The sequence below is a fragment of the Oryx dammah genome, unplaced genomic scaffold, assembly GCF_014754425.2.
Source record: "Oryx dammah isolate SB20612 unplaced genomic scaffold, SCBI_Odam_1.1 HiC_scaffold_14, whole genome shotgun sequence".
NCBI classification, from domain to species: domain Eukaryota; kingdom Metazoa; phylum Chordata; class Mammalia; order Artiodactyla; family Bovidae; genus Oryx; species Oryx dammah.
Genome location: NW_024070198.1, coordinates 38,797,498 through 38,869,586, shown reverse-complemented (window position 1 = coordinate 38,869,586; position 72,089 = coordinate 38,797,498). Strand labels below are relative to the sequence as shown.

Below are 72,089 nucleotides of genomic sequence, written 5' to 3'. Positions count from 1 at the left end.
CAATATCAGTCTGAATTTGGCAATAAGGAGTTCATGATCTGAGCCACAGTCAGTTCCCAGTCTTGTTTTTGCTGACTGTATAGAGCTTCTCCATCTTTGGCTGCAAAGAATATAATTAATCTGATTTCAGTGTTGGGACCATCTGGTTATGTCCACATGTAGAGTCTTCTCTTGTGTTGTTGGAAGAGGATGTTTACTATGACCAGTGCATTCTCTTGGCAGAACTCTATTAGTCTTCGCCCTGCTTCATTCTGTACTCCGAGGCCAAATTTGCCTGTTACTCCAGGTGTTTCGTGACTCATATGCATATATTAAAATGCATCAGTCAAGGAGTTAACAGCAGTCAGAAGGCAACTGAATCAGGGTACAGGATCCAAATTAATGGAATTGTTATTAAAGAATTTTATGATAGAGAAAATGGTATATTTTATGCATCTTTTTTTTTTTTAAGGCAGAAACAGGAACCAAATTTAAATTGGGTCAGGGTAGTAAGAGTGGCAATGTTTAACAATCTAGGTGGTTTATTTGATCTTATCAGGATCTGATTTCTCTGGTTCTTCAGAAACTTTTCTAACTTCTTTTGAATGTTCACTTCTTTTGAAAGGTGAAGTTCACCAACTCTTGTACATACTTAAGGAGATTAATTTTTAAGCTCTCTCCTCTGATATAAAATGTACACCACCTCCTCTCCTTTCATGTTAGTTCCCACTGGGATGAGCCAGGCACAAAAATCTGAAGAAGCCTCAGCTATTATTAAGGAAGGAATATGTGGCTGCCAATCAGACTGAAGGCATGGGTTGAGGAGATTTAAAAATAAACTCATTCACTAATTCCATTAATTTCTGGATGTCAAAAATTTTACATCCATGAACTCATCTAATTCTCATAATGCCCCTAAAAAGTGTAAATAACCATTATCATCTTTATTGTACATTTTAGGACTGAAAAGCTTCAAGAAGTGAGATCACATGAGGAGTAAGTGGTGGAACAAAGATAGGAAGCCTGGGAATTCCCTGGTGGTCCAGGGGTTAGGACTCCACGCTTTCACTGCTGACCAGTTTCAATCCCTAGTCAGGGAACTAAGATCCCACAAGCTGAGAGGCACAGCCAAAGAAAAAAAAAAAATTGGCAATATGTTTCCAACCCCTCAGCGGGAGACCAGCCAGCGCACACCAGGGACTGAGCATGCTCCCCGGGGGCCACAGAAAAAAGCACAGCGAGAGGGAACTCCACCGCTGGGTGCACAGAGCTCGTGCGAAGACCAAAAGCTGGTCCTTAGGAACTGTACCCCCAGAGAGAGACGTGTCTGGTAAGAATTTAAAGGCAAAGCTCTGGAAGCAGTTGTGGAAATTCATAGCCACGGTCCTTCCCACTAAGGTGAAGACATCTTGCCAAATAGCGACTGAAGGAGTGATTGTAAGCCACCTAGCATTTACCGGACTTCCCTGGTGGCTCAAACGGTAAAGCGTTGGACTACAATGTGGGAGACCCAGGTTCAATCCCTGAGTTGGGAAGATCTCCTGGAGAAGGAAATGGTAACCCACTCCAGTATTCTTGCCTGGAGAATCCCATGGATGGAAGAGCCTGGTAGGCTGCAGTTCATGGGGTCGCAAAGAGTCCAACACGACTGAGCAACTTCACTTTCACTTTTCAGCATTTTACCACCGTGTGCCTTAGTGTGTGGTTTTCTTTGTGTCCAGACAAGGGTTTACAGTGTTTCTTGAAACCATTCACCAGTTTTGGAAAATCCTCATTACCTCTTCGAATAATGCTCTCTCTGTGTCCTCCTTGCTTTGTGGCCCCCAATTACACATATCTAGATTTTCCATCATATGCCATATATCTCTTACACTCTTTCCTGTGCTTTCTATCTTTTTCCTCTGTGAGTTTCAGTCTATTTCTTTCTGACCTTCTTACCAATCCACCATTCGTCTCTTCAGTTATGTCCTGCTGTTGCTGCTAAGTCGCTTCAGTCGTATCCGACTCTGTGTGACCCCCTAGACGGCAGCCCACCAGGCTCCCCTGTCCCTGGGATTCTCCAGGCAAGAACACTGGAGTGGATTGCCATTTCCTTCTCCAATGTGTGCAAGTGAAAAGTGAAAGGGAAGTCGCTCAGTTGTGTCTGACTCTGTGCGACCCCATAGACAGAAGCCTACCAGGTTTTTCCATCCATGGGAGTTTCCAGGCGAGAGTACTAGAGTGGGTGAGTTATGTCCTACATGGTATGAAATTCACTACTGAATTCTTATCTTCCATTATTATAGTGTTCAGTTCTAGAATTTCCATTCAGTTATATGTGTGTGTGTGTGTGTGTGTGTGTATGTCTTCAGAGAACTATATATATATATAGTTTATATATATATTTAAAAGTATATACATATATAGTTCTCTAAAACTGTTAGTCATTCAGTCATGTCCAACTCTTTGCGACCCCATGGACTGTAGTCCACCAGGCTCCTCTGTCAATGGAATTCTCCAGGCAAGAATACTGGAGTGGGTAGCCATTCCCTTCTCCAGGGAATCTGCCCAACCCTGGGATTGAACCTGAATCCCAGATTCTTTACTGTCTGAGCCACCAGGGAAGCCCAGTTCTCTGAAAGAAGTCTCCAAATTGTCATCCTATTTCTTGACAATATTAATCGCTGTTATTTTAAATCTGTGTCTAAGAAACTCCAGTGTCTGGATGTACTATAGGTTTTTTTTTTTTTTTTGGCTTTTAGTCATATAGATTAGTTATCATGTATGAAAAACTATACAGTAAATTTGAAGCTCTGCTGCTGCTGCTGCCAAGTTGTGTCAGTCGTGTCCGACTCTGTGAGACCCCATAGATGGCAGTCCACCAGGCTCCCCCATCCCTGGCATTCTCCAGGCAAGAACACTGGAGTGGGTTGTCATTTCCTTCTCCAATGCATGAAAGTGACAAGTGAAAGTGAACTCGCTCAGTCATGTCCGACTCTTAGCGACCCCATGGACTGGAGCCTACCAGACTCCTCCATCCATGGGATTCTCCAGGCTAGAGTACTGGAGTGGGTGCCATTGCCTATTTGAAGCGCTAGATGATGTTATCTTCCTTCCCCAAAAAATGTGTTTGCCTCTTGCAGGCAGTTTGGAGAGGGGTAGATCACTTTACAATCAAGGATTAAGCCAATGTAAATCTGGGCCATAGTCCTTGTGAGGGCTGCTCTATTTCATCCTTGTCTGAAGGAATAGATTGTTAGAAGTCCCAGTTGAAATGGTGGGGGTATTTTTCAGAATCCCTTGTACCTCACTTCTTTGGTAGGTCTGTGCTACCTTCAAACACTTTTTCCGCATATTTTCTAGTTGTTTTTAGTGGGAGGGTTGGTGTACAATCAGCTAGTCTACCATCACTGAAAGCGGAAGTCTCCCTCATGGCATCACAACTGAAAAACGTTATGAGTTGGATGATAAAAACTGGGTGGGGAAAAAGGCTAAAAAGGAACAAGAATATTCTGGAAGTTACTATTGCTTGGTGAGAGACAACATTAGGTGGGTTACTCTGCTCTCCTTCTCCCCTTCTCATATACATAATTTGGATTTAAGGCTTTTAGAATGTAAATAGAGAGTCTGAACAGATTTGTGAGGAAACAATACACTAAAGCCAACAATTACATGTTCTGAAATTAAAGTTTCATGTTCAAAGGCAAATTTCATTTTTTAACTTTTTATTTTATATTGGAGTATAGTTGATTAGGGTCTTCCCTGGTAGCTCAGCTGGTAAAGAATCCGCCTGCAATGCAGGAGACCCCGGTTCGATTCCTGGGTCAGGAAGATCCCCTGGAGAAGGGATGGGCTACCCACTGCAGTATTCTGGGGCTTCCTTGGTGGCTCAGATGGTAAAGAATTCACCTGCCACTTGGGAGACCTGGGTTAGGAGGAGGGCATGGCAACCCACTCCAGTATTCTTATCTGGAGAATCCCATGGACAAAGAAGCCAGTCTATGGATGGGGTTGCAAAGAGCTGGACTAGACTAACTGACTAAGCACAGCACAGCACATAGTTGGTTAACCATGTTGTGGGTTTCAGGTGTACACCAGAGTGATTCAGTTATCCACATACATTTATCTATTTTTCAAATTCAACAACTACAAAAAACCTCAAATAGCCAAATTTCATTTTAAAATGAGTAAATAAGTGAAATGAACAAATACTACGAAAGAGATTTAAAAGACTGCTAACATTAGCTACATAAGTCAGATCAAGTTCTAAAGTAAGATGTATGTCCCAAAAGAAAACAAATGACTGCAATACAAATCATACACACAGCATAAACAAGACAACTCAAAACTTCCTGAACTAGGAAGCCTTTCCAGAAGATTCTGAAGGGTCAGAAACTGGATCATTAGGCTTACAAGATCATATATGCAAGCCATACTTAAGTGGCATCCACTGGTGAAACCAGTTTGCAGTTTAGAAACAATTTACCCCCTTTTGCTTAAATTAAAAAAAAAGGTCAGTGTGTTCTAACAGAGGAATTAGAATTCATATTTCCCATCACTGTTTCTTTTTTTTTTTTTTAATTTACTTTTTAGCAGAATTATTTTTGGCCTGAAAAAAATAGAACCACCACTTTACTAGGTAGCTAAGTGACTGAGTTAAATCTACTTGAAACATACAGGTTGGGAGATACCAAAACTACCATTCAAGGAAACATAATCTTGAAGGTGATTTTAAGGTTGAAAAGAGGCTGTACAAAGACTCAAATAAAATCAAGGGAACAAAGTCTTATTTCCTTAGCAACTTCCTATATCATTTGACCGCTGAGAAATCTTACACCTGTTCAGTGATTGAATTTAAAATCTAATTCACATGTTCACGAAGCTTTCTCTGAAAGGAGGTCCATCAAAAGGTTCATCACTAGGGGCTTCCCTAGTGGCTCAGTGCTACAAGAATCCGCCTGCCATTGCGGGAGACACAGTGTTCGATCCCTGATCCAGAAAGATCCCACATGCCTTGGGGCAACTAAGCCCGCGAGCCACGACTACTGAGTCTGTGCTCCAGAGCTGGGAGCCACGACTACTGAAGCTCACGAGCCCTTGAGTCTGTGCTCTGCCACGAGAGAAGCCACGGCAATAAGCAGCTCAAGCACCACAGCTAGACAAAAGCCCTCGCAGTAACAAAGACCCAGCATAGCCAAAAATAAATGATTCATTTTTTTAAAACAGTAAAAAAAAAAAAAGTTGATCTATCTGATCAATCTCTATGATGTATGTATGATGTATCTATCTATACACACACACAAATATGCATATGTATATGGAAAACTGAAAACAACAAAAAATAAGTGAAAATACAAATCAATTTGACTTTATAGAAGATTATTCCCATAACAGAAAAAATTCAAGAAGCAGTAAATGAAAAAGGGAAGTTTCAAATATTATAATGTGACCCCATTTTACTCAGGAAAAATGCAAAATGAGAATAGAATATGTGTGATTGTTATTTTCTCATTTATGCTTCTCTGCATTTTCCAAATTTTCAGTCCAACACAATGCCAAGAGCTATTTCATGTTTATCAATTTCAAGGCCCGTGAGAATTGCCTGTACTGATAAATAATGTATTTCCATAGAGAAACAAAATGATGCCACAGACAGAGGACTGGACTTTGAAGGAGAAGACTTGCGTTCAAGTCCCAGCTTCACCGCTCACTCCTCCGAGTCACTTCAGACAAGTCACAGCACCTCTGGGAATCTCGGTTCTCTCATCTAGTTAAAGATGGAGATGCTCATCCCCAGCTTGTCTCCCTCCCTTAATTAGTGCAAATATCAAATGCAAAAAGTTCACGAAAGTCTTCTGCCTAGAGGAAAGTGAGGTTCAGCAAAAGGAGTAACGGTAACTATTAAAGCTGCTTGTAAAGTTTTTTTAATGGATCTGACTCAAGTTTATAAAGTTTTAAGACTGTATTTTGCATCAGGAAAAAAAAAAAATCCATCATCACCACCACACATGTTCCCTCAGGTGGGACAAATGTGGGATCCTGACAAAACACAGAAGCAGGAGTGTTGGACAGGTAGGTAGTATCCACTCATACGGAGAAAAAAACAAAATGTTTTCACAAGTCACTAGAGTGAAGAAACAGCTGTCCCAGGTCCCCAGTGGTACATTATCAACAGTTACATGAAGCAGGAAAAGATAAGGGAAGGATACTGTGGGAGATACAGCCACATGTGAAGAATAGAATTTTTTTTTCAGATGATAACACACTCCTCTCCCAAATCCACTAAAGAAAGAATATTGGTCGGCAACCTCTAAGACTTTGTCCAAACATTGGAGGAAAACTAAAAGCTTGAATTTTCATCTCATTTTTTAAAAAATTTTCTTTTCTCTACTCTGACCACAGTGCCACCAGTTACTTATAATGTGATCGTGGCGGTCACTCCATATTGCTGATCTGTTTCCTTATCTATAAAATGGGCTGGTGCCATTCTGAGGCCACAAATGCCAGAGTTACATAAAAAGGACACAAATGAACTTGGGCTCAGGAGATTGCAACGCTGGTCTTGTCACTATCTGTGACCCTGACCAGGCCCCCTCCCCTTTCTGATCCTCAGATTGCCAAGGACTTGTTAGGAGGAGTCCTGTGCCCCCCAGCTCCAGCCACAGTTCAAGCTCTGCACATCCACTGATCTCCCAGACTGGGCTATTTCTACCTAGCACCATCTGTGCTAGGATAGCGACCCTGTCTGACAAGCTGACCTTGTACAGATAGTACTGCCAGCCTTCCTGGCAGAGATACAACTGGGCTGTTCTTGTAGTTACAAAAATACAGACTTATGTCGAACTGTCCATGGGCTCTTATTCTCCAATAAGACTCTTCGTAGCCAAAACTAGAAATCTGTGAATTCCAAGTCTTCTTCCCACTTCTCCTCCAACTTCTTCCCAAACTGACCATGTAATTTTGTTTAAACTACCCTGAACATTTGTTTCCAGACTTTCACTCTGTAACTCTCCCAGGATGAACAATCCAAGATATATAAATCTTTGTCCATTTTTTTAAAGACTCTGTTTCTCAGAGTGAAATTACTGGGTTAAAAGGTACAGACCATTTTAAGGCTCTTGATACATATACCAAATTGTCTTCTGGAAAAGAAGTATCAGTTGATATTTCTGCCAGCAATGGATGAGCTTTCACGACAATCTTTTTTTAAAATTTGGCATTATGAGCAGTTAAAAAAACAAGTCCCTTCTTTTACATTTTAATTTGTATTTTTAAGGTAAGTAATGAGGATGAACATTTTATTTCAAGTGTATGAGTCTGTTTTAGTGACTTATCTGTTCATGACCTTTTCAGATATTTTAACTTGCTAAAAATTCATCAAAGAAAAATCTGTAATTTCTTCCACAGCTAAAAAGGATGGGACAGTTAATTCCAGACAAAAGTTAAAACTGTGAAATTGATTAATGTGAAATGAACATTTTAGCCAAATATTGTTAACAAACACATTGTTTATAGAAATTAAAGCATATATACTCTTATTTTTGTGAAATGTTTTCTTGACTTAAAACAGTTTTTTAAAAAACTGATCTTCTCTACTTCGCCATACTAAATATGTCTGATGAAAAAAACGGTATCTTTTCTTTAGATGTGACACTCTTTAAATGAAATAAAATTCAAAAGCAAAAAAATAAAACTGAACACTTCAAAGTTGGTTGGGATCTGCACTTTGCAAAGCTAAACAACAGCTATAAAATAAAAACTTCTTTAAATATTCATTTCCCTTTGGGGCCTGGCAAATAGGAATTTAGTTCCAGCTAACTGCACACATTCACTCTTGCAATTCAAGAAAGTTCTTTCCAGAACTTTAAGATATGCCAAGAGGAGACTTCATGCTCCTCTTTCAGCTCCAAAGAAAGTGATGACAGACGTGACTCTACAATCCAGCCAGCAGACTGGATTTAATTCTCTGCCGATAAGCAGCACATGTTCAACTATCGATGCCCAAGGATTCAGAAACCTTCATCTTACAGATTTCATCTGGAGGGGACTGAGACTCAAATTCACTCATTCAAAACTCATCGTGTACAGTCGAGGTAAACTCTAATTTTCAGTTGGCAAAATATTGTCATTTTCTAGAGAATAAAACTCCACAGGCCTCAGGCAATAAGAAGTAATGATAGAGGGAGATAATCACACACAGTCATCCAAAGACCACAGCCTGAGTAGACTCAGGTGTTGACAAAACTGACTAGGAAAAGAGGAAAAAAACTGGAGGCATTGAGGGTTTGATTCTGAAATTAGTTGAAAAATGAAAAGTGGCATCAGAAAATGAATTTTAATGGAAGTTCAGTGAAAGGTACTTGAGCTAAAAGAAATGAAACACAGCCTCAAAAAACAAACAACTTTCTATTACAAGTGTATGTTTTTGAATTGTAAGACTGAAGAAGTTGGCCTATCGAATGCTGAATAAAATAAACTCCCTCCCTCTCACACCAATGACCTACCTAAAGAATTTCTAATGAAAAGGACAGAAACCTTCAAAACAGACAAGTTAAGAATTTCTGGATGGTATCCAGAAGTCTATCTAATAAAAGGTATCACAGATATTATTTAAAGAAACTAAGCATTTTGACCTGAGATGATACTTTGGGGAATACTTTGGGAAAAATCACAGTTTAAAGAGATGGGAATACCAGACCACCTGACCTGCCTCTTGAGAGATCTGTATGCAGGTCAAGAAGCAACAGTTAGAACTGGACATGGAACAACAGACTGGTTCCAAATTGGGAAAGGAGTACATCAAGGCTGTATATTTTCACCCAGCTTATTTAACTTCTACGCAGAGGACAGCATGTGAAATGCCAGGCTGGATGAAGCACAAGCTAGAATCAAGATTGCTGGAGAAATATCAATAAACTCAGATATGCAGATGACACCACCCTTACGGCAGGAAGTGAAGAAGAACTAAAAAGCCTCTTGATGAAAGTGAAAGAGGAGAGTGAAAAAGTTGGCTTAAAACTCAACATTCAGAAAACGAAGATCATGGCATCTGGTCCCATCACTTCATGGCAAATAGATGAGGAAACAATGGAAACAGAGACAGACTTTATTTCGGGGGGGGGGCTCCAAAATCACTTCAGATGGTGATTGCAGCCATGAAATTAAAAGACGCTTGCTCCTTGGAAGAAAAGTTATGACCAACCTAGACAGCATATTAAAAAGCAGAGACATTACTTTGCCAACAAAGGTCCATCTAATCAAAGCTATGGTTTTTCCAGTAATCATGTATGGATGTGAGAGCTGGACTATAAAGAAAGCTAAGCACTGAAGAATTGATGCTTTTGAACTGTGGTATTGGAGAAGACTCTTGAGAGTCCCTTGGACTGCAAGGAGATCCAACCAGTCCATCCTAAAGGAAATCAGTCCTGAATATTCATTGGAAGGACTGATGCTGAAGCTGAAACTCCAATACTTTGGCCACCTGATGCAAAGAACTGACTCATTGGAAAAGATTGATGCTGGGAGAGATTGAAGGCGGGAGGAGAAGGGGACGACAGAGGATGAGACAGTTGGATGGCATCACTGACTCAATGGACATAAGTTTGGGTAAATTTCAGGAGCTGGTGATGGACAGGGAAGCCTGGCGTGCTGCAGTTCACGGGCACAACTCGCAGAGTCGGACACAACTGTGCGACTGGACTGGACTGAACTGATACATTGAGTGGGGAGGGGATTTTATAATGTACCTTTTCACAGGAAAAGTTTTGTAATGCTTTTTATTTTTATTAAATAGGGGGTACTGCTGCTGCTAAGTCACTTCAGTCGTGTCCAACTGTGTGTGACCCCAGAGATGGCAGTCCACCAGGCTCCCCCATCCCTGGCATTCTCCAGGCAAGAACACTGGAGCGGGTTGCCATTTCCTTCTCCAATGCATCAAAGTGAAAAGTGAAAGTGAAGTCGCTCAGTCGTGTCCGACTCTTCACGACCCCATGGACTGCAGCCTACCAGGCTCCTCCATCCATGGGATTTTCCAGGCAAGAGTACTGGAGTGGGGTGCCATCACCTTCTCCAAAATAGGGGGAACAGAAAACATTAAATCCAGATCCTTAATATGAACTTCCAGCCTATAAAGGACATCTCACCAGATAACTATGTTTAGAACCATGCACCTCCTTCCCTCGCCAGCCACTTGCTGAAATCTACACATGAAGCCTTCCTCTTACCTGATGGATGCCCATGAGGGTCAAGATGTAACTGTGAGATGAAAAACTCACGTTCCCACTGTGTTTGGGGAGGGGTGCAGGTGGAAGACAACGAGGCGGAGGCCGCCGGCCTCAGGGAAGAGGAAAAGAAAGGCGCTCTAACGGCCTCTCTGCCCTCGGGCTTTGCCTCCCTGATGTGGAGGCTGGAATCCCGTGCTAGTCATCCTCCCCTGTTGAACGATGCTCTTTGAGTTAAGACACCTGCGACCAAACCAGGGTAAAATGTCGATTCAACATCACCAAGCAGCACTGGGGAAGCAGCCCTATTTAGGATTTCTGGAGGGCAGAGGCTTTGTGGAGAACGTGGGAGCCCGAGGCTCCGGTCTCCTGCAGAGGCCGGGAGGGGATGATAAAGGAAGAGCAAACTGGGAGAATGAATAGCCAGCTTGGTTCATACTGCGGGAGCAGCAGGAAAGGCGGCAGAGAGGCTAGGGCAGCAGAGCGGCTAGGGCAGCAGAGCGAGGAGGACAGGAAATTCTAAACCAGAGAAAGCCCCCAACAGGGAGAGGGGAGGGCAGAGGATGCTGGAGGTTTGCACAGTGTCTCAGTGGCCTGGCCTAAAGGAAAGCCAGGGTGATGGCAGTGAGAATGGAGAACCAACCCCAAGGGAACATCTAAAACCTGGAACCAATTACTGAGACATTCAGGTGGGCACACAAGCTAGGACACCTCTACACTCTTTTTTAAGGACAAAAGACCATCTTTTTGTTTATTTCTCTTTTCAGTTCAAAAGGTAAACAAACATTTAGGTCCGGTTCAGACCAATATTTGGGAATCTCCACTAACAAGAGGCTTTTACCCCCTACGTTAAAAAGAAAAAGCACTCCAGGTGCAAACAACAAAGCAAATTATAATCCACAGCTCCTAAAACTTTCCCTTTCCTTTCAAAGGACCCTTTGAAAATGCTCTTGCTTGTGGGAGGAAAAAAACAAGCAGACGGAGGTAGTGTTGTGACTGTCTAGGTGTTTCAAAGAGAGGCAATCTTCAAGTATCTTCCTATAGCAGGGATCTCCTATTTTTGAGTCTTAAGTACACTTTATTCTTCCCTACCATTAACTGTGTGGCCCTGGTAAGATGGCTAGCTTCTGTGAGCCTCGGTTCTCTCATCTGTAAAATGGAAGAATAAACCTACTCCCATGGGGTTTCTGTAAAAACATGAGAGTTTGCACAGCGTCTGAAACACAGTCCACAACCCAAAACACAAATTCCTCTCCCCAGTTCTATTCTAAGGAGTAACATTCAGAACTATTACAGCCTCCTTCACGTGAAGCTTCTCCAAGAGTGAGAAGTGCTCTCCAAAACAGTTTTTTACCTACTGACTAATAAACATTCCTTGGAAAGAGAAGCAGGCAGGTCTTGGAGATACAGCTGGGCACAGGCTCTGAGAGGCACAGGAAAAAGGAATGCCTCGATTGGTAGTGAGCACTTTCCAATATTCCAAACCATGTTCCTTGCAGCAAGAGGGAATGCCAGCAAGTGGCTTACAAAAAGAAAAAGCACCACTAGAAATGTTGTCTTTAAAACAATTTTAATGAAAACCATACTCAACACATTCAAACAGCTCTTACTGTGTTTCATGCACAACTTACTCTCTTCCAGTCGCCCCGTTGTGTGATGCCGTTTCCCCGCTCAGGTCTTTCCACATCTTGAATGCACTTTCTTTCCCTGCTTGCCCCTGGCTGCCACTGCTCACCTGTCTTTTAGGTTACAGAGAGGCAGACCCTGGCACCACCAGAGGCGAGGGCAGGGGTCCATCCATGGCAGTTCATTACACCATTCTCCACACTTTGGAGTATATGAAAATCTCTACGATAAAACTTTTCAAAAGTCGCTCTTTAATAGGATGAGTGAAAGAAAAACACAGAGGGTCACCCCAGGTTCACCAGTTCCACCTGTCCGTGAACCTGAACTGCAGCTCAGCCCCTAGCAAATATGCAGCACTGGCCGCTGTCTCCAGGATGCGTCCTCGCTAATCCCTGGCCTGTTCTACAGGTCACTCTGAGGTTTCCTATATTAAACATATACCGTGACTGCTTACTGTCACCAAGTGTGAATACTGTCTAAACGCGTTTCACTTGCTTTGATACTTGCAAGGAAGTATTAAATGAAGAGGCTGCACTGTCTCACGAGCGCCCACTAGTGTTAACAACATGAAGTCACTCTCAGAGCTCTGTGGGGTCAATGCTGCATGCATGCCAAGTCACTTGGCGCGTCTGACTCTTTGCGACCCCATGGGATGTAGCCCGTCAGGCTCCTGTGTCCATGGGGCCAATAGGTTTGAGAAAATCTACAGCAGAGTTGGTGTTTTAAAGCAGGAAAATAAAATATCAGGGAGAAAAGAAGGCAGAATTTAGGAAGGAAAACGTGTTTTTTCAATCCTTATACCAAAAGGAGCTTAGAGAATCAGGGCACATAGAAGTTATTCAAAGGTGCTTTCCAAGAGACCCACTGACCTGCCTGCAGACAGACTCGTGAGCATTACCACCCCTGCCCCTAGCCCCACCCCAACTGGCTCCACATCTCCTGTGTCCCCCCCAGTCACCTGCACCTCTAGGCCTGCACACCTGCAGACACCTGCCATCTGTGGAGGCCGCTCAGCCCTCCCGGCATTGCTCAGACAGGAAACCTGGCCAAGCATAGCCCAGGGAGGACTGCAAGTGGCACAAAGACGTGAGTCTTCCATGAATCTGAGTGCTCATGATAAAAAGAGCAATAGTAGTGATAATTAGCTAATCTTCTGAGTGCTTACTAAAGCCCAGAACCGCGATACTCTCTTTACTCATATTTCCGTTTAAGCTTAACAACTGTGAGGTTGAGGAATTTCATGAAAGAGGAAACTGACCAGAAACACTTTGCCAAGAGCTTAGGAGAAAACAATCTTGCGTGGGTCCCCCAGCTAAGAGGTAGAGAGCTTGGACTCAATGGCAGGTAGGCACCTGCACTCTTTAACATACTGTGAAGATTCTGGTAAGCTCACTTTAGAGAGGTGAAATACCAGAAAAGACTGATAACCTGTTGGAAGTCTTGTAGAAATAGCAAGGAGACAAGTCAACTGACAGTCCATCTGGTGCTCTGCAGGGAGATGGACAAGAGCAGAAATGCCATGTCAGCACCTCAGCTTGTTGTTCAGTCGCTCAGCCATGTGACTCTTTGTGACCCCTACAGACTGCAGCACGCCAGGCTTCCTGTCCTTCACCATCTCCCAGAGCTTGCTCAAACTCATGTTCATGGAGTCAGTGATGTCTTCCAACCATCTTATCCTCTGTCGTCCCCTTTTCCTCCCGCCTTCAGTCCTTTCCAGCATCAGAGTCTTTTCTAATGAATTGGCTCTTCGCATCAAGTGGCCAAAGTACTGAAGCCTCAGCTTCAGCATCAGTCCTTCCAATGAACATTCAGGACTGATTTCCTTTAGGATTGACTGGTTTGGTCTCCTTGCAGTCCAAGGGACTCTCAAGCGTCTTCTTCAACACCACAGCTCAAAAGCATCAATTCTTTGGCATTCACCCTTCTTTATGGTCCAACTCTCACATTCATACATGACTACTGGAAAAACCACAGCTTTGACTAGACAGACACTTTGTCAGCAATGTCTCTTATTTATAATATGCTGCCTAGGTTTGTCATAACTCATAATGGAACTAAATTCTATCAACTTGCCTTAGAGGACCTGCCCTGGGGAACTATTCATAACTCATAACCAGTGCCAAATTATTGTCACAATGAGAACCATTAACTTGGAGTAAAATCAGAGCATTCAGTGTCTGCAGCTCAAAGCACCCTCTTCCCAGACGGGAAGATCTACATGGAAAACAAGTCACCACGAGAATGCTGTTCAGTGAAATGAGGCTCAACACTAAGGAAGTTAGATGCCTCAAGTCAAAAACCTGAAACAACAGGAAAATAAATACAAAATCAACGACTCTGGAATTTCCAGGACAGTCCTCATCTCCTGCACTCTATTTACAGTGCTGGGAGTTGCCATGCTGCACAGAGGATCACCCTTGCCAGGACAGCAATGTCTACACTTTATGTCCTCATTTTCAAGGGTCTACGTAAAGCACACCTTTCCAGTAACATATTCAAGACTAACCTCAAAAATCAATATAATCTGTCAAGTTTTCTTTTATCAATACTATAGCCACACTCTGGTTTTGAGAAACATCCTTATCTGGTGAAATCACAAAACACACAGGCCCATCAGACTTGGAAGATGACTTTCCTTTCACTATGGCCACATTAACAAACCAGACCTAGGTTGTCCTTATCAGTTTTACAACTCTTTGACCTTCAATTTCAGACACTGACGCTTTTTAACTTGAGTCCCAAACTCTGGATATGAAACAACTTCAGAATGACTAGAGACTTGACATCCCTCATTGGAAGAAAATGAGAGCATCAACCCAGAAATGGCAACCCACTCCAGTGTTCTTGCCTGGAGAATCCCAGGGACAGCAGAGCTTGGTGGGCTGCTGTCTATGAGGTCGCACAGAGTCGGACACGACTGAAGCGGCTTAGCAGTAGCAGGAGGGTCCTAGGAGAGGATGAGCTGTTGGGGAAAAGGAGGTCAAGTTTTACTCAACAGCTATACTCTTATCTAAAATGTTTAAATGGGGAGCTTTCCTGGTGGTCTGGGACTTAAAAATTCACCTTTGCGGTGCAGGAACACAGGTTCATTCCCTGGCCTGGGAAGATTGCACGAGCATCAGGGCAACTAAGCCCATGGGCCTCAACTACTGAAGCCTGAGCACCTAGAGCCCACGCTCTGCAACAAGAGAAGTCACAACAATGAGATGCCCTTGCACCGTAACCAGACAAAGCCCAAGAGTGGCAACAAACGCCCGTGCAGACAAAAATAATAAATAAACAGAAAGCAAAGGGTTTGGTCTGAACAATCATTCTAAGGTCTCTTATTTAATTCTACTTCTGATTTTTTTAATTGTTTTATTCAACAAATATTTGGGACATGCCTCACTTTGTGACAAGACTGTGCTAGGCAGGGTGGTTATAACTGTCAACAATACGCTAATAAAGAGCCTCTGCCCTCAGACCTACTTACTGTTTTGACTTTAGGTTTGTTTTTTTAAGAAACTGAAGAGGGATATAAATACATGCCCCCCAAATTCTACTTTATACCTTCTGAAGTGTTAAAATCACAAGATTCCTAAAACTGCTCTGGTGTATGTTTCTACTATGGACACTAGTTCAAGCGTTTCTCCTCTGCTCAATGTTCAGAAAACATAGGTTGAATAATACAGACAAAACCAGCTTAAGTTGAAAAATCAAACTGGATTTTATTAAAATATACATAAATAACTCTTATTTTTCTTCATCAGTTGGGGAAGTTAGGAGGAAATTAAGTGAAAAGTAATAGCACTGGTGTCGAGAAATGAAGGCCAAGAGGGAGTGGGTGGGACCACACCCCAGCCCACATCTGCCACCAGCAGCCTGAGAAAGGCATTTAGTGTCATGTCCTTGGATGCAGAATAAGGTGGTTGGAACATATGCTGTCTGGGGTCAGCTGCAGTTCAAAAACTCTACTGTCCTAATTCTATTATTAGGAGCAAACGCTACAGTTAGACATTAACCATAGAGCAGATGCTCACAATGAAAAGTAAATGAACACTGAACTCAAAGGAATACTTTTAAGGAAGACAAGAAAATTACAGAAGTTTTCTGCTTTAGAAAAGTGTACTGATGTTACTGTTTTATTCACACTAATATATATACACAAAAAATGTGTATCATATGTGGCCTTCAAAAAATTCTATGTTCCATGAGAACTATGTAAACAGTGTCAAACGTTCCTACTGCCTAACAAAAGCAGATCAGCATTCCCATGGAGTATTAGGAAAATTTCAGATAATCTGAAGTTACAGTAAAACAAAGTAAAATATCACAGAACAGTCTTTTCATGAAGTAGAGCTACAGTCTAGAAGTTCATACTTTCCAATACTTTGGTATAAGTGAAATTAATACAAGGCAAAAAAACCCAAAACCCAAAAAAATTCTACTGTGGTTCTCATATTAACTGCAACTTCAGCTATAAGGCGATTGCACAGCTACCATGGGTGACAAAATGAAGAAACTTCTTGCTTGCTCCCCGCTACCAGCGGAAGCGGCACTGGGAGAGCATTCACAGGACTTCCGTGAAGTGAAGAGCATCTCACTTCCTCTCCCCACTCTCCTCCCAGCAACAGCCTGGAAGGCTCCAAGACCACAGAGGAGCTTGGAACAGAAGTGATTTTGGTTACTTCCGCTTAACAAATACAAATAACCCTGCATTAAAGCAGCCCAAACTATAATTCACATTTAAAAAGTTGAACATAAATTTTTAAAAAACTGTATTATTATAGTTTCTTGAGAACTCTGTAGAACATACTACATTAATTTTAAAATGCAAGTTTAATAGACCACTGACAACAGTTTTTTAGGAAAAAGAAACAACCGTTTGCATGCAACAAATATTCTTCACTGATATCACATACTACTTTGACAACTGTACAACTAAATTGATCTGAGGAGTTTTAAACTGCATCATTTTAAACATTTCTTTTTCTCATCTACACAGTCCAAATGTGGTACTGATTTTTTTCATTGTCTTTTTGTTCTGCATGTTTTCTTTAAAATGAACCCCTACATCTGAGAATGACAGCACAGGAACTGTCGATGAATCACTTTTCTGTCAGCCATCCCAGGAGTGGACTGGGAATGTCCTCCGAGGATTTTCTCGGCACTGTAATTTAGACTGCAAGCTTCTGTAAAGACAAGAGTCTTGAAAAGAAAAAGAGTCCTCGGTCAACTTTACAAACTTATAGACATAACACAAAAACTCACTGTCATTCCTTTCTAAAATAAAATAACACACTGTCAAGTGATAAGCAAACAGTGCAGACTGCCTGGAAGAACGTGGACTGGGAACACAAAGTCCTCAGACAGGCCTTCTGGAGGGACAGGAGGGCATCAGGGAGTGCTCAGTGAGGTCAACCACCGTCATGATCTTCGTAACAAAATGAGTACAAAAAATAAAAGACAAAACATAAAGTGAGTTATCTGTCAGATTAATCTGAGGCTTTTTAAAGAGCGATTCTAAAGTTAAAGGACAGAAAAAAAATTCAGCAAAACTGTCAATGCTTGAATGCACCACATACAGAAGGACTGTTAAGATTTTAAATTATTTTATACTGTCAGTATACTGTTAGGAACTAAGCTCTTGCCTAAGTTTTACAATCATGTATAAGAAGAAATAAAACAATTACAGTGAACAAATCATGTGTAAGATGAAAGGGTCTTAATATTTCATAGCAGGTGATGCTGTCACAGTCCTAGAACTGTGTTTGGATTTTGTTTGTTCTGCTTTGTTTTGTGCAGAAACAATGTCAGGGGAATTTAAATAATTTCAAAATTCATCTGGAATAATAGCCAAGACTATGGTATCCTAAGAAACTAGACTACCAGATATTAAAAACTTTCACTGAATCTAAGACAGCATCAATTGTAAGATGCAACATTGTTTTATGCATCATGCAAAGAAAATATGCCAGGAGTGGGGAGTCTAAGAGGCATAGAGACCCTCACAGAAAGTGGGGATATCAAATCCCAAACAGCCTCAATGAAGGGTAAAAATATAATAATAAAAATAATAATGCTTCCTCCAGAAAGAAAGCAAAGACGCTGCAGACCACTTCTCTGACAACAGGAAGGAGGGGAAATTCCTTGATATTGACCTGGTGCCTCCACCCCCACCAGCCTGCAGATTTTATGACCTGAGTGCACACTATTAGCACAGGCCAAGAAAATCTCAAGCAGAGTAGTTTCATAATACTCAGACTAACAGTGCCCCCCAGTGACTGGTAGAAGAAAGCTCAAACCCTCTCAGGGAGAACTCAACTTTCATTAAGGCAACAGCTGCTTTTTAAGATGCATTCCAAATGTAAAGATGCTGAAATGCAAAAAAAATATGTAACTTGCAATCAGTAAAATATGGTAGACAGATAAATAAGTCAATAGAAAAGATGTCAGAAAACCTGGAAAACAAATATTGGGTGTATGAATTTAAAAAAAGTCAATAGCACATGATAAAATCATCAAACCAACAACAAAAAAAAGGTACATTATTCAATATATGGCACAGGAAAAAAGATTAAATATTTAAGAAAAAAGTTAAATTCCTCTCTATATCATATCTTTCAAAACTATAAACTCAGGTGAGAAAACAAAACCATATAAAAACTAAAAGAAAATAAATGTAATTATCTAAATAATATTAAAAGACTGGCCTGCACATTTTTAAAACATGCTCCCTGATCCTACCCCCCCAAAAATAAAAGGGTGTATTTATTTACTAGAAAGCAAATGCCAAACTCAAAAAAAAAAAAACTGTAATGATAAAATGTTAATTTAACTATTAAAATGATAAATCAATAAGAAGCAAAACTATCATACCTCCCACCTCCAGAAAAAAGCATAAAGGTCAAAAACAGGCAATTGACAAGAGAAGAAATGGCCAGTAAAAACACTAAACAGGATGCAGAAGGAAACACTGATGTAACCACCTCTGGCTTCCCAGGTGGCACCAGCAGTAAAGAGCCTGCCTGCCAATGAAGGAGACAGAGACCCAGCTTTGATCCATGGGCGGGGAAGGTCTCCTGGAGGAGGGCATGGCACCCTACGCCAGTATTTCTGCCTGGAGAGTACCATGAGCAGAGGAGACTGGAGGGCTACAGTCCATAGGACTGCAAAGAGTAGCACATGAATGAAGTGACTTAGCATGTATACATAACAATTTCTAGCTATCAAATTAGTAAAACTTTAAAAAACAGTAATAACCAATATGGACAAGGGTAGGGAAAAACTAGCACTTATATTGACAGTAGCTATGAAACTTCTGCAACCCTTCTGAAATATAACTTCCCAATAAATACAGATCAAAAATCTTTTTAAAATGTGACAACTCTTAGATTTAACAATGCTTCTTCTGGGAATTTAGGCCAAGCAAACAGTCAGAGATGCACAAAAAGTATGTACAACTACATGTTAAGAATTATTTATAATAAAAATTGGAAAATCATCTAAACATGCAACAATGGTAGATAAATTAAGGATTTTAATAAAAAGAACTATGAATGAAATACAACTATTAAATATAATGTATCTCTGAAGCACTGTTCATACTAGTAAACCTATAAGGAACAGTAAGGAATGGTTAAAACAAATTGTGGTGTAACAATCAATGAAATACGACACAATCACTAAAAAGAATGAGGCAGCTCTTTTGTTCTGATATATATTCTGTTTGTCTGATATGATCTTTCCCCAGATATCCACCTGGCTCAGTTGCTCCAATGACATTCTATCATTTAGGATGTCCCCTGCCATTTTATATACAACAGCAACTTGTTCCCATCTCAAAGGTATTCCCTCTCCCGCTTATCCTGCTGCTCTATTTTTAACCATATGACTCACTTCCATTGTTTATTTACTGTCTGTCCTCCCCTCGAGGAAGGAAGATCCTTGAGGGCAGAGACTGTGTAGTCCAATGCTGTGACCCTCAGGGCCTAGGCACTTAGCAGGTAAGTAAGGTGCTCAGCAAATGATGGATAGATGCTGGGCGTGCGGGTGGGTGGGTGGATGAATGGATAGGTGGGTGGATGCGGGAAAATCACAAAGATACAAAGGTGAGAAGAGTGGGTAAAGTTGGCGGTGGTCAGAGCGGGGTTCTCTGGTTTCCCTTCGAAGTGTGTGAGAGTAGGGTCACGGTCAAGGGCTGTGGGAAACGTGAGGAGAGAGAGGAGCAAAGTAACAGTCACCTCAGGGTGTGGGGAAGGGGACTGACCAGCACAAGTGTGGCAGAGCTATACTGCAGGCTTGACTGCCCGCTGGGTGTTTGGTCATAGATTTGAAGCACGTACGGTTAACACAACTGCCTGACCTTTCTCTGGCCATGTGCTGCTACTCGGGTGAGGTTCAGAGTAAGAGACAACTGGGCTTCCTAGGATTAAAGTTTTGCCAGGTGACTAAGAGAGGAAGAGAAAGACAAAGGACTCCCCCGGTGGTCCAGGAGTTAAGACTCTGCTCCCAACAAAGGGGGCCCAGGTTTGATCCCTGGTCGAGAACTAAGAACCTACACGCTGCAGGGTGCAGCCAAAAAAAGCCTCAGAATGAAGCCTTCAGAATTTATACATAAAATAAAGATAAACTCACACAGTGAAGCTGAAGTCCAATCAATGCTGGGGCTGTTCTGGACTAATGTTCATTGTTCGATATATTTCTTTAAGTAATAACAAAGCAGTATCTTCTGACTCCCTATTAAAAAGAAAAGCACATTTACTTAAGAGATAATGAGAAATTAACCTCTATGCATAACGGTGGAAAGGCAGCTTTGGTTCTATTCAACTCTACCTAAGGAGGGCAAATGAAAACAAAGTTGTGTAATCTCAGGGCTATCCTTAAAAAATGGATAAAGACTGATCAGCAACAAAACAGCTGTGCTGCCGTTCTCCTTGGTGACACAGGATATATAAAAGGATGGCATTCAAAGTCCCTACCATTCCCATTCTGAAAGGCATCCCAACAATATGTGGAAGTACCAAAGGCCTTTGGTCAAACGCAGGTGACACGCTGCCATCTTGTGGATAACTAAGCTAATGGGGGAAAATACTGATTTTGAATATAAGGGCGTTCAAATTACTATTCCATAACAAATGCTAATCAGCAAGAATCTCACGGAACTGCAGTATGTGCTGGCACCTAAAGGCCACATGAACACTATCAAAGGTGAAAATACTTACCAATAGCATAAGTGACTCTGAAGAGCGAAAAGATATTCATTAAAACTCTCTATTGGCTTTTCTTGAAGAACGTAGTCAATTCGACGGCCTCCGTTCAACATTCCAACCTTTCCTAAGTAGTCCTCATCCTTTGAAAAATCTGGACTTTCAACAATCTTTTCTGCTAGAATTCAAACCATTTCAATATCAAAGTCAATCACTTAATCATTATCCTTTGACTTTAGCTGACTTTCTGGGCTCAAGAGAAAATTGCTTGACACACGCAGCAGCCTGGGGAGCTACCAGGCTCACTTCCCATTCCTTCAAAGAGCCAGGGGGAGAGGGGCTGGCTGCCCGGGAGAGAGGAGAGAGAGCCAACCAGCTGACAGGAGTTTTGAAGAAAAGGGGTGAGAGAGCATTGTAGAGAGAAAGGAAATAGAATTAGAACCTGAAAGAATCAAAAACATCACGGCACAACGACTCGACATTGCACGTATAGTCTACAGTGACATAGTCAGACACAGAACCAGAAGAGCTTTGCTCACAAGGGTCATTCAGATGCCTGAATACCAACTTAGTTCTCAACTCCGACATTCCATTCTGGCCTTATGAATCTCAACAAAATTTAAAGCCTGTACAGTAAAGCCTGGGCTTCCCAGGTGGCTCAGTGGTAAACAATCTTCATGCCAGTGTGGGAGATGCAGGAGGAGCAGGCTCAACCCCTGGATCAGGAAGATCCCCTGGAGGAGGAAATGGCAACCCATCCTAGTCTTCTTGCCTGGAGAATCTCATGGACAGGAGCCTGATGGGCTACAGTCCATGGGGTTGCAAAGAGTCAGACATGACTTAGCAACTAAACAGCAGCAGAGTAAAAGCTGCAACTATCAGCCCAAAACCTAGTTTAAAAAGAAAGGATGACATGGGTTTTGAAGTACAGTTTGTACGAACAGATTTTCCTTTATAGGAAGAGCCTCTACATTTCAACAAAAAGGACTATAATGGAAAAGCATCATCAAATAATTCATGCGTGCTTTGTTCACAAATAATTTTTGCACTGGAAAATGCCTTAAATGTCAAATTTACCTTCAACTACTTGCTTTTCTTCTTCTTCTTTGATCTGATTGGCTACCTTCTCCAATTCTTCTTGCAACTGAGTTGAAGAGGTATGAGCACGGGCAAACTCGTTTAATGTCTGCCAAGCACTTTTCAGAGAGCTAATGAAACCCTGCTTCAAATCAGATCCCATACGAGAGAGACTTTCTTTCAACTCTAAAGAGATTAAGACGACATAACAAGGTATTAGTTACTGGGTAAAATTCTGCACCACAAAAATTAAAACACAAGTTACACTATTCTCAGACTGGATAAGACCTCTTACTCTTCTCTTAAATGTCAAGTACATGGGAGTTTCTCAGCCAAGAACACTCAACATGTTAAAATGTTCTGTGAAAAAAATAAATAAATAAAATAAAATAAAATGTTCTGTGAAAAAAATAAATAAATAAAATAAAATAAAATGTTCTGTGGAGTCTTACTTATCATTTTTTTAATGACTAAACTTGATCCAGCCTAAACCTATATATTTCCTCTCTTCCGCCCCCCCACCAAAAAAAAAGACAGAATGCAAATACCATAAAAAGGTATAAGCACATTTATGGGCCTTTTTTTATAAGTCAAAAAATGGGCCCACAAGACTAAAAAGATGACTGTTCTTCTAATATGTATCGGCGAATGGTTTTGAGAATTTGACATTCTGATATAATCACCATTTAAACTCCTAACTTAAAAATGAAGAAACTACTGCCCCTTTACTTTTTCTACTTGTGTCTAATAAATCATATTTTAATTCAAAATCTTAAGAATATCAAAGTAACAAATTTCTCATTTTAACTTCAAAAGTTAATTATGTTTGAAAAGCACGATGCAAGCTTAAAGAAAAAAAAAAAGAACAAAAATTTTAAGAGGGCATGATCACTTTTCCTTCTTTTAAACCTATGAATAAGAATAATACACCATTAATAGGCATAAAAGAAACCTAAACCCTACTTGGAATTATTATCAATCCATTTTGTTCAATAAAACTTATTTAAAAGAAAAAGTTTATTTATAGTTACCAAGGAAAAAACAGCTCACTTGACTGAGCGTCAAATTTATTTCTTGATGGTTTGGTCTTTAGTTCAAAAACAACTATGCTTCCCAATTCCAAAAACTTTTACCAAATTTCATCAAAATATATGCATCTCACTTTATCACCAACTTCCCCCATTCCTCATTATATCAACAATTTTATCAATTATATCAACAAATATCAAATATTATCAAGAAGAAATCATCAAGAAGAAACTCTTTTATAACTTTACAGCTCCTCCAAATATTTAGTAAACAGGTTCTGAACATAGTAGGCACTTAAATAAGACCTAAGAGTTAAAATGCTCATAACTTATTACAAATGACAGGAAGAACCCAAATCATTACATGACAGGTCACAAAATGACAGGAAGGAAATTAGTTTTATTAGCATTTTCTCTTTACCTAAATGAAGTCTTTTTCTGCCTTTGTGATGTGGAATGAGAACTGCCTTCAGGTCCAAATCTGGTACAATCATAGGTTCTAATCGATATGCCACTGGATCGAGCTATAAACAGAAGAATTAGAAATTTATGAAAAGCTGTTTTGAGTTATGTATCTTAGTTAAGTGAGAAAACAGATAACTAGCAAACCAGAGATTTTTATTTTTTTTCACACCTTATTCAAATACTGGTAATTATAAGACGACTTTTCAGTTTGTGGAGAAAATTACTTTGCAAACAAAACAAAAGAATCATTTCCTTGAACAAAGGCTTTCTGGTAGAAAAGTTTATTGCAAAGTATCAGACTGTATTTTTTAGGTCAGAGGGCTGAGTTGTACAAAATCAAAATCAGTTTTAATTCCCAAGAAATATGAATCTGAGACTCTATCAGGATAAAGAGGACTAGTGCTTTGTCTTCTTCAAAGCAGAAGTAAATGCAAGTCACTCACTGGGTGATAAATATTGAAGAATCCTTTGCAGGTAGGAAGCCTGTAGTTTTCATCTATCCTATCCACTCCTCGAATAGTGAGAAACATACCAATTGGAGATCCCAAGGCAAAGAAAATCTCTGGTTCAAAGTCTAAGGAGCTGTAAACAACAGAAACCTAGGAAGAATCAGAAAACAATGAAAGACAGTCATTTCAATGTCATGAGACACAGATATCAAAGGTTCAACTAAAACGTCACTTAATCAAAAGCACCCCAATACAGACGATGCTCTGTAACGTGTGGCTTACGATGCTAATGATCACTGTAGCGGACAGCTGCTGCTAGCACAGAAGAACCAAAGACTTTCCCTCTGAAACCTTTACCCACAGTTATATCCTCTAACTGGACTTTCACTTATTGTATAAAGCATAAAATACACAGTGTACAGAAGTATCATCTCTATGTTAGTTATAAATGTGGTCAAAACTGCAGACTCTAGAATCAAACTGCCTGGGTTTGAGCCCTGACTCCACTCCTTACTGTGTGTCTTCAGGCAAGTTTCTCAATCTCTCTTGCCTCCACTTTAGTTTCCTCATCTATAAAATGGGAATCATAACAATGCCAAACTCATAATGTGGTTGAAAAACCACACTTAATAATCAAATCCACATAAGATGCTTAGCATATTTTAAGCATCCAATGACTGTGACTTCTATTATAACTACCATCCTCATTCATTAGGCACGTTTCTCTCCATTAGAATATCCCCAAAGAGCTCCTGTGTGGGGGAAGCTCACATGTAGCCTTTCAGCTCACAGAGAACTGTTAGCATAAGAGAAAGCACCCACATTCGGACAGCTCTCTGTAGTTTACAAAGCTCTTTTGTTTGCTGCTCAGTGACAGAACTTCTGCCTCCATCATTTCAGTACCCTGAGAATGAAGAACAAGGAATGGCATAATCAAGGGCATGACAGAGGTCCACTGAGAGCAGAGGGCATGGCAGGAACCCTCATGCCCACGTATCAGACAAATACAGTGAAGCCCAAGTAGGTGACGGCAGTTACCCAGGAGCACATGGTGAGGGGCAGAATGACGTCTAATCCCAAATTCAAAGCTCTTTCTACTAATTAGGCTGCCCTTCTAACAAAGTCTAGACTTCACATCCCCTGGTTTGCCCCTAAATTTGCAAATTCAATAGTTTCTGCTACTGATGGGGACCACAAAGGAGGTGCTTTCAAGATTATGCATCTTCCCTCAGTTTCAGAAAAAAAATAAGGTTAAAAAAATTATAAACTGGAAAAAATATTCACATGAAGGGGCCAACATCCCTAATATATAAAGAATTCTTTAGTACCAGTAAAGAGAAAAGCAACCCAACAGAAAAATAGGTACACTAGTACATCATTGAAAAAAAGCATAAAAAACATGACAAAACATCTAACTTCTCTAGTGCTCAAAGAAATACAGTGAGATACAGTTAGCACAGAAATGGCATGGACCTAACAGAAGCAGAAGATATTAAGAAGAGGTGGCAAGAATACACGGAAGAAGTGTACAAGAAAGAGCTTCACGACCCAGATAATCATGATGATGTGATCACTAATCTAGAGCCAGACATCTTGAAAGTGAAGTCAAGTGGGCCTTAGAAAGCATCACTACAAACAAAGCTTGTGGAGGTTGTGGAATTCCAGTTGAGCTCTTTCAAATCCTGAAAGATGATGCTGTGAAAGTGCTGCACTCAATATGCCAGCAAATTTGGAAAACTCAGCAGTGGCCACGGGACTGGAAAAGGTCAGTTTGCATTCCAATCCAAAGAAAGGCAATGCCAAAGAATGCTCAAACTACCACACAATTGCACTCGTCTCACACGCTAGTAAAGTAATGCTCAAAATTCTCCAAGCCAGGCTTCAGCAATACGTGAACTGTGAACTTCCTGATGTTCAAGCTGGTTTTAGAAAAGGCAGAGGAACCAGAGATCAAATTGCCAACATCTGCTAGATCATCGAAAAAGCAAGAAAGTTCCAGAAAAACATCTATTTCTGTGTGGATCACAAGAAACTGTGGAAAATTCTGAGAGAGATGGGAATACCAGACCACCTAACCGGCCTCTTGAGAAATCTGTATGCAGGTCAGGAAGCAACAGTTAGAACTGGACATGGAACAACAGACTGGTTCCAAATAGGAAAAGGAGTACAGCAAGGCTGTATATTGTCACCCTGCTTATTTAACTTCTATGCAGAGTACATCATGAGAAACGCTGGACTGGAAGAAACACAAGCTGGAATCAAGATTGCCGGGAGAAATATCAATAACCTCAGATATGCAGATGACACCACCCTTATGGCAGAAAGTGAAGAGGAGCTAAAAAGCCTCTTGATGAAAGTGAAAGAGGAGAGCGAAAAAGTTGGCTTAAAGCTCAACATTCAGAAAACTGGTCCCATCACTTCATGGCAAATAGATGGGGAAACAGTGGAAACAATGTCAGACTTTAATTTTTTGGGCTCCAAAATCACTGCAGATGGTAATTGCAGCCATGAAATTAAAAGACACTTACTCCTTGGAAGGAAAGTTATGACCAACCTAGATAGCATATTAAAAAGCAGAGACATTACTTTGCCGACTAAGGTCCGTCTAGTCAAGGCTGTGGTTTTTCCTGTGGTCATGTATGGATGTGAGAGTTGGACTGTGAAGAAGGCTGAGGGCCAAAGAATTGATGCTTTTGAACTGTGGTGTTGGAGAAGACTCTTGAGGGTCCCTTGGACTGCAAGGAGATCCAACCAGTCCATTCTGAAGGAGATTAACCCTGGGATTTCTTTGGAAGGAATGATGCTAAAGCTGAAACTCCAGTACTTTGGCCACCTCACGCGAAGAGTTGACTCATTGGAAAAGACTCTGATGCTGGGAGGGATTGGGGACAGGAGGAGAAGGGGACGACCGAGGATGAGATGGCTGGATGGCATCACGGACTCAACGGATGTGAGCCTGAGTGAACTCAGGGAGATGGTGATGAACAGGGAGGCCTGGCGTGCTGCAATTCGTGGGGTCGCAAAGAGTCAGACATGACTGAGCAACTGAACTGAACAGCTAGCACAGATATAAATAAAATACTAAAAAAAAAATTAAAAACTCCTATTTGCATGTGAAACAATTATTTCTTTAGAAGAAGTTATAAAAGTAAGAATATGACATTTTTAAACAAGAATGATTGATAGTACTAGTAAGGGAGAGGAGAGAGAGGCAATCTTATAAGCTGCCAGTGGGAGTACAAACTTTCCAGGGGCAAGTAGCAATAACTATTAACATTCTTGTGTTCACGGCTTTTGGCCCAGCTATAAATACTTCCAGTTATATAACTGCAAGAAAGAATAAAAAATGTTCACAGAAAATTGGTTTAAAACTGTTTATCACTGGATTGCTTAATAGAGTGAAAAACTGCCTACAGGTCCAATATTATGGATTGAATGTGTTCCCCCCAAAGAGAACTGTACCAGTACCTCAGGCTTTCTTTGGAAACAGAATCATTACAGCATTAAGGTGGGCCCTAAATCCAGTGACTGATGTCATTATGAAAAGGAGAAACCTGGACACAGAGACAGGAAAGTGACATGAACACAAAGGGAGGTGGCCACGTGGAAGTGGAAGAATGGGGAGGGGGGCTGAGGCACGCTTAAACCAAAGGATGCTAACCAGTGCTGGCAAACCATCAGAAGGGCAAGAGGCAGGGAAGGGCAGCCCTACGGGGCTTCAGAGCGGAGCAAGGCCCTGCTGACACCTGAGTCATGGGCTTCCAGCCTCCAGAACTGTGCGACAGTAAGTTTATGGTGATTAAGACCACCCAGCTTGTGATAGTTTGTTATGGCCGCCTATTTAAAAAATGGTCTTTGTGTTGGATAATTCTCGCCAACTGTAGGCTAATGTTTAAGTGTTCTGAGCATATTTAATGTTTAATGTTCTGATGCTGGGCAGGTTAAGTTAAGTGAAGTCGCTCAGTCGTGTCTAACTCTTTGCGACCCCATGGACTGTAGCCTATCAGGCTCCTCTGTCCTTTGGATTTTCCAGGCAATAGTACTGGAGTGGATTGCCATTTCCTTCTCCAGCAGATCTTCCCAACCCAGGGATCGAACCCGGGTCTCCCACATTGTAGACAGACGCTTTACCGTCTGAGCCACCCAGGAAATAGGTTAGGCGTATTAAATGCATTTTTGACTTTGGGTATTTTCAGGTTATAATGGGTTAATCAGGACGTAACCCCATCATAAGTCAAGGGAGACCTGTATAATGTTCTAACATTTTCCATTTTTATTAAAACAGATATGTAAATATATGCTCAAGAGTCCAGAAGGCCTTGTTCAAACTGCTTATGGTAATTAGTCATGGTTAAGGAGATTATGAGATTTTTTTTTCCCCTCAACTTCTCCTTAATCAGTGCTTTCTGGCTTTCTGGCATGAATGAAGCACACTGTGGATTACCACAACAACCCTCTGGGTAACAAAGGAGATGGCATGTGACGTGGACTGGGCCAATCAAACCATGCCCCACTCCCCAGGCAATAAGAATTGGTCCAGAATGGACTTGAGACTCAAGTCAGGTCAAATAAAATCCTTCCTTGAAAGTTTCTTAACTGGACCTATTAGGTAGATTCCTTTACCTCTATGGTGATGAAGCTATGAAGAGGGGAGTCCAGACCACCAACACCCACAATTCCACGTTCACAGATGCCAACACTTCCAAGGAGAAGCAAGCAGTGAAAGTGTCCTGGTGATGGGGAGGCCCTGTTTCCACAAACCTACACTTCAGCCTTCATATGCAGCTAAGAAAGTATCTGTCCTTTCTTATTTCCTAGAGTCTATTGAAGTTTGCTCATGTTTTAAGAAGACATTTTTGGGGACCTTCCTGGTGGCTTAGATGGTAAAGAACCCGCCTGCAATGTGGGAGACGTGGGTTGGGAAGATCCCCTGGAGAAGGGAACAGCTACTTACTCCAGGACTCTGGCCTGGAGAATTCCATGGACAGAGGAGCCTGGCAGGCAACAGTCCATGGGGCCGAGAGAGGTCAGACACAACTGAGCAACTTTCACTTCACTGGTGGTCCAGTGGTTAAGGATCCACTTTGCAAGCCTTGCAATGTGGGGAACGCAGGTTTGATCCCTGATCAGGGAACTAAGATCCCACATGCCGTGGGGCAACTGAGCCTGCCAGCTGTTAACTACTAAGCTCGTTTGCTCTGGAGTAGGCAAGCCAATAAGTAAGTTAAAGAAATAAATAAAAATCCTTTTAAATGCAAATTTTATGCATGAATTAGGCTTAAAAGCTTGAATAGGCAGTATCAAACATCCAGCAATATTTTCTGCCTTCTTTAAATCAGTCATGAACTCACTTAAGAGATTAGAACCATACAACTATAAATAAATTGAAAGTAACCTTCTTTAAAAAGATTTTAATACTTTTAAGCCACTGTGAAACAAGTTTATCATCAAATGCAGCATTATCAACTACTTGGTAGGTTTTTACAGAAACTATTTCCCTCGGGGAAGAACTATGAGTAATTAAAAAGTTTAAGCATACTCTGAAAATAATTTTCTATCACCACTTCTATTTCTAGTGGCTGAGACACTGGACGCTATAAAACCAAGGGGTGAAAAGATTTAAACAGAGACAATTTCAAAGGCGAGGTGATATGTTCAGTACACATTCAATCCTGTATTTCTAACATTATGAAAGCATACTGTTTTTATTAAGAGAAAATCAGTTTTCTCCATCCTCCCCCCAAAAAATTGTTGAATAAATATTTAAAGAATTTAAAGTCGCCCAAATAACCCAGGTAAGGGATTCCAACATAAACCACACAGCCTGAGTCACTGTGTTGACTTGCCTGTCCGGTGCCAACTTCAAAGGCCTCATAGCCAACACGCACAGAAGAGACGGACGCTCCAAGCGGGAGTCTCCTCTTGGACTCGTTCGAGTCTGAGGGAGGAGAAGCCACGTCTTTAGCTTTCTGAGCACCTTCCTCCTGTCCTTTTGCTGAAGTGGCCACCACTGCCTTCTTTTCCGATGCTGCTTTTTTCTCTTCCTATGAAATACCAAAATTTCATAACATAACTAAGGGGGAAAGTTATCAGCTATCACTATGAAATATCCATATCAATATTAAGGAATGATTAGTAATTTCTTAGGCCTAAGAATGAAAGCATTGTGGTCAATTACAGAAATGTCCTTTTAGAGACACATACTAAATATTCAAGGAAAAATATGCCATGATGCCTATAAGCTACTTTAAAATTCTTAAGAAAAAGAAAATTAAGAACAAACAAAAATGTGGTGAAACAGCTACAATTAAATCTAAATATTATCTATTATTATACTCTGTGCCCTACACTTTTTATGTAATTTAAAATTTTAATAGAAGTTTTTTTTAAAAATACCAACTTCTTCCTTTATGATCTCAACTTTAGCCAGATAATTTTAGAAGTACTTACGTAACTGTAAAATATATACTTCCTATAAAGAGGTGTAAACTTAAGAAATTTATTTCTCCAACATGTTTATATTCTTACGTCTATATGAAGCCATTGACAAGTTTTCCTCAAAAACATTCTGTAAAGAACACATTGTGGTACATTCATACAGTGGAATAACTACTCAGAAATAAAAAGAAGTAAACTGCAAATAAAACTACAACTGCATGGATCTTAAAAACACTATTTTGAGTAAAAGAAGAAAGATACAAAAGAATTTTCAGTGTTGGTTCCATTCATATAAACTTCTAGAACAGGCAAAACTATTCGATAGTGATCAGATTCAGAAGAGGAGCTGTATGGCAGGAGAAGCTGATTAGAAAGAAGCATGAGAGAACTGAGTGACAAAAATGTTCAATTTCTGGTTTTGGCTGGTGATTACACAGGTGCAAAAATTGTCAAAGCTTATTGAACAGAACACTCAAGATCTATGCGTTTCATAAATAAGTCAGTAAAGAAAATCTTTGGGAGCATCAACAGAACAGGTGTATCGCTATAGTAATGAGACAAAATCCGCCCATGTTGGTTTGTGATCGCACCCCAGGACAGCGGCAACAATGTCAGGGGAATGTGAATGACCGTCACGGTGGATGTGCTGACTTCCCATGGACATAGGTCTCAGTGGTCCTCACTCCCCAAGCTGTGAATGCCTGGGTAAGTCTCTGTTTGAACATCACTGACAGTGCCTAAACCCAACAGCTGGTCTAACTGCTCTTGTCCATCAGTGAATTCCAAATACTAGGAAACCTGGAAACAAGTCCAACTGGTTAATTCAAAAGATGATATACAAAGGAAAGCTCTCCACCAGCCATCTGGGAACTGATCCCACCATGAAGGTCCGGGTTGGCCTTGTTATCTCTGCCCTTTGGAGACACCACAGGATTAAGCCTAAAACACAAACTGAAGAATGTGACCAATGTTCTTCAGTTTAAATTTGCTTTCTTGCTTCAAAGTACCTCCCATTATAGTCATACAACTTAACAATCTAAATTGCTAAGAAAACGGTCTAAATAGATCCTAAACTGTCCTACGCAAATTGTTGTTTTGTTTCCCTCTTAGACAGAGGCAGTAACTTGAAAACAAAGTGAGCCAACATACACATACTTGACAGTCAATATTCCCAGCACTAAGAATTATTTCTTTTCAAAGGAAAATTATTAAGATGGTTTACAAAGGAGAAGGAAAATTTCAGGTCACAAATACCTCATCTCCTTATTAAAAATAACAGGCAACTTTTCAGTTACAGAAAATCGACAGGAGGAACCATTTTATCTCATTATTGACCCAGCATAACCTTGTTAATCATGAAAACCAGAGCGGTCAATGGTAACACATCTGAGAAAGCATCACGGTTCATTCAGAGGCAATTGTTTTTGAATTTAAAAAATAGGATGACTTGATAGGTTTTTACCCCTTTCAAAACATTCTTATAAGTGCCATAAGTGATACAGCCAAGCTACTACAGGAGCCAAACCAAACTCCTTCTAGAGACTTTTCAAGAACTATAGACAGAACACTTTTCTTTTCTTCCTTTTACTGAAATATAAAATCAAGGGCAGATGCAGGGCCTGGAAATCTAGCTTATCATTTTGTTTCTCTGTTTCTATAGGCCTGTGCTTCACTGACGTGCATATGCAGACACACGTGCTTACATGTGGAGAACACAGGCTGGTGTCCACTGTGGACACACCTGTGGTGTCCTGGCTTTGGTGTGACCACTGTGCTCACCAGAGATGCTGCCCCTCTACTCAGTCTTCATCATCACCTTCAGTCAACCATCACAAGCGCTATCCTGTGTCTAACATGTGTTTTCAGTCGCACCTTTCTTTTCCATTTTCTATTACACCCCAACCATTTCCGAGTCGCTGCATAATTACAGTGACTATGCTGAGATTCCCAACAGCCTCTAGCTTCACCCCCTTCCAACTCCACGCCCACACTGTAACCAAGTGAACTCTAAAACACCAGCCCACTCATGGAAGTTCCCTAACTGCTCCACTGACCCACAGCGGTGGCTCTCACACCGTGTCCCTTAGAACTGACCCAGTGGCTTTACACTGCTGCTAAAATGTGGCCCAGTTCTCTCTCCCTCTCACGCTCTCTCACATACACACATATTAACGTAAAATTCAGGTTGATAATGATGTGCTCCATTAAGATTTGCTCCAACTTTTTCTTCCTTTAGTACTGCGTATCAGCCAGTAGGCCCTAACCAATAGCAAAAGACAGAAAATATTAATGGAAAAACCAGGAAGGAATCAATGTCTAAAAACTCATTTATTATTTATTATAAGCACATTCGCTCATGGTTGAAATTTTATAGGGACTTCCGTTATAGCTCAGTTGGTAAAGAATCCGCCTGCAATGCAGAAGACCCTGGTGATGTGGCTAATAGCACACAGCTTTAAATTTTAACATTTCTGAAGTAAAAAATTTAAAATTTAGACTAAATAAATGATTTGGTGCTAAATCATAATTTATGACAAGAATTAATAAGCAAGTCAGCATTTTATGGTGTTAGCTTAAAAAGCACCATTCCTTTCACGGCCATGAGAATACATTTGAGGACCAGCTGCCACTTCTGCCGTTTGGGCCTTTGGGACCCTCTTTCCTACCCTATTCTCAGTCCCCTTGCTGTTTCCACTGCAGAAAAATACTTGCCCCCTCCTGGAAAGCCATTTCCCCCGACCCCACCCCTCCTTCAGGTTCATTCACCAACACTTGGGGGAAGTGTTCCCTCACCAGCCTGTCCCTTCTCCCACGGCCAGGCCTTACCTGGCTCTGACAGAGCTGTCAGGGGACCAATACTTTCTCTGTGGTCAGATCTCCCGCTCTAGCTAGACCACAGACCTCACAGTTCATCTCGAGGTCCCAAGGATCCAGCACGTGCCTGATCCAAAAGACACACTCAGAAAATGCCAAACAACTCAACTACTTAGCTAATCACAACAGCTCTGTCCTATGACTTTATAACCGTATTACACATAAACGGGCATGTTAAGTTCTTTCCAAAGTAAAGAACCACAAAAGTTTAAATGATGGAAGGGTCAATGAAGACCATGTTAATTAATGTACAATAAAAACAAAATACCTACTCTAAATGCTACCAACTTTTCTAAGTTTACAGAAAATCTCTGTATAGTTAACTCAATGAAAATTAAACAAGTGAGTTATTCCCAATTGTTTTACTTCTTCTTAAATGCTTTTTAGTTGTTGCTGTTACTGCTGTGTTTTGGATTGCTGACAATTTTTGCTTTTTGGTTATTATTTAATGAGATGTATGTGTATGTTCTTTTTATCTCTTTAGATGGTGAGAAGGATTAGAAAGACAGAAAATGGGCTAATATTTATTGGCTGATTAGCTATATATGCATGGCTTCATCCACTCTGCAATCCTGTAAGGAAGGCATTATCACTCCCAATGTAGAAATGAAGGAAACCAAGGACCAGAAAAGTTAAGCAAATTGCTCATGAATATATAGTTAATGAGTAGTTGAACTGGAAATTAGGGTCACCAGCTCATCTATTTATCTAGCACTTATTCAATGTTGCACTGGGAAATACGCAAATACCAATTTAAAAACTGAAAGTCCTTTAACCTGAACCTTGATAATCCCCAGGAAAACCAGGAATTGGAATTTAATTAGAATTTAAACCCTGTTCTGGCTGACTCCCACGTCTGGGCTTCCATCAACTCGATTACTGTTCCCTTGGGCAGGGAGCACAGTAACTGGCCTAACCATAATGGTATGAACAAAAATTTCCAAAATATAAACAAGCTAGTCAGAGTTAAGTTGTGTTTTCTTTTAGGAGCAGAAATGAACCTTACCAGTTTGACAGCTTTATGTTTTACAAAGTTAGCTATCTTCTTTCTGGGTCCAAGCGGTATCCCCATTTCCTTCAGATCATCCACTGTACACATAAGCTTTAAAAGAAAACAGACAAGCACATTAGTCAATCTAATGATACATGAACTGAAACTGAAAAAAGGAAATTATGAAAAGAAACTGTATCATCTAAGGTAATTAAATATCCTAGTCAACTTAATTTTTTTACCCCCACCCTCAGTAATTTTTAATTATGAACTAATTTAGGTGGTAAAATCTTCAGCCTCCACATCTAAATCATTCTCTTAATTTTTAACATGCACGGCTGTTCAGTATCAGAAGTTATGTTAAGTATAAAATAAAGTCTCCTCCCTCCACCCGCCCCAACCACCCAGTCCTCTGAGCAGACACTGCAGGCACTTGCTCTCCATCCAGAGATATCTTATGCGTACACGGCATCCCGTGTTTTTCCATGTGTGTGATTTATACGCATCACCAACTCAATGGACATGAATTTGAGCAACTCTGGAAGACAGTGTAGGACAGGGAAGCCTGGGGCGCTACAGTCCAAGGAATCACAAAAAGTAGGACATGACTTAGTGACTGAACAACAAACCTATACACAAACAGGTCTGAATTTTGGTCTTTTCATGTAACAAACCTTAGAGATTGTTCCACACCACTCCCTCTGGCACTGCCCCGTTCATTCAACAGCTGGGTTCGCCACTGTGTGCATGCACCATAAACGATTTCACTGGCACTCTACTAGTGGACACAGGTGTTCCTAAGGAGCTGCTATCACAAACAGTGCTACAGTGAGTATCCTTGGAAATGCTCCTATGTGAGAATTTTTTCATAGGAAATACCCTTGGCAGTGAAATTGCTGGGCTAAGTGTATGCATTCTTTGTATTTTAAAAGATAGGACTTCCCTGGTAGCCCAGTGGCTGAGACTCCACGCTCTCAATGCAGGGTGCCCAAGTTTGATCCCTGGTCAGGGAACAAGATCCCACATACTGCAACTAAACCTGGTGCAGCCAAATAAATAAATATTTGAAAAATAATAAAAGATATTGTTGGACTGCCCTCTACAGAGGTTGTACCAATTTATGCTCTTACTCCAGTATGTATCAGTACCTATTTCCTGTTATCCCAGCCACACAGTGTATGAACATCAAACTCTTAATATTCTTGCCAAACTGACAGGTTTAAAAAAATCTCACTGCACTTTTAATTCATATTTTTCTTGAGTTTCCTGATAAGAAGTTGCTTATTTTATTTTCCATATACATCTGTTCACATCCTTTGCCTATTTTCCTACTGTGTTGGTGGTTTTTATGTAGTTAATTTGTAGCAATTTTGAATAATAAGGAAATAAGTGCTCTGTCTACAAGTGTGCTCCAAACTGTCTTCTTAACCTATCACTGGCCTTTAGATATTGCTTACGGCACCCCCTACTACACAATTTCTTTTTCCTTATGGCTTGTGGGTTTTGTTTTACTTAGAAAAGTCTTCCCAGATTATTTTTTAAGTTCTCCTGATCTTTTTCAATTTTTTAAACATTTAAGTCTCTGCTTTCATTGTGATATAAAAGGGTTTAAATCTTAATAATTTTCCATCTCATACACAGGAAAAACAGTTTCAGACAAAAATGAATCAAACTATCATCAGTACCAGAGATTCCATATCAATCTTTTCCTTTTCAAAAGTGCTAACATATTCAGAGAGACTAAGTGCTTCCAGAGTTTCTTGCAAAGTCAGGACTTCTTCATTTTCAACATCAAGGTCACAAGACTCATCCAACGTCAGCTTTGGCTCTTCGGGTATCTTTTTAAAAAAAAGTTGGGAGAACATTACAAAATTCAGAAAAACTCCCATAAAACATCTTCCGATCTATGGAAAAATCTTAATTCTGCTCCATACATAAATCCTAATTTTTAGTAGTTTGTTATTCCAAATTTGAATATTCAGAAAATTACTGAAATTACTAAATTTGTATGCTCTCATTTCCTTATAATAATTTAATTAACATTTTTTAAACAAACCATAAACATTCTATCACATTTAAATGTATAATCCATAAGGAAGACAAGTGAGAAACTCAAACGAGCTCTGTGGTTCCATCATACTTGTAAACCTCAAGGAGTTTTGTTACATAAAATCAGTTCAGATTTTGAAAAGCTCTTTGGCTCAAACTCTAAATCTAGATGTTAGTGGGCCATACCTGCTTTTCCTGAAAATGTGGTTGCTTCACAACTCCATTAGCAACAGCAAAAGGCACAGGAGACTTTGATAAGTTCAAATCTTTTTGATTAGACAGGATGTCAAACAATATTAAAGAGCCTTAAAAAAAAAAAAAAAAGGCATTTTGCTTTGTTGTTTTATAATGTATTAGGTGCTTCTATAACATTAATTAAATTCTCCTACTCTTACTGTTCAAAGTCCCAAGTGGAAGTCACATAAAGTTAGATGTTCATCAAGATCTGATAATCAATATTCTTGAATAGCAGAATAAATTAAAATATAAAGCAGTCCTGCTGCTGCTAGGTCGCTTCAGTCGTGTCCGACTCTGTGCGATCTTATAGACGGCAGCCCACCAGGCTCCCCGTCCCTGGGATTCTCCAGGCAAGAACACTGGAGTGGGTTGCCATTTCCTTCTCCAGTGCATGAAAGTGAAAAGAGAAAGGGAAGTCACTCAGTCATTCGACTCTTAGCGACCCCATGGTTATTCCTAGGCAACAGGAAAGGTGAATAGCAAAAGGCAGAATGTAAACTCAAAGCATTCACTTCTACCCTTTATAAAACTGAAAATCTATAATTCTAGATCTCTAATGAACCATGTCACCCACACTGAAAACAGTGATGACTCAACAAAAACTGTACTTTAAATGTGGAAATTTAAAAGTTTCACCTAAACTATGGCCAGCAACGGAGACCCCGCCTTTGAAGTCCGGGTTCCGACTCATGAAGAGTGCATACAGACGGTTTATCTCCAATCCCACTTTCTCCACAATCCTCTGACAGTAGGTGGGGCTGTTGTAAAATAAAATGTCTAGCAAGGTCTCATTGGTAAAGTGACGAAATCGACCAATACTTGGTAAAGTGATTTTCTTAATATTCCTGTTTAGAAAGAAAAAAGTATACTTAGTAACTACCTTAAATATGAGTTTATGAATCCTGAAAATACACTGAGAAAAAAAAACTCACAGACTAATTATGAGTTGATTTCAGTCAGAGGTATTGTAAATAAATCAAGATAAACCAAAAACATTATCAACTTGTGTCTATAACTATCCTGTGAATTTGTGGATTCTCTAAAGTCATCATATAAAATAAGGCCAAAACAAAGATCTTTATTTCATTTTTAAAGAGGAAAGCCTACCTTTTTCTTCCAATTTACTGGAAATCAGGATACTTGACAACAATTGTAGGTGGCAAAGGACAACAGAGAATGTGGCAAGAAACTAAGAAAGGAGTTTAAAAGAATGAAAATCTTTCCTGATTTGAGTTGGTCATATTTCAGGACACAGCACAGCACACTTTAGGAACACCCAGAGAGAAAGAAAACAGCCCCGTAACAGGGCCTCAGTTCAGTTCAATCGCTCAGTTGTGTCCGACTCTTTGAGACCCCATGGACTACCGCATGCCAGGCCTCCCTGTCCATCACAAACTCCCAGAGTTTATTCAAACTCATGTCCACGGAGTCAGTGATGCCATCCAACCAGCTCATCCTCTGTACAGGGCCTCACATGATAAAATATTCGTAGGTTAGTTTTATTAAAACATGTGCCCTGAAACATCATGACATTCACTAAAATCCAAGTATATTATCAGCTCTGTGTCCCTAGAAGAAATACTTCCTAAATCTGTGGTTCCCAACTGGAAGCAATCAAAAATGAGTGGAGGCCTTTTTAGTTGTCACAGTGCCTGGTAAGTGCTGCTGGCAGTTAGTGGCATTTAGACTAAGGATATTAAATGGCCTACAATACACACAACAGTCTTTCATGACAACTGTCCTGCCAGAAGAGTCTCCACTGAGAAACAATCATCTAAACCAGTGATTCTCAACTAGGGGCAACTCTGCCACCAGGGCACCTCTGGCAGTCACTAGAGACATTTTTGGTTGTTAAATCAGAGGTTAGGTTGTATTACTCTTATCTGGAGGGTAGAAGCCAAGGGTACTGTTCAACATGCTAAAATGTACAGGACAGCCCCAGGTCTGAAACACTATAGGAAAAAAAAAATGCTATAGGTAAGTATTTTAAAACCAGTTTAACTTTCTTAGATTCTTTTAAATATTTACAACAGAAATATACACACCACATACATACATACATACATAATTAGGCATGCACACATACAAAGTAGCATATAAGCTTAACAGTGCAAATACATAATCAAAGCTTTTTAGTGTACTTGTTGAAGTCATAATAAACTACTTTATATGATAGTTTAAAATTTGAATCTAAGCTTAACTAACCTGAAAACCAAGTTATCAAAACTCACAAACCTGTCAACACCTGTGGCATCTCCACCCAAGGAACTGTGCCAGTGAACTGGAAGGAACTCCACTCTGCTTACTTTCCGATCATCTAAAGATTTCTTGAAATGTGTCTGCAGCAATTTTAGAGAAACCACCCTAAAATCATCCACTTAAAGAAAAAAAAAATCAGGGAAGACAAATGTACTTGATTAAATTTTGCTACTTTGGTAAGCAATCAGCCATCACCTCAATTATATCAGTATTTTTTGTAACACTAACTTTTCAAAGGAAAAAAAATGACAAAATTTAGTTCAGAAAAGAAAAAAAAACCAATCTTTAAGAAGTTCTTCCATTATTTTACAGAAATAGATAAATGACTGAAAAATATTAGCTCAACTACCACTACTGGCAGGCAGAAATGCACTGTGGGTAGACTCAGGAATCAAATTAACCTGTTCCAGAACCTGCCAGACTGAGACACAGGAGAGGTTAACTCATACTCTGGGCCTCAGTTCCTTACCTAACAGTAAAGATGACAGTAACAGCACCTATACCTCAAGAGATTATTATGAGGGTTAAATGATACAAAACATGCAAGATACTTAGCACATTCCAAATATTCAATAAATATGAACTATTACTACAAATAAAAAAATAAAATTCATAGCTTTTTATTTATGTAAAACAGGCAAATTCATAGTTCCTTTAAACAACTTCTCACAACTAATTCACCAAAAATCAGTTCAACGTGTAGGTGTTCCTAGTAGCTGAAAGTGTTCAGGTAGAGGGTGTCAGAAGGGCTAAATTATTTCCAAGATCCCTGCTCATTCTTCACAGTCTAGGACTTTACGAGTGACAAATGTCATAAGATTAAAACAAGTACAAATTAGTATTGCCCAGTGATCAGTTCAATCTCTTCTGACAGTACATCAGCCAACAGTATACAGGTGGAAACACTTTAAAATAAAGGCTTAACGTTCTTCTAATAGTTTTCAAATCATTTCATGAAATAAAGTGACTAACACTTACCACATTCAATAATGCTTCTGAAGCGCAAGTCACACACAGGTCCAATGCCATGGACCATGAACACCAAATGGTCAACCTGAGGCATTTCTCCTGCAAAAGACAGACAGACATGTACACATCCATACATACAAACATACACAAGCTAGAGACTGGTTTGGGTTTTATTAAACAAGTAGCAATATTCAATAACCCTTTTGTCATCACAAACTTGCCAAAATTAGATGAATAAAGCTCAAAGTCCATCTTGGCATAAATCAGTGAACTAGACCAAGGAGTGGAGAAAGCAGCTCACTGGAGAAGCTATGAGCCAATGACAACCATCAGTTTTGTACCTCTAGAGGCTCCATAACCTTGTCATTTCTCCAGAACTGCCCAGGGCACTAAGCCCCATGTGGAGAAGCAATCTGCCAATATAAAACTTACAATCTTTTTCAAAAATCCTTCTCTTTGTTAGATTTATACACACTATAACGAACATTTTCAAGCTAAATCCACTATTTTACTCTGATTATTTCATTTAGATTGTAGATTGATTCAATTATTTAACCTGAATAATCATTCAGATTGTTTCATTTCATTCAAATATGGCAGGTAATCCTAATAACTGTTTGCTTTTCTCATCATTTTAAAGTAGAAAAGTTTAAAAATGATCTTGATCCTTAACAAATTATACACACCATCAGGAATTTCATCAAGGTTATCATCAATTCCACGCTTTACAACCCTAGGCCTTGTCTGTCCATCTTGTGTGGTCCCCCATTCATCAGGCACTGAGGAAGGCTGGAACTGAACAATAACCTTCAAGATACAGAAAAGGATTATGACAGAGCTCACTACTAAATCCATTTCCACTATAAATTAATTTATTTCAATACACAATAAACTACTTTATAGTATAGCTTATAAATCAAGTACTTACACTGCTCCTCCAAAATCAGTTTTCTAGCAGTCTTGCTGGTGTTCAGTAACCATTAAGATTAAGCAAGTCAATACCATTATTTCCAATGCTTGTTTTGAAAAATAGTACAACTAAATGAGAAGTAGTTTGTCTTGATTTAAAAATATAACAAACTTTCAGGTTTACATGTAAGAAATTAAAGAAAAGTTACCTGCAGTAGAGGAAATCTGTTTTATAAACACAAAATCCTCTAAATAACAAAGTGCAAATTCAATTTCAATGTCAAAAACGGACTTACCTATCACTTTTCAGGAAGACATACACTATTCTGTTAAATCAACTGTATTAAATTTAGTCCAGTGTCATATGGAAAAATCTCAAACAACCTAATCTACCATCTAAAGGAATCAGAAAAAGAAGAAAAAATGAAGTCCAAAGTCAGCCGAAGGAAAGAACTAATTAAGATGAGAGAGGAAATAAATAAAACAGAGACCAAAATAAATAAGAAAGAGCAATGAAACCAAGAGCTGGTTTTTTGGAAAAAAAAAAAAAAAAACAAGATTGATGAACCATTAAGCAGGTTTACCAAGAAGAGGACACAACTAAACAAAATAAGAAATGAAAAAGGAGAAATAACAACCAAAATTCAACCCATTCCTGACAAAGCTCTCATCAAAGTTGGTACAGAGAGAACATATCTCAACATAACAAAGGCCATTTATGAAAAAACCTACCACTATATCATACTCAGTGGTGAAAAGCTGATAGTATTTCCTCCAAACTGGAAACAAGACAAAGATGCCCACTCCTGCCACCTCTATTTAACATAGTATTGGAAGTCTGGCCACAGCAATCAGATTAGAAAAAGAAACAAAAGGCATCCAAACTGGAAGGGAAGAAGTAAAACTATCACTATTGGCACATGACATGACACTGTATACAGAAAATCCTAAAGTCTCCACCAAAAAACTATTAGAACTGATAAATGAATTCAGTAAAGTGGCAGAACACAAGAATTAATATACAGAACCCTGCTGCTTTTCTATACACTAATAATGAACAAAAGAGGAAGAAAAAGAAAAATTTCTGCTTAAAATCTCTTCAAAAATAAAATACCTAGTAATAAACTTAAACCAAAAAACTTAAAAGGTCACAACAGTTCTAATTACACCAGCCAAGATATGAAAGCAATCCAAGTGTCCATCAACAGACAAGTGGATAAAGAAGATGTTGGACAGACACACAGATACAGAGAAATATACAGACACAATGGAATATTAGTCATAAAAAAGAATGGAATTCTTCCATCTCCAGCAACATGGATGGACCTAAAAAACGTGTAGTGAAATTAAGTCAGAAAAGACAAATACTGTGTCACTTACCTGTGGACTCTAAAAAAGAAAACAAACTAATGTATATAGGAAAACAGAAAGACTCTTAGATTTAAAAAAACAAAAAAAGAAAAGCGGTTTAACAACTAGGGAGAGGGAAAGGAGTAACGCAAGATAGAGGTAGGGGATCAAGCGACACAATCTGCTATATATAAAATAGATACGCTATAAGGATATATCGCACAGCACAAGGAATTACAGACACTGTCTTGTAATAACTTCCAATGGAGTATAATAATCTATAAAATTACCGAGTCACAATGCCGTACACCTGAAACTAATATATTGTATAAAGCAACTATACTTCAATTAAAAAAGTAAAATGATACTTTAACATCAACCTCTCCCTCCCCCCAATAAAAGAGAAAGAATGTATTTTTACTGTAAAGGTTGAAACAAACCACTCTCAAGGGCAAGGTAGGCAAACTATTGCCACAGGTCAAACCTGGCCTACCACTCATTTTTATAAGCAAATGAAAATACTGAAATATTGTTTTAATTGAAATATTGTTTGTTTTATTGAAAATAGCCATGCCCGTTGGTTTACATACTGCCTAAATACCAATACACTTTCAGAGACTACATGGCCTACAAAGCCTTAAATATTTACTCTCGGACCCTTCACAGAAAATTCTGCAGACCTTGGGTCAAATACAAAAACATTTAGCTAATGTGCTACCACAAACAGAAACTTAGAGAAATTTAAATTTCATTTATTTTTCTATCATCCATGCAATGCATTTGTTATAAATATATCCCTACTATAGAATAAAAATGAACACTTATCAAACACATTCAGCAAAATAATAATTTTTTAAAACCTAAGCATTTTAATATCTTAATATCACTACCTTTGGATTGTGCATAACAATTGTCTCTCCACTTGGAAACTCTAATCTTCGGTGCCACTGATTTGTGGTTACAGCTTTCTTATATTCAGCCTACAATGGAAACAATATACAATCCAGTAAGACAAATCTGTGTCACATTAAGAGAAAGTGTGGAAGAAAATTATTAACAATGATAGTAATAAAAATAACAATAATGGCAGATCTCATATACTAAGTGATTATCAAACTTAACATTTTACATACGGTACCTCATTTGATCAACTGCTTTTAATCAGCCCTAAATAACATTATCCCCATTACACAGAGGTGAAAACTAAAGTTTAGAGTTGTCTATTAATTTCTTTGTTATTGTTGTTCAGTTGCTAATCTGACTCTTCGCAACCCTACAGACTGCAGCACACCAGGATGCCCTGTCCTTCACCATCTCCTAGATTTGCTCATATTCATATCAGCTGAGTCAGTGATGCTATCGAACCATCCCATCCTCTGCCTCCCCTTCTCCTTCTGCCTTCAATCTTTCCCAGCATCAGGATCTTTTCCAATGTGTCAGCACTTCACATCACGTGGCCAAAGTATTGAAGCTTCAGAATCAGTCTTTCCAATGAATATTCAGGGTTGATTTCCTTTAGGATTGACTGGTTTGATCTCCTTGCTGTCCAAGGGACTCTCAAGAGTCTTCCCAGCATCACAATTTGAAAGCATCAAGTCTTCAGTGCTCAGCCTTCTTTATGGTCCAGCTCTCACATTCATATGTGACTACTAGAAAAATCATAGCTTGACTAGACAGCCCTTTGTTGGCAAAGTGATGTCTCTGCTTTTTAAGACACTGCCTAGGTCTGTCATAGCTTTCCTTCCAAGAAGCAACAGTATTTTCACAGCTACAGTCACCACCCACAGTGATTTTGGAACCCAAGAAAATAAAATCTGCCACTGCTTCCACTTTTTCCCCTTCTGCTTGCCATTAAGTGATATGACCAGATGCCATGATCTTAGTTTACTGAATGCTGTTTTAAGCTAGCTTTTTCACTCTCCTCTTTCACCCTCTTCAAGAGACTCTTTAGTTCTTCACTTTCTGCTGCCATTAAAGTGGTATCATCTGCATATCTGAGGCTGTTGATGTTTCTCCCAGCAATCTTGATTCCAGTTTGTGCTTCATCCAGCCCAGCATTGAGCATACTGTACTCTGTATATAAGTTAAATAAGCAGTGTGACAATATACAGCCTTGTTGTACTCCTTTCCCAATTCGGAACCAGTCCACTGTTCTATATCTGGTTCTAACTATTGCTTCTTGACCCAAACACAGATTTCTTAGGAGACAGGTAGGGTAGGCCGGTATTCTCATTTCTTTAAGATTTTCCAGTTTGCTGTGATCCACACAGTCAAAGGCTTTAGCAGAAGCAGATGTTTTTCTAGAATTCCCTTGCTTTCTCCATGATCCAACAAATGCTGGCAATTTGATCTCTGGTTCCTCTGCCTTTTCTATATCCAGCCTGTACATCTGGAAGTTCTCAGTTCACGTACTACTGAAGCCTAGCTTGAAGGATTTTCAGCATAACGTTACTAGCATGTAAAATGAGAATTGTATGGCAGTTTGAGCATTCTTTGGCATTGTCCTTCTCTGGGATTGAAGTGACATTTTCCAGTCCTGTGGCCACTGTTCAGTTTTCCAAATTTGCTAACACATTTGATATAGCACTTAAACAGCATTAACTTTTTGGATTTGAAATAACTCAGCTGAAATTCCATCACCTCCACCAGCCTTGTTCATAGTAATGCTTCCTAAGGCCCAACTGACTTCACACTCCAGGATGTCCGGCTCTAGGTGAGTGACCACACCATCATAGTTATCCAGGTCATTAGACCTTTTTTGTACAGTTCTTCTGTGTATTCTTGCCACTTCTTCTTAAAGGACCCCCTTCACAGATCACAGCCCTGTCCTGGCAAAGGGGCTTGCATAATTCAGTGAGGCATGCCATGCAGGGTCACCCAAGACAGATGAGTCAGAGTGAAGAGTTCCGACAAAACATGGCCCACTGGAGGAGCAAACAGCAACCCATTCCAGTATTCTTGCCAGGAGATCCCCATGAATAGTATGAAAAGGCAAAAAGGGACAACAGACAGGTTTACTAACTTGTTTGTGGTGTGGTTTCACAAGTGTATGGATATGCCCAAGCTTTCTGAATCATATACATATCATAAATACGTATAGTTCACTGCCTGTCAATTATACTTCTAATGCGACCTGAAGCCCACTTGACTTCACACTACACGATGTGTGGCTCTAGGTAAGTAAACACACCACAGTGGTTCTCCAGGTCAGTAAGATCTTTCTTGTATAGCTCTTCTCTATGTTCCTGCCACCTCTTCATAATCTCTTCTGCTTCTGTTAGGTCTTTTTCATTTCTGTCCTTTATCATGCCCATGTATGCAGACAAATTAACATTTCAAATATTTACTCAATTATTAAGAAAATTTTAACAATGAATTAACACTATTATGTAAAGCAACATTAACCACCAGTTTTAAGACAGTTAAAAAGTCTGACAACATATATTCCTATCCTTATGTTTATTTTCATAAATGCTTTTACTGAATATTAATTTGAAAAACATCCATATGCTTGGCATATATCAGTAGCAGCAGATCCCAGCAGCCTAAGTTCTTTTGAAGGTTTGATGCAATATGTTATTATATTAGATCTGTAATGTTCCCCAAACAACACTGTATCTTCAGACACCAAAACCACAATTAGCACTTCAAGAAAAATGACATTACTTAAAAAGTAGTCTTCTTTGTGCATTGGATCAAGATGAGGTGTCCTGTAAATAAAGTCCACTCCCCTGTGAGAGGTGGTACATGAGGCTCCAATGTATAGAGGCCATGTGTTTTAAAGAAAGGCATAAAGGAACAAAGCCCACGTGCCTCTAGCTTCTCGCTGAACTCCTCGGTATAGGGAATGAATCTGCTGTCTGTGTCACCTTTGTAGAACCAAGTACAGCGTCTCACTTCAGCTGGCTCCTCGTCCCAGTACACGGCTTTCCGCATCCGGTCATAGAGGTAGACGTCGTAGCGCCCTCCATCAGTGCCAAGGACCACGCTCTCAGGGTCTGGCTGGACTGGAAAACAAAGCCCACACTTTAACTGAACAGCTACAAGGTAGATCTAAAAGTAATAAATAATGAATATGGTGACTTGTCTAACATTAAAGACAAAAAACAAAGCTCATTTCTATTCAAAAACAGAATTTTAAGATTAGTCTGTGCTGCTCAAAATGATGACTCTCTTAAATGGAGAAGAAATAACCAGAGTAAAATATAAAAGCATCATGAAATAATTACAATAACTGATAGGCTTTTTCTCTATGTATCAAACCAGCAAATTCTCCATAAAGAATAGGTGATTTTTAAGTCCTAAGATGAAATATCTTTAGGATAAACAAAAAAACCTATTTCTATAGTGAAACTTCTCAGAGTCTTAACCTCCTATTCCTGTGCACCACCTCAAGAGATGGATGTTCTTGCTCCAGGAAAAAAAAAAGAGAGAGAGAGATGGATGTAGTTATAGCATTTTTAAAACTCTTAAGGAACAAGAGTTCCATAGAAAATGCTTTATAAATGCCATATGAAGTGTAAGTGGAAGTCACTCAGTCATGTCCGACTCTTTGTGACCCCACGGGCTATACAGTCCATGGAATTCTCCAGGCCAAAAATACTGGAGTAGGTAGCCTTTCCCTTCTCCAGGAGATCTTCCCAACCCAGGGATTGAACCCAGGTCTCCTGCATTGCCCTCTAGCTACAAAAAAATAAAGGAAATAAGAAAACAGACACCTGGATTATATGAACTACTCTATTTCTTGGATTTAAAATACCTTTAAACAAAAACTTATTAAAATATGTCTTCAAATACCTTATTCAAATAACCCAGAACTTAAGAATACAGTGTATTATTAAAAGTATCATCACCTTAAGGTACAGAGGCTGGTGAGGGCTACAGGATTAAAGAAGATGACATTCATGAAAAGGAGGCCATGGATACTTACTCCTCATTCCACTCTTCCTCAAATCAGATACAAATGATGCAGGACCCACACTTACCTGAATTATAGATTTCTTCAAGATTCAAAGAGTCAAAGACACTGAAAGGCATCCATAGTTGTTTGTATTCTATCTCCTTGCAGTAAAACCAGTGGGGCTGGACAGGTTCATACTGGTTTTGAAGTAGAAAAGGAGGTGGCGCTTGCACAGGGGGTCCCGCAGGTCTGCCAGGTGCCTGCTGCTGGACTGGTGGGGGCAACCCTGCCTGCGCTGGAGGAGGGATCTGGGGGGGACAAAAGACAGGACCAAAGGAACAATTCTGTGTATGCTGCAGACCCAAACTGCCATTAGTAATAATTATTCTTAATATTTCTCTAGACAGTTATTTAATAACTAAGCTCCAGAGCAATTTAAATTTTTTAAAAAATATAACAAAACCCCACGCCAGCTGGAAAGTGAACAGGGCTTTCTCACACTGATGGCAAAGTAAACTAATACATTTATAGAAATCAATCCAGCAGTACACCGCCTATCATTTATTTCATCTTTAAGACACGCATAATCCTCGAGAATTCTGTGGCAGTCCAGCGGTTAGGACTTGCTGCTTTCACTGCTAAGGGTCTGGAGTCATCCCTGGTTTGGGAACCAAGATCCCACAAGCCATGAGGCATGGCCAAAAATAAAATAAAATAAAAAATAATGCATGTTCCTTGACCTACCTATTCCATTTCTAAGAATTCATCCTAAAGACTTAACTAAAAATTTACCTACAAGGATTTATAACAGACAATCACTGGATACAATCCAAAGACCTACCAGAAACCTGACTTTAAAAAATCATCTTTTACTCATATACTGGAATTCTCTAGAAAGATTAAAAATGTTTTAGAAAAAAATCTTAACATCTAAACTATGTGGACATAAAACACATATATAATGCTTACCAAGGAAAAACTATGTTTATCTAGAAAAAAGATCAGACAGACATAAAAACTAAAAACAAGGTTTTCTCGTGGCAATTTTTACTCATTTGGCTATTAGTCATTTCTCAAATTCTGTGCAGTAAAAATACTTTTAAAAGCAGAATACAATTTTTTTTAATTTTATTTAAAAATGATTTCAAAATACTCCACCAATGTTAAATTTACTGAGGTTGATGACTGTGGTCAAGCAAAAGAATATTCTTATTCTTAGGAAATATTAATATACACTAACATATCTAGGAGTAAACAATCATAATGTATGTAAGTGAAAGTGAAAGTTGCTCAGTTGTATACAACTCTTTGCGACCCGATGGCCTACACAGTCCATGGGATTCTCCAGGCCAGAATACTGGAGTGGGTAGCTGCTCCCTTCTCCAGGGGATCTTCCCAACCCAGGGATCAGACCCAGGTCTCCTGCACTGCAGGTGGATTCTTCCCAGCTGAGCCACCCGGGAAGCCCTATAATGTATGTAACTGATCTGCAAATGTTTCCCCCCAAAACTGCAAATATACAGCGAGAGAAAGGAACGGGGGAGGAGAGGATGCTCCCACACATGTCAGCGTGCATGTTCACGAAGGAGAGAACAAATGCTCAGGACAGGGAACCTGGGTTAGAGTACTGGGTGTTCTTTGTCCTATTTTTTATTTTTGCAATGGTTTACTTAAAATTATTTAAACATTTTTAATCAGAACTCTTCAAAATTTCATCAGCAAACAAGTATACTTACATTACATGCTACCAATCTGCTGAAATCCACAGTTACCAAGAGTTTGTATACTGGTATGATTTAGACTAGATGGTAAAATGGAGCCCATTCTCTATCACCACTGACTACAGTACCACTATCCCTGCCACACTGGGTTCTTAACTCTTCCTTTCAATCATTTCCCTTTTTCTGATTCAGTTCACTTCCCTTTGGAAGTCAGCTGAATAATTAGTGGGGGTGGGGGGTGGGAGGTGGAGGAAGCATAAAGGAATTTCATAAAATTTACCCAAGGCAAAAGTTATTCCATCATCTGTCTGAGACAGTCTGTCTAGATTCAAACTTTATAAATGTAAATAAATTATTGGAGTAGTCAATTTTAGTCCCAGCAACTGAGTGTTTTGATTGGACAGTATAATTTAAAAAAGAGAAACTGATAACAGTTCCTTCAACTCTCACATATCTCCAGACGACATTTGTTATTGGTATCTTACATTAAATCTGGTAATACTGACATAAGGTTAATGCATTAAAATAAATTATCTCCATAAATAGAAAAATATAACCTAAGACATGAACCATTTAATGAGCTTTTAAAAGACTGTTTACTTCAAAACATATAGCTTACAAAAAAAAAAAAAAGTCTGAAAATAATTTGTCATCAAAACACAGGTAAAAATGAGAGGGATTAGAATTACAGTTAATGATATAAAGCATGTCTTCATACCGGCGGCAAAGATCCTGGAGGCACCTGGTACATCTGAACGGGGGGTGCGGAGGGCGGAGGATGGGAGGGATGAGCTGGCGTCTGGCACTGCTGCAGCTGTGGTGGTGCAATGTAAGGATTAGCCCTGCTGCTTACGGCCGTGTGGCGATATGGATTGTATCCTTGTTGGGGCGTTCCTTGTGGTGGGCTCCCAAAATTCGAAGGAGGGAGATTACTAGGCTGAGAAGGCAGGTAAGGATTTATTCCCATTTGTGAAGCAGGTGGAGCACCAAATTGTGCCTTCGAAATGGATGATGAAAATGCATTCGACACATCTTGGGATCCAGTTGTAAAAGGCAGAGCCGTTGGGGGCTTGGAGTAGGCTGATTGTCCAGCTGATGCTGCTGCAGTTGTTAACGGGGACTGTCCAATATTCCCAAAAGGATCACTACTACTTGATACCTGAGAGAAGTAACTAAATGTCTCTGGGGTAGATGTGTGAGCAGAAGTCTGCCCAAGGAAGCTGTCCTCCTCACCCACATCGGTGGAATCCTCTGCAAGGGAACAGGAGGGCACATGGTTTAAAGGGATGCTGTCACTCTGTGGACAAGATACTATATGGCAGGTCTAGCAATTATACCTCTGATTTTGTTGTTCAAACTTACATTCCTGCCTTAAAGACAATAATGAAAAACTTTTTTCTTTGAAATGAAAAACTAGAAAATAACAGTAAGAAACAACAAAAGGAGGGAACCCTTGCACTCATTCGTAAGCTCACCTCCCAGAGACAAGCACTGTTAATGCCTTTAATATGTTGATACATACCTTTCCATACTCTCAAAATAAATAGAAATAGTTATGTACTATTTATTTGGTAGACATGTAAAAATTATGTAGACATATTTGCATATAACCCTGGTTTCCTGCCTTTCTGCAGATTCTTTACCATCTGAGCCACCAGGGAAGCCCATATTTGTATACAGGAGAATTTTTCAAAAAATGGAAACAAAATTTGTACCTACTAGTTTTAGATGTTATTTTGAATGATTTTTTTTCCTAGTAAGAAACAATTCAAACATTATTCTGCTACCCAAATACACAGAACTTTATGTATACAGTAACAACAAGAAGCTAAAGTACAGATATTAACTCTGTTGACAAGAAAAGGTATGTCAGGGCTCTTACCTACAAAGCACTCATTATACAAGTGAACATGAGGTGCTGGCATTCCCGAGGCAAAGTAGGTCAACCATTCACTACCATCCCTAAAACCACACAGTATCACAACCAGGTAATCGTCATTAGAGAATGACAATCACTAAAAAAAAAAGTCATTTCTAACAAAGGGTAGGTCTCTCACTTCCCTTTGCCAAACTTGATCTTCACTGTTGGTATTTTGGCACCAAACTATATTATTTTATTCTCTCTTTCGCTACCAAGTTGTAAAATAGTATTTTCCTTCTACACGGCCTAAAAAGTCGTCTAGTTTTCCTTAGAAACTCTTATGAGTCCTTAGCTTGGAACATCACCTTTCTCTTCCTAACCTTTTCTTTCTCCCATCTCAACCCCTTATCTTCAAATCTCTCTAATCTCCCACCACTGGAGGCACAGAGCAGATCGGAACGGTGGACCCCTTCCCAACACACAGGTAGGCTGTGGTCCCTTGTCCTTGAAACCTGCCAAAGTGTGACCTTTCAAGCTCTGAGCTCCTTCTTGACCTCTGCTGCTGAATGTGGCCTTCAGCTGTTAGGCTGCTCCCAGTTATATTTCACACATCAATTTAACTGAGATACTCCACTATTCAAAATACCCCTCTGAACTGTTTCTTCGTAATTAAAATATCACTTCCTGAGCAAGGCCCCCTTTCTGCTTTTATCATTCTACTTCTCTGATACATTTCCGGTTTCTATCCTCTCTCTCCATTCCCATGAACCTCACCTGGACTCAGACTTCAGTTCATCTCTCAACATCTGAAAGCAGGGGGAAAACCTCTGTGGTGTCCTTCATCCTTTAAAGCAACTTGGGATCAATCTGATACAAGAAACTTTTCTCTGATTAGCATCATTTACAAACAAAATACTGATCTCAACAAGCTGCCAGTCTCACCTCAGGGGCACTTTATAATTACGTGTGGACACCTTTGGCATCAAGACTCATATCTCTAATAAGCGCCTGTATACTTGTGACACTCCCAACTCTGTCCCAAACTGAGACTGATCGTATGTGTCCCAGAACCTATTTCCCAGATGCTTCCTCAGTACTTTTGGCAGGTTCAGACGCATACAACTCAAGCTGAATAAACTTCGACCATCATCTTAACTGTCCCCCTTCACGGGCTCCTTTTACAATCTCACTACCTCAAATTTGCAGGTTTCTCTCACACCTCCAGACTTTTACAAATGCCTGTCTCCCCAGACTTCCTAATTTCTATGTATCCTTCAACACTCAGCTCAAGAATCACCTCCTCTGTAAAGTTCTGAAGGTCTAAGGGATGTCCACTCCCTGGTCAGCCAGCCTGACAGCCACGGCTCTCACAGCAGCCTATCAATCCCTCTTTCTAGCCATCACAAACCTGGACCACAACTACTTACATAGCTGGGAACACCATGTCTGTAAAAGTGTGCAGTCACTGGGGACAATGCTATCTGCTCCTCTCTATCTCTCTGACGCCTGGAACAGGGCCTGGCAAACAAGCTGCTCAGTCCAGGTTTGCTGAGTGAATGAAACTGCTTCCTGTATGCTTCTTTCACTGACAGTGATTCATCGCTGCTTCCCATGCCATCGGTTCTCCTTTTGTCTCTGGAAATTCACTGAATGGACTTCTAATGATCAAATCTTTGTTAAAGGCAGAAAAATATTTGTTAAAGAATTTTAGTTCTAAAACTAATTTTCTTATTAAAAAATAAACCATCTCCAAGAAACAATAGCTTTCAAGACACGTTAAGTTACACTGTACTTGACAATGAAGATGTTAACCATTTACTGACAGTGACAAACAAAATATTATAAAGGAGCAGGGGCATGAACCAAACATTTGTGAAGCAGAGGATGGTAAGAGAATCCCATGTAGAGCCGTATTTATTCCTGCAACCTCCAAAAGCATTCTGCTCCAGCCATGCTGGTCCTCCAGCAAAAATGGTAATGTGGAACCTTTCAGCCACACTATCAAAACAAGACAAACATATTCCTAACTCCCACCCTTTCATTCATTCAAGTCTCTATAGAAAACAATCTGCCTACAGCATACCAAGATGTGTTCTAGGTATAAGCTCCTGCTCTCTCATGGAGAGAGTGGGACAAGCTAGTGGGACAAGACAAACAAAGACGTGGACATGTCAAGTGGTAAGCACCAAGAAGAAACGTGACACCAGAGAAGGAGAACCATTGTGTACTGCTCCGGTTCGCCCTTTCTCACCTCTCCATGAAACTTTCCTTGGTCCTCCAAATAAGAATAAATTACTCAAGAGAAAAATATTCACTATTTCCTGAGGAGCTATGTGCTGGGCACTAAACAAGATCCTAGAAATAAAAAAGTAAATAAGTCATAGCTGCAAACTTCACACAGCTCACAGTCCAAATAAACAGGCAGACATGCTAACTTTACAAACGTTTATGCAACATGATGTGCCAGACGCTATATTCAGTGCTTCACAAAAATCAATTCAATTCCCATGACAGCCCTGGGAGGCTGTACATGTATGGAAAACGAAGCACAGAGAGGTGAAGTAACATGCCTGACATCACACAGAAAGTTACTGCCAGGGCTAGGGTTGGAATACAGTCGGTGCTCCTAAACACCAGCTCTGGGTTATGCCGCATAATCATGAAAATGCAAGCTCCGCAGACACTAATAAAGATACGTACAAAGTGCTAAGATGAACACAAGAGTGGTACCTAAGAACAAGCAAGAGCTTCTAACAGAAAATGAGGCACGGCCTTGAAAGATGACTGTGTTCTATACCTCTGCTTTGCAAGTACTACGAGCCTATCCTAAGAGATAGTCTACTGTACCCGAGGAGAGGGGGGACTAATTTATTTTACCTTCCCTGCAAGCACCTGGCTATGTTTAACAAAAACGTGAGGAGTGGCCAGCACTTGAACAGTCCCTTTAACGAAGAGCTTGGCCCCCGCCTCCAAGACCCCAAAGTCCCGAAGCTACTCAAATATGGCCACTAACTGCCCTGACAAGGTAGCAGAGGGTCGGATCCAGGCAAAGAAAAACCTCTTGTCCGACCCGTCACCTCACGTCCCCCGCCCACACTTGCCCAACCGGATCTCCATCTGCTTACTACCTCCGGGCAAGAGCAGGGAGGCCGAGGCAGCGGCGGCTTGGGTGACTGGGATAAAGGGCACGCTGAAGCTGAACTCCGTGGCCGAGGAGGAGAAAAGTAAGTTAGTGCCCGACGAGGAGGCCGAGGCGGCGCCACCGCCACCGTTAGGTTTCCTCTCGGCCATGGCTGCGGCCCACCGTCCGTTACACGTCTACGGGCGGCCGGTGCGGAAACACCGGCCGGAAACTGAGCGCAGTCGGCGCCAACACACTTCCGCACTTGCGCACAAGGGCCGGAACTCCGGGCGGCCGCGCAGCTTCCCTTTGCCTTCGCCAACGGGGCCACCAGAAAGTAACATGGCGGCGCCGACCTCGCGCCCGGGTCCTAGCACGTAACAACCTCGACCATTGCCCGGGCGGGGCCGGAGAGGCTGGGGCTGGAGCGTGGGAGATGGGGTGCTCCTGTTTGTGAATAAAAGTACGAATCGACAGTGCAAATCTCGGGTTGCGGGGGGGGCTCTGTGCTTCCATAAAGTACCCACAGGAGCGTTTAACTAGGTAAGATTTTGAGGAAGTGCGAAAGCCCGCACGTGTAGGTAACAGATTGCTAGCCGCAGACCAAGGAAGGACTAGAGGTGTGGGGGCCATTTGTGGCCAAGGTACAGACCAACTCACCCGCTCTTACCAAATATCCGCATCTTACCCATCCACACTTTCTGCACTGAACTGAATTCTTGTCATTGGTCCAGAAACTGAAATGGTAAAACTTACAGAAAATACACCAGAGGATTTCTCAATTGTTAGCTAATAATGTCTCGTGAATGCATGATCTGCGGAGAACCGCCTGTAGTTTTTATCTCCTGCTGCTGTCTATTGGAGAATAAATTTTGGATGATTTTTGTTTTCACCAGAAGCGGGCGGGGGGGAATGGTAAAACTTTTGAAGATTTTAAGCCAAAAAGCAAAAAGAGGGAATTGATGTTTGGGTGTGTGACTTTTTAACAGCTTTCTATAGTGGTGGTGATGGTTTAGTGGCTAAGTCGTGTCCACCTCTTTACCCGTCCACAATAATTTGACTAGTTTAATCCTAAAATACACTGTGGATAATTTGTATATGATCTTTCATATAGTTAGATTATGAAAGAAAAAAAAAACATAATTTCTTGGAGGATAGGAGAAAGCTATAGGAGAAACCCCAAGAAAGCTTTGAAATAACGAAACTATCATGTCCCTCAGCTTTTCACACCAGTTCAGTCGCTCAGTCATGTCCAGCTCTTTGCAACCCCATGGACTGCAGCACACCAGGCTTCCCTGTCCATTACCAACTCCCAGAGCTTGCTCAAACTCATGTCCATTGACTTGGTGATGCCATCCAACCATCATCCTCTGTCCTCTCCTTCTCCTCCTACCTTCAATCTTTGCCAGCATCAGGGTCTTTTTCCAATGAGTCAGCTCTTCGAAACAAGTGGCCAAAATATCGGAGCTTCGGCATCAGTCTTTTCAATGAATATTTAGGACTGATTTCCTTTAGATTGATTTGTTGGATCTCCTTGCAGTCCAAACGACTCTCAAGAGTCTTTTCCAACACCACAGTTCAAAAGCATCAATTCTTTGGTGCTCAGCTTTCTTTATGGTCCAACTCTCACATTCATACATGACTATTGGAAAAACCATAGCTTTGACTAGATGGACCTTTGTCGGGAAAGTAATGTCTGCTTTTTAACATAGTACTCGTTTATTACCTAATAACTATTTAGTATGCTTACTGTCAAAAGAAAAAAAGCAAAAAGCTAAGGAAAGCACTGAAGGGTGTCATGGGTTGCTGGTACATGTGACTAGGACACCCAGGTTTGTTAATTGGCACTTATGGGGAGGAGGAATTAACTTTGCATATCTTTATGACATGCAGTGGTACAAGTTAAAGCAAGGTACCCACCAGGTTTCCCAGGTGGCACTAATGGTAAAGAACCCACCTGCCAATGCAGAAGATGTAAGAGATGTGGGTTCAGTCCCCGGGTGGGAAAGGTCCCCAGGAGGTTGGCACGGCAACCCACTCCAGTATTCTTGCCTGAAGAATCCCATGGACAGAGGAGCCTGACGGGCTACAGTCCCTGGGGTCGCAGAGTCAGACGGGACTAAGTGACGTAGCATGCATGTTGGCACCCACCAGGCTGGGAGGAGCTGTCAAGTCCTTGAGAATACAGTTCTGGGTGACAAAAGCTTTATATCTCAAAGGGGCAGAAAGAAGATTTATAGTAGCTGACTTTCTGAAGTGACTACTTAAAGGAGGTTCAGGGGCCTCTACGCCTATCACCTGGTTTAGGTTGGAACTGTCGACTCTCCCTGCATTGTTGAGCTTTCTCATGCAGGCATTTTAAGGGGGACACGGTTCATCCTGGGGACATGGCCTTAAGCTGTTAGTAGCCATGGTAGAGTTTGGTCAAGGGGTCTTTGCCATTACTGTCAGTGCTCAAGGTGGTATACTAAACCCTGGAGATACCATGGTACATAAGATAGACACAGGACCTTTCCTTCTTGCAGCTTACAGTCTGGTCAGAAAGACAGACAACTAGACACACAATAACAATAAAGTGTGATGAAAGTGATAATGTAAAATTTCCAAAAGTGTCTTATGTAGAGTATTGACACCATCAGGAGAGGGAGTTGTAACCTTTCTAGGGGAGGGATACCAAGTATTTAGAACAACCAGACCATCAACAAAGGGTTTACCTTGTTTGGAGCTACATGAAAATCTTTCCTGAAGAAAACATATTTAAGTTGACACCTGAAAATGAATGAGTAGAAGTTAACCAGAAAAGCTGGAGGAGAGGGGTTGGAGGATGTGGTAAGAGACAATTAACAGATAAAATTACAGTATGTAGGGATGCCTTAAGATGCCATATTTGAATGTAATAAAAGAAACCTGAGTTACAGCATGGCTGGAGCCCAATGAGCAAGTGGGAGAAAGCCTGGAGATAAGAATGAAAAGTAGATCAAGGCCAACTGATATACGGTCCTTACAAGTTAAGAACAAAAGGGACTGAAAGAGAGGTTTAAAGGCGGGTGGAGAAATAACATTTGTTCTGCAGAAAGTTCACTCTGACTTCAGTGTAATAAAATAGATAAGGAAAGAGCAAACCTGAGCATAGAAAGAACAGTTGGCAGCCTGCTGCAGTGGCCAGCTGAGCAATGATGGTGACTCAAAGGAGAGCAATTGCAGTCGGAGTGAACAGAAATAGGAGTGATTTCTGGGCAAAGATGTCAGACTGAGCAGCTGGATCTTCATTTTCTTCCTAAACCTCTGTTGAAAGCATAAATAGGTTTGTTTGATTTGTTGTTGTTGTTGTTTGTTTTTTTAGGCATACATCCATAAGGATGAGGAGAATGTGGGAAGATTTGACAGCAACAAGATTTTACCAAAAAAAACCAAAGGGCAAGTAGTAGATGATTTAGCAAACCAGTAATGGGGAGAGCTCAAAAGCAACATTAGTTGCACCATAGGATCACCAAAAAGTTTAGGACTTGATAACCTCGGGCACCTCTGGAAGTGGCGGTCCAGGGGAAAACAGAGGTCCTGGAATTAGGAGGATTGGAGAAAACTCTTTAAACAGATGCCCCCCCCCCCGGCTCTGACCCCCACTCTAGACTACTGACCATCTCCCTTAAAGGAAAAAGACTGAGTTTTCCTTCTGGACAGGGTAAAACAGAAGGAAGATTAAGCAACTATGTACATACTAAGTAATAAAACACTTCCACAACCCTAGACTGTAGTCCGCCAAGCTTCTCTGTCCATGGATTTCCCAGGCAAGAATATTGGAGTTGGCTGCCATTCCCTTCTCCAAGGGATCTTCCCCACCCAGGGATCAAACCTGGCCTGCATCACAGGCAGATTCTTTACTGTCTGAGCCACCAGGGAAGCCCAAAATAGGAGGAAGATTGAGCAAATATGTACATACTGAGTAATAAAACACTCTCTTCCACAATCCCAGCCCAATTTTCCACTTAGCTCCCAAAACACTAGATGCCAGGTCTTCAACCTCTCGGCAGGAGATTAGCAGACTTTTCTTGGGGTCATGTGAAAAAACATCTAGAGATAATTAAGTCAGGGCTCCCCAGTAAGACAGCCCAGACAGCATGTGATCTGCTCAGTTGTTCAGTCATATCCGGCTCTTTGCAATGCCATGGACTGTAGCCCACCAGGCTCTTCTGTCCATCGCATTTTCTAGGCAAGAATACTGGAGTGGGTTGCCATTTCCTCCTCCAGAGGATCTTCCAGACACAGGGATCAAACCTGCATCTCTGGCATTGGCAGGCAGGTCCTTTACCACTGAGCCACCTGGGAAGCCCAGGCAGATCACCCCATAATTTAGCTCACAATCAGCTAGCCCAGAATTCCCCTGCCACTAGCCCAAATGTCTCTTCTTGGCCACTGATTCAGACATCTGGCCTCAACTCAGCTCAAAATGAACCCTAAGGGCTCGTGAGCCTCTGGTGGTTCCTGCACCTGCCCCCACTCTTAGTATTTGCTCCTGCAAATGCACCTCCTGCAATCAGAACTGCTGCTCCTGCTGTCCTGTGGACAACGCCAAGTGTGCCCAGGGCTGCGTCTGCATACGGGCTGCAGAAACGGGCTGCTGCTGAGCCTAATGTTGGGAAAGCCTGATCCCAGATGTAAATAGAGAAACACCTACGAATCTCCACTTACAATTTTTTATTGTACTACCCAGACCCTCTTGCTACATTCCTATTTCCATGAAATATTCGTATAAATATTTTTATACAAATTAATGCTTTTGAACTGTGATATTGGAGAAAACTCTTGAGAGTCCCTGGACTGCAAGGAGATCAAACCAGTCCATCCTAAAGTAAATAAGTTCTGAATATTCATTGGAAGGATGGATGCTGAAGCTGAAGCTCCAATACTTTGGCCACCTGAGGTGAAGAACTGACTCATTAGAAAAGACCCTGATGCTGGGAAAGAATGAAGGCAGGAGGAAAAGGGCACAACAGAGAATCAGATGGTTGGATGGCATCACCGACCATATGGACATGAGTTTGAGCAAGCTCCAGGAGTTGGTAATGGACAGGGAAGCCTGGCGTGCTGCAGTCCATGGGGTCACAAAGAGTCAGGCACGACTGAGCGACTGAACTGTTCATATAAAAATAAACTCATCTAGACAAAAAATAACCACCAGACCCATTTACCTGCTCTGAGCTCCCAAACACTTTTTTAGTCCCACCCTTTTTTGTTCAGGCATTCATTCAGCAAATTCTATTATGTGAACTTGCCCTTGTGCCAGACATGGGGGATACAAGAATGGCCAGACCAGCAGAGTCCTGACAGTTCACACCCTAGGGAGCAGCGGCCCTCTCTTCCACACTCATCCACCTGGCGAGGCAGGTAAACAGGGAGGACGAGGCACAGGAGACTGGAGGGAAAGTGTGCTAATTTCTGATTCAGAGAACACAGAGCAACAGGCGGACAAAGTGGAACATAAAAATGGAGATAGCCAGCAATTAGATAGATGGCCCTAAAACTGAAGAAAGAAGTCCAGCATCAGCTCACATGTGACTGATTTGGAAATTGGGGGTAGTGGGCAAAGAGCCTCACGCTCTGTCGATGTCAGAAATGGCCACTCTTTTGGAGGAGGGTTTGTGTTGCCTTCTATACAAGGTTACCTACCGGGTGTTAATTCAGGCTGACAGGTGTGATCAGAAGAAGCACAGGTGGGAGGCAGTCCCCACACTTTAAGTATATTTACCACATGACTGAGAAGAGCCATTAACCTGAAAGACAGTGATCCAGACATAACCCACAGAAGGAACAGGAAATGGTAATTGAGAAGAAATAACCCACACAGGAAGGCAGGGACTTTCAAAAAATCTATCAGTAATATCTTCAGAGGGATCTGCAACCAAGAAACAGGATCAGGGTGCTGTTTGAGAAAGGAAAGAAATATTTAGGGAACAAACAAGAAAGTAAGTATAGGAAAATAAACACAAGAAATTTTCTCAAAAAGGAAAACAAAAAGACAAACAGATGGAAGCTAGGCGAGAAACCTAAGAAAATTAAGAGTACCAGGCAAGAAAAACCAGTATTTGCATTTTAAGAGCTCTGCTAAAAAAGAGAGAACATGCAGGGGAGGGAATCATCAAGAAGAAAAATTTATATCCAGAAATGAAGGATACAGGTTTCCAAATTAAAAGGGTTTAGTGGGACTTCCCTGGCAGTCCAGTGGTTCAGACTTCACATTCCAATGCAGAGGGTGCCGGTTCGATCTCCAGTCAGGAAGCCGAGATCCCACATGTCTCATGGCCAAAAAATCAAAACATAAAACAGAAGCCATATTGTAATAAATCCAGGAAAGACTTTAAAAATGATCCGTTAAAAAATAAATCTTTGGACTTCCCTGGTGGCACTGCTGTGCTCTGTTACTCAGTAATCTCCAACTCATTGCAACCCCATGGACTGTAGCCGGCCAGGCTCCTCTGTCCAAGGGATTCTCCAGGCAAGAATACTGAAGTGGGTTGCCATTTCCTTCTCCAGGGGATCATCACCCAGAGATTGAACTCGTGTCTCTTTCGTCTCCTGCACTGGCAAGCAGATTCTTTACCACTAACACCACCTGGGACAGAATTCACCTGGTCCAGGAAGCTTCCACAAGCCGAGAGGCAACTAAGCCATCACACTGCAACTTCTGAGCCCTCGCGCTGCAACTACTGAAGGCCATGCCCCTAAAGCCTGTGTGCTGCAATGGAAAGTAGCCCCAACTCACCACAACCACAGAAAGCTTGCGCAAAGCAAGGAAGACCCAGCACTGACAAAAAAAAAAAAGAAATTTAATCTTAAAAAAAAGGGGGGGAGGGGGTGGGGGGGTGGTTCAGTATTCAGCATAATAGCTGAAAAAACACATCTGAGCGCAGGAGACAAAGATCCATACAGATTCCGGAAGGATAAAAACAGGTCAGGTGCAAAGAAATTCAGCTTCCAAAATATTTACCTCTCAAGCAGACTTTCTAAGAATATGATGGAGAGGCTCCACCAAAAATAAACGAATAAGGCTAAGTCTTCCTATATGGGCTGCAAGTAACAGGATATCCAACACAGGTGTACAGGGGAATTCAAGCACATGCCCACACAAAAAGATCCAAAAATGCAATGGTTCAAACAAATGTTCCTTTCTCACTCACATGAGAGTACGTATTGGTGACCACATTTTGTCTTCAACATAGTGCTTCTGAGGCTGCCCCCCAAGGCAATAAGAAGAGGTGAGCTCAGTTCAGAGACAAATGTCCCATGTTGTTTTTCTGGCCACACTGTGAGGTGTGTGGGATCTTAGTTCCCCAACCAGGATACAACCCATGACTGCTGCAGTGAAAGCACGGAGTCTTAACTACTGGACAACCACAGAGTCCAAATGTCCCTAACAGAAGTGAGACAGAAGTTAACATACATCACTTTTGGTCACTTTCCACTAGTGTGAACTTCGACAAAAGGCACTCCCTTTGGGTACAAGAAGAGCTGGGAAATAACACTCCACACTTGGGTAGCCACAATTCTGGTGACTACAGTTCTATTAACAATGGAGGAAGGTTTTGGTGGGCAAATGACAATTGCCAAGGCAGTCTCTCTCTCTGACCACCATTTACCAAGCCTTCTGGCTCAGATGGTAAAGCATCTGCCTGCAATGCGGGAGACCCAGATTTGATTCCTGGGTTGGGAAGATCCCCTGGAGAAGGAAATGGCAATCCACTCCAGCACTCTTGCCTGGAAAATCCCATGGATGGAGGTGCCTGATAGGCTACAGTTCATGGGGTTGCAAAGAGTCAGACACACTGAGTGACTTCACTTTCGCTTTCCAAATGGAACATACTCCTGCCCCAAGGGTGGCAACCAGCTGCCTTCAGCTTAAAAGTCCAGGATCTCTGGGCAGCTCAGCTTTTCCCAGTGATTCTGGATGTGGTTCCTCAGGAGCTGTGACTATGAGACACTCAGTAGATGGTTGTGGAGCAAGAACAGGGTAACTGCAATGGAGACTTCCACTAGGAATCAGAGAAGAGTGGAAAGCACAGTACTCTCTGTTTCATAGAAATGATTGAGTCCTTCTAGACAAAAACTGAAAATACCCCTGCCCTGACAGTGGAGAATATTTGTGGTTAGTCCTGGCTGTCCCCCACCCCCATCCACAGTCCTTACTGGCCCTGGCTTTGGCCTCTGGGGGATTTCTCCTTGACCGTGGTCATCCAAGGCCATAAGTGAAGTGGCATTGGGAAGTACATCCTTGTTAGGGGCAGTACAGCTTTGGCAGTTTACTTCCTGTTGGTATAAGTTTGAAGCCTGAAACTTGCTTTCAGGCTTGAACAGTTACAGACTCTTTCAGGCCAGCCCCTGGCTTGCTGTTTCCAGTAAAGTAACTTCTGTGTCTGACCTGAGCTCTTTTTTTCTCTGAGCATAACAGTGGTTACTGCGGCTTTCCTGATAATTCAGTTGGTAAAGAATCCGCCTGCAATGCAGCAGACCCCGGTTCAATTCCTGGGTTGGGAAGATCCGCTGGAGAAGGGATAGGCTTACCTACCCACTCCAGTATTTTGGCCTAGAGAATTCTACAGACTGTATAGTCCATGGGGGTCAAAAAGAGTCGCTCACAACTGAGTGACTTTCAGTGGTGGTTAACTTGAGGTCATTCAAAACCAAGCTACAATCTTGATCTGACCTTTGCTACGAAGCTAGATTCTTTAGTTTACCTGAGAAGTCTTAAAGGACTGATCCTTGAAAACACCTTTGAATAAATTCTCCTTGAGTTTGAATACCACATTGTTTTCTTTCAATCCAGGAAGGCCCCAATTTCTCCTGTGCTTACAGCTCTCCTGATCTTGTGGCTGTGCCCACCTGTGGTTACTAAGCATTAGAAATGTGGCTATTTGAATTGAGATGAACTATCAGTATATAATACACTCTTGATTTTGATGAATTAGATTTAAAAAAGATAATAGTCTTCACACGGATTATTTGGACAGATTACAATATTTTTACATGTTGGGTTAAAGTGAAAGTAAAAGTCACTCAGTCATGTCTGACTCTTTATGACTCCATGGACTATACAGTCCATGGAATTCTCCAGGCCAGAATAATGGAATGGGTTCAGTTCAGTTCAGTCAATCAGTCGTGTCCGACTCTGCGACCCCATGAATTGCAGCACAGCAGGCCTCCCTGTGTATCACCAACTCCCGGAGTTCGCCCAAACTCATGTCCATCGAGTCGGTGATGCCATCCAGCCATCTCATCCTCTGTTGTCCCCTTCTCCTCCTGCCCCCAATCCCTCCCAACATCAAGGTCTTTTCCAATGAGTCAACTCTTCGCATGAGGTGGCCAGCATATTGGAGTTTCAGCCTCAGCATCAGTCCTTCCAGTGAACACCTAGGACTGGTCTTCTTTAGGATGGACTGGTTGGATGTCCTTGCAGTCCAAGGGTCTCTCAAGAGTTTTCTCCACCACCACAGTTCAAAAGCATCAATTCTTCATCACTCAGCTTTCTTCACAGTCCAACTCTCACATCCATACATGACCACTGGAAAAACTATAGCCTTGACTAGATGGACCTTTGTTGGCAAAGTAATATCTTTGCTTTTTAATATGCTATCTAGGTTGGTCATAACTTTTCTTCCAAGGAGTAAGTGTCTTTTAATTTCATGGCTGCAATCACCATCTGCAGTGATTTTGGAGCCCAAAAAAATAAAGTCTGACACTGTTTCCACTGTTTCCCCATCTATTTCCCATGAAGTGATGGGACCAGATGCCATGATCTTTGTTTTCTGAATGTTGAGCTTTAAGCCAACTTTTTCACTCTCTCACTTTCATCAAGAGGTCTTTTAGTCCCTCTTCACTTTCTGCCATAAGGGTGGTGTCATCTGCATATCTGAGGTTATTGATATTTCTCCCGGCAATCTTGATTCCATCTTGTGCTTCTTCCAGCCCAGCGTTTCTCATGATGTACTCTGCATATAAGTTAAATAAACAGGGTGACAATATACAGCCTTGATGTACTCCTTTTCCTATTTGGAAGCAGTCAGTTGTTCCATGTCCTGTTCTAGCTGTTGCTTCCTGACCTGCATATAGGTTTCTCAAGAGGCAGGTCCAGGTGATCTGGTATTCCCATCTCTTTCAGAATTTTCCAGTTTATTGTGATCCACAGAGTCAAAGCCTTTGGCATAGTCAATAAAGCAGAAATAGATGTTTTTCTGGAACTCTCTTGCTTTTTCGATGATCCAGCAAGTGTTGGCAATTTGATCTCTGGTTCCTCTGCCTTTTCTAAAACCAGCTTGAACAATGGAGTGGGTAGCCTTTCCCTTCTCCAGGGGATCTTCCCAACCTAGGGATCGAACCCAGGTCTCCCACATTGCAGGCAGATTCTTTACCAGCTGAGACACAAGGGAAAACCATATTGGGTTAAATATATTATTAAAATTAGTGTTACCACTCTGTGCCAGAGCAATGTCTGTTCTTTTTCTCTCCATTGAAAGGACTGCTGCTGCTGCTAAGTCGCTTCAGTCATGTCTGATTCTGTGTGACCCCATAGATGGCAATCCACCAGGCTCTCCCATCCCTGGGATTCTCCAGGCAAGAATAGTGGAGTGGGTTGCCATTTCCTTCTCCAATGCATGAAAGTGAAAATTGAAAGTGAAGTTGCTCAGTCATGTCCAACTCCTAGCAACCCCATGGACTGCAGCCTACCAGGCTCCTCCGTCCATGGGATTTTCCAGGCAAGAGTACTGGAGTGGGGTGCCATTGCCTTCTCTGATTGAAAGGACTATTTATCTTTTTAAATGTATTCAGAAAGTCAGTTCATTTTAAAAAAAAGTGTTATTTGTTTCTTTTTACTTTTTAAAATTTAACTTTTAAATTATATAGGTGGTTTGCACAATATATCTGGGAGACTGAATACACAAACAATGACCAGACTGCATTTAACAATAGAACTCTGACCCATATCCTCTGACAGTAGAGCAATGGATTGGTAAGTGCCAACTTTCCTATTTGTTTCCCTCACTCCCCAGAAAATGGGGATGGTTAGAAATTCCTCCTTGGAAATTCCCTGGGGGTCCAGTGGTTAGCATTTGGCGCTTTCACTGCAAGGGGCCTAGGTTCAATCCCTGGTCAGGAAACTAAGATCCTGCAAGCCATACAGCATGGTCAAAAAATAAAGAAAATTACTCCTCCCTTTTGTTTTCTAAGAAAGGGCTAACTGTAAAGGAGGCTCTGGCATTTACCAAAATAAGACTAACCCCATCCTCAGTGACTCTTTTATAAAATCTCCAAGTTTAACTCTTTAAAATGTTCCTGAGGGAGGTCACTGGTGGTCCAGAGGTTAAAAATCTCCCTGCCATTGCCGGGGATGTGGGTTCATCCCTGGTCCTAGAAGATTCCACATGATGCCTTGGGGTAAGTAAGCCTGAGCGCCACAACTATTGAGCTCACGTACCCTAGAGCCTGTGCTCTGTAACAAGAGAAGTCACCACCACAATGAGAAGCCTGCTCACCGCAACTAGAGAGTAGTCCCCACTTCCTGCAACTAGAGAAACTTCGTGTATAGCAACACAGACCCAGTGCAAAAAAAAATAGCAACCTCTCCTGAATGTGTGTGCTCTCCGTTACCAACAGCCCAAATAAATGATCTTCTGCATTCCCTGGGGCATCTGGTCTTTCATCTATTGTCATCCACTATCCAAGCACCAAGCTAGAGCCACATTATGCATTTTCTCTTTGTTATGGAAGCACATCACTGCTGAAAATAATTTTTGTCTTATTTAGAGTAATGCTAGCAGCTGTAAAAAAAAAAAAAAAAAGCTATCTCAGAATGTAATGTTCATATGAAAATCTAGGCTGGCTTTAGCACAAGGTCATTCTAGACATCACCACCCCATCCATCAGGAAAGAACAAAGAACATATCCAAGGCCAAATTCTTAAGAAATTGAAGTGGAAGTTCCAGATACACTTTCCCTTGTGCTGCTTTGGTGAGTGAAAGTGAAGTCGCTCAGTCGTGTCCGACTCTTTGCGACCCGTGGACTGTAGCCCACCAAGCTCCTCCATCCATGGGATTCTCCAGGCAAGAATACTGGAGTGGGTTGCCTGCTTTGGTAAACCTAGTCATATATGCCTGCCTAGCATCAAAGAAGCCTGGGAAATGTAGTTCCTAGCCAGGCAACAAACCTCCCCTACACTTCATAGCTAGGAAATGCAGTTCTTCCCGGGACAACCTTTCCACAACCCTGAAAGGAGAAAACATTTTTTTGAAGTCTCAATGAAAAGATGAATCCTAAAGAAGAGAACCTTTAGGATAATGGTGGTGGGAGACCCTAAGAAGACAGTTTTGCACCGGAAGTAGAGGGCAACAAACCAGATTAGAACAGGACAAAGGACTTTGGGAAAATAATGTATATAAAATACCTGATGTGACTTCCCTGGGGAAGTGGTGAAGAATCCGCTTGCCAATGCAGGGGACACAGGTTTGATACCTGTTCCAGAAAGATTCCATATGCCACAGGGCAGCTAAGCCCACAATCACTGACCCTGCACACACTAGAGCCTGTGCTCTACAGCAAGAGAAGCCACCACAATAAGCCCACACACCTCAACAAGAGAGGAGCCCCCGCTTGCCACAATGATGACCCAGAGCAGCCAAAATTATAATTAATTAATTAAAACATACTCAATGTGCCTATTTAGAAAGGAGATTTAGGCACTTAATGGAAAGTATGCATTATCCATTCAGCAACTATTTATTGCACATCTATGACATCAGACACTGTTCTAGGTACTTGGGAACAATACAGCATAAAAATACCAAAATCACTGTTTCAAAGATCTCATAATCTAGTGGAAATTTCAGTGCAGCTGAGGTTGAATTCATGCTAAGTATATAGAAAATAAGCAAATGTTTACAAGAAACTTTTACCCCATCCTGGAGGCAACGACATTCAATTCTTTCTGCTGATTGTTTCAGTATTTCTGTATTTTAAAATTAACATTATATTGTCACTTCTGAGTTTTCCTTTTTTTCTCCTTTGAATTGTGTGTTGACTTCCCAGGTTTAAGATGAGGTTTAAATCTTCTTTATCCTATCACATATATGAATCCTATACATCCTCATACCCTTAGCTTCTTAAAGTTAAATTATAATGTTGCTTAAATATTCTAATTTAACATTATTATGCTGTTAAATACTCTTGAGAGCTTTGTCATGACATAAATTGTGACTCTTAATTTTCTATTCAAGTTTTTGTTTTCCTTGCCTTAAGACTTGGAATAACTTTCCCTCACGCTTTTCACTTAGTTAACTCTTTATTTATCTTTCAAGTCCCAGTGAAAAATGTCACATTTTCAGGAAATCCCTGAAGGATCCTTTCCCCAAAACCCTCCCTCACTAGACTAGATGGTGCTATTCATTCCTTTTATAGAACTTCACTTTTTCTTTCCTGGTACCTATCATGGTTGTAAATGGATAATTATTCAGTAATAAGTCTCTCACTGAACTGTACATAACATGAAGGCAGTGGGTCTCTGTTGCAGTCCATGGGGGCTTCTCTTGTGGAACACAGGTTCTAGAGTACATGGGCTCAGTAGTTGTAGCCCACCAGCTTAGTTGCCCCTCAGCATGTGGAATTTTAGTTTCCCCACGAAGGATCAACTTGGGTCTCCTGCATTGGAAAACAAATTCTTAACCATTGGACCATCACAGAAGTCCCTTAATGCCTTTCTTAAAAATACAGACTTGAGAGTGGGGGAAGTGTGATTGCCAGCAGCGGGAAAAAAAAATCTTGCCATGGAGAAATACTCTTATGGACCTTCCCTTGGCCTTTTAAGTTTTCATAACCACTCATTAGTAGTGTCAAAACATCTTGGGTGAAATTATTCACATTATAAAGTAATTACATTTCAGTAGGATCACAGTGTCTCTTAAAGTTAAATCTGAACAATTGTCTACAAATCACTGACTACAGAGGGAGAAACCAAAAGCTGAAGTGTTCTTAGCCACTGCTGAATTGGTGTCCATCTGCAATTTCATATACACCAAATTGAAATTATTATAATTTAAAAGATTGTATGTCACAAAGCTAAATAGGAGATTTCTCTATTCCATACCAGGAATCTCGAGCCCTTCTAAGCTAAATGAATGAATGAAAGTAGTAATGCCAAAGATTTGAAACCATTTTCTCAGCTCACCCAAACTCACAAGAGCCAGATGTATAGTATAATATGCCAATCACAGTCATTCCTTGGTATCAATTGCAGGGAATTGGTTCCAGGAACAGATACCTGTGGATGCCAGAGTTTCTTATGTAAAATGGTACGAAATAGTACAGAGGGCTCTGCGTGATCAGGTCTCCATAGCTTCAGTTTCCACATCCAGGTATTCAACCAGCCTTGCCCACCAGATTCAGAGGAATGTAATTAGTTCACAGTGACAGATACAAAATAAACCCTTTTGCCCTAAGGAGGGCTTGAGATCCGAGTTCAGTTCTCCAGCTCCTCACTTTTTAGGGAGTGGAGATGATCGCATTCGGATCATCCTCCTCTTAATACGCTGTATTTCAGGTTATGAGAGGGAGGTTTTTCTCCGATATATTCCAGATCTAGGGGATGTTTCATTACAGAACTTGGATATTTTCCAAATTTCCTCATTCAAAGGTTACTATTAACCAGATCTTTTCTGTGTACAGATACCACTGTCTTGATCCAGTCGAGGGAAGACTTGATCCAGTGGAGGAAAGTCATTACAGGGGGTTTCTAGCACGGAACAAACAAAAGAGTTGCCATTGGCCAAAAATAAAACAAACACCAAGAGGCGGGACGAGGTGGGCAGACACCAGAGGCAACGTTACCTTCTAATTTTGCCCAGAGATAACTTTGAGGTCTCTTTGCGCTTGTGCTTTTGGACTGTTGCGGTCTCCGACCTGCGCAAGGCCTCGCCACTATAAACAGATAAACCAGACATCGGGAGTTTCTCCTTTCGAATCTGCAGAGGAACACCAAGCAATATGCAGCCCTCAAGTAACCACGCGGCATGCTCGCGAGGCCGCCCCTGCCCTTCCCCTCGCCCGTCTCCAAGATGGCGACCGCCCTGCCGCCGCGGCCCCGCCCCGCCGAGCCCCGCCCCCCTCTCCGGAGCAAGGCCGCCCCGCCTCCCGGCCGCGGGGCCGCGCCGCGCGTTCTCGCCGCCCCTCCCCGCACGAGCTCCACCCAGGTCGCCGGCAGCGCGGTCGGCGGCGGCGGCGCCTATTTCCCGCCATTGTGCGAAGTGGAGGCTGGGGGCCCGCACGCGCCGCCTGCCCGTCGCCGGCAGCGCCTCACAGCCGCCGCCACCGCCGCCGTTCCCTGAGGCGCGGGGAGGCCAGGCGGCCCGCGCCGCGAGGCTTCCCCTGCGTGGGAAGGCGCGGGCGAGGAGCGGCCGAGCCCCCGACGAGGAGCAGAGGCGCGCGGGACGCCCGGGCCGCGCCGGCTCCGGCCCGTCGGCGAGATGCCCTGTGGGGAGGATTGGCTCAGCCACCCGCTGGGCATCGTGCAGGGCTTCTTCGGTGAGTGGCGGCGCCGGGGGGGCGGGCGGGGTCCGGGCGGGCCGCCGAGTTCACCTAGCCCCCGGGGCCCGGACCCTGCCGCGCGGCGCCCAGGCGGGGCCGCCTCGAGGGCTCGAGCGGCCGAGACGGTGAGCCGGGCCTGCGCCGCCGGTGCTCGGCAACCCGCTCCCGCCCGGAGACTCTGGGCCGCGGCTGCCCGGGCCCGGGCCGCAGGTGCCTCCCACCTGCCCGATTCGCGACTCCCGAGCCGCCAAGGTTACGCCGCCAGGAGCCGGCTGCCGGCCGTGATTGACGGCCTCGCTTCCTCCTTCGTGGCCCCGCGGGCGGACCCTGAGCCCCGCGTGCGGCCGGACTCTGGTGTTGGGGGTCCTCGAACCTTTCGGGAGGACCCGCAGAGATGGGCTGAAGGGAAAAGCACTTTGCCTATGGGAAGCCCGCAGGACATTTCAAAACTTCCGGTGTGTGGGGGGAGTGCTCGCGTGCTTGCTCGCTCGCTGCAGAAGTTGGCTGTAACTCCTATGTTACACACATCCTCCCTTTTCGAGATAAGATTTCGTGTGATAACTTAGATTTTTTCCGTTAGGACACCTTTAAAACCTGTCTCGTCTCCCCATCTCCTCTTGGGCCAGAGCTAGCGAGAAATGGTGAACGAACTCAGATGCGTTCCTGCGTAGAAAGAGCTTAGCATGTGGCAGGCAAGCTCAGGAAATTTCACTTGCAGTCATGGTTTAATGACACTTATCGGGTAGGGTACACAAAGGAAAATTTAGGTCTGGTTGCTGTTCACTAGGCATTTTGGCCCCACCCCGCATGTCTTTTGCACTCAGGAGTGGTGGAGGCAAACCCAACCAGGAATCAGTGTGTAAGATCAGAACACCTGACTTGTCAGGAGGTAACTTGAACTTGGAAAGTGGCCTTCCTTACTTAAGACCTTGTGGAATATTAGTTTGAACGCTTATTAAGAAGCTAAATAGTCCGCAGCAGCCAAAATGGATGGCAGAAAATGTATTTCTTGCAGGAAAGGCTCATTGAGCAACTCTATTCGTTTTCCTTGTGATTTGAACTTGTTCAGTTGTCCGGTTTCCCAGGCTGAAACTAGAGGCAGCATATTAGGAAAAGCCCTGGGTAGGCATCCAAATTGTAGCTAGTGAACACTGACAACCTATTAAAGGAGAAATTTCAAACTATGTACATAGTGTTAAAAAATTTTTTTTTAATCCCTGTATATCCATCCAGGGCCCTTTTCAAAAAGGGGCATATGTCTCTCTCCTAAATCCTAGTAATTGATGCTCATAATGAATACTAGAACCCATAATTGTTTTCCAAAATAATGGCCTTAAAATGTGGAATGAAGATTAAATTGCACAGTAGGTTTAAGAGGGTGCAGACACAGAGACACTTTTTAGGGAAAATCATTCAAAAATAAGTAAGTTTTGGTGCTTAATTGATGTTTAGAAAATTTATGAGAAATATCCATGTCCTAATCTGGCTGGATAAATGAGATGATTTTATATTTGGTATATTCGAATGTATTTGTGTCAGATTTTGTCTCCTGCTTGTAGGACCCTAAGAGGCAAACAACTCATTATAGTATAGTAGGTGTAATTTGGATATAAAATGCTGGCTCTACAGTATTTTCTGAAGTTTGTGTTTTGTTGGTGACCTGGACCTTGTTGATGTGTTTTTCCTCTAGAATGTCTTATTTTCATACAGATTGTGTCTTGCAGAGAAGAAACTAATCCTGTCTTACAGTCATGATGTTTTTGTAGAAGCTGCTTTGATATATAATGTATATTTTTGCTATATTTTCCTATCACTGTGAATATATGGGATTGGATAGCTTTATAATAACAACATTATAGGTGTGTTTGTGTGAGAAGTGAGGTGTTAAACTTGTAGACTCTTTTTGGTCTAATAGGATAATTGTTGTAAATCCATTTTCCCCCAGAGAGAAAAGTATACTCATCTTTTGTGGTTTATGAGGCCTTTTGGCCCCACCCCTGCCCAGCTCTGGTGTCTCAGTGGTAAAGAATTCACCTGTGATGCAGGCGACCCTGGAGATGAAGCTTTGATCCTTGGGTCAGGAAGATCCCTTGGAGAAGGAAATGGCAGCCCCACTCCAGTATTCTTCCTGGTGAAATCCCATGGACCAAGAAGGCTGGCAGTCTGCAGTCCATAGGGTCGCAAAGAGTCAGACACAACTGGGCAGGCACATTGCTCAGCTCTCAGACCTCATCATGGTATTCCCCCTCACACTGAACCTTCTTCCAGTTCTCTGATCTTAAACCACGCCACTAGGCTTTCTGCATAGGCTGTTTCCTTTGCCTGGTCAAGACTTCCTCTCCCACTTCTATTTTCCTGGCTAAATCTTACTCTTCTTTGGGAACCTGAGTTAGGTAACTTCTGCTGCATGTAATTATAGGATCCTGTGAAGCCCGAAAATTAACTTGTAAAGCATGTTGTTGAAATCACTCGTTTCCTGGGTTCCTTGGCTATGTTTTAACCTTAGGGATTTTAGGATGTGTATCTGTTATTTGCCTAGAATATACTAGTACATCGAAAATGCTCCATGAGAGATTTTCTGGTGGTCCAGGGGTTAAGGCTTCGCAGTTGCAATGTACAGGACACAGGTTCAATCCCTGGTTAGGGGACCAAGATCCTACATGCTCCTCAGCCAAAAAATAAAATAAGATTTTTTTAAAAAGAGTGCTCTGTGAATATTTGTTGAGCAGAGAAAAGACTGATTAATCAATCAGAAATGGTGCAAACTGGGGTGGTTACTATCACCACAAATCTTAACTAAAGACAGTCTGGGTGGACATTATATTGGTTCAGAGAATA

General features: G+C 41.4%; 2 protein-coding genes across 5 annotated transcripts in view; one reads left to right on the top strand and one right to left on the bottom strand.

Moving 5' to 3' along the window:
- Positions 1-15,486: 15,486 nt before the first annotated feature.
- Positions 15,487-53,940, bottom strand: LOC120873872 (SEC23 interacting protein). 3 transcript variants are annotated; one of them, XM_040254874.1, is made up of 19 exons: positions 53,698-53,940; positions 49,427-49,959; positions 47,073-47,295; positions 45,901-46,094; positions 42,978-43,067; positions 40,515-40,635; positions 39,838-39,927; positions 38,836-38,977; positions 37,237-37,445; positions 36,550-36,668; positions 36,000-36,152; positions 34,330-34,425; positions 29,858-30,055; positions 24,006-24,161; positions 23,519-23,621; positions 22,070-22,255; positions 21,008-21,170; positions 20,421-20,522; positions 15,487-16,991 (listed from the first exon to the last, which is right to left on the bottom strand). In XM_040254874.1, exons 1-18 carry the CDS (start codon positions 53,858-53,860, stop codon positions 20,441-20,443), a joined length of 3,021 nt encoding a protein of 1,006 aa, XP_040110808.1. In that variant the 5' UTR covers positions 53,861-53,940; the 3' UTR covers positions 15,487-16,991; positions 20,421-20,440. The 3 variants fall into 3 exon arrangements, with proteins under 3 accessions (XP_040110808.1, XP_040110810.1, XP_040110809.1); XM_040254876.1 differs by having other exon boundaries at positions 15,541-16,991; positions 21,008-21,167; XM_040254875.1 differs by lacking the exon at positions 15,487-16,991 and adding an exon at positions 17,012-17,217.
- Positions 53,941-68,958: 15,018 nt separating this feature from the next.
- LOC120873870 (minichromosome maintenance complex binding protein) overlaps positions 68,959-72,089 on the top strand; it is a 37,346-nt gene continuing 34,215 nt past the window's right edge. Inside the window, exon 1 of one of the 2 annotated variants that reach the window (XM_040254872.1) lies at positions 68,959-69,248. In XM_040254872.1, the coding sequence (XP_040110806.1) occupies positions 69,191-69,248 (58 nt within the window). In that variant the 5' untranslated portion in view covers positions 68,959-69,190. The remainder of the gene's footprint in view (positions 69,249-72,089) is intronic. The other variant, XM_040254873.1, reaches the window with a different exon arrangement.

Coding starts and splice junctions, on each gene's coding strand:
- LOC120873872 (XM_040254874.1), bottom strand. CDS start 53,860: ATGGCCGAGAGGAAACCTAACGGTGGCGGTGGCGCCGCCTCGGCCTCC. Junction 49,960..53,697: donor CTCCCTGCTCTTGCCCGGAG/GTAGTAAGCAGA, acceptor GTTCCCTTGCAG/AGGATTCCACCGATGTGGGT. Junction 22,256..23,518: donor CAGAAAAAGACTTCATTTAG/GTAAAGAGAAAA, acceptor TAATCTCTTTAG/AGTTGAAAGAAAGTCTCTCT.